The sequence below is a fragment of the Oculina patagonica genome, chromosome 11 (assembly GCF_052425735.1).
Source record: "Oculina patagonica isolate OP01 chromosome 11, crgOcupat, whole genome shotgun sequence".
In the NCBI taxonomy this organism is placed as follows: domain Eukaryota; kingdom Metazoa; phylum Cnidaria; class Anthozoa; order Scleractinia; family Oculinidae; genus Oculina; species Oculina patagonica.
The window spans coordinates 17,011,173-17,083,261 of NC_135768.1; the positions used below are offsets into that span (position 1 = coordinate 17,011,173).

The following is a 72,089-nucleotide window of genomic DNA, read 5'->3' on the forward strand; positions in this document are numbered from 1 at the left end:
GTGTTTTTTTAGTGCAGGAAATTTGGAATTATAATATTCTTCAACTCCATCCATTAAGATCTTAGTTGCTTATGACTCTCATCATTTAAGCCTCCATGAATTGTTAGAAGTTTGTTCAAACGATCGTTCAGTTTACTTATAATTCAACGGTTCTCATTTACATACGAATTCTAATAAAGTTAAACTTGCCGCAAAGGCAAATTGTCTTTTTTTGTGATAGTAGACCGTAAAAATTTTTCATGAAAAACATCTAGAAAAAGTGTTTGATTATTTAATATACTGAAGCGAGTATTTTATGCTGTTTGTTGCTGTATTTTTGTTGGTGGATCATCCGTTGTCTGGTCGATTGTTATTTCCTTTTGGTTAGAAAGAGCATTGGAGTTCTTTCTCTTATTAGCAGAAAAAGATAGTTCAATGACAAAGTTTTGCTCCATGTGCTCAAAATTGCTTCGCCTCTTTGTTCGAATCTGTTGTTGTGCAAATATGGTATATATTTGCAAAATTTAGCTCCCCAGGGTTTTTAGGGTACAAGGAAACATGGCTATAAAATTATTGGGAATAAGGGAACAAAAAGAAAATAAAACTGGGAACACGGGCTCAAAAGCTGCGTTCTGATCATAAAAAGTCGAAAAAATACTTTTATGGGAACAAGGGAACAAATGGGAAACGTTTTGGGAACAAGAGAGCATGGACCCCCTGTGAGGCCCTCAGAAATGGGTGATAAACATCTTAGAATGAGGCGTCGGGGATTAACTTACACGCCCGCCTAATGATTTAGAACTTTTAGGAGGAACTTATAGGAGATCAAACACCTGCTGTCTTTTTATTTACGCGGTCTATCATTTCCTCAACCGCAATATGCTGTTGACAGTTGTTTTCTGTTTTACTCAGCTTCCATTAAGCTCAAATTGAATCGTTGTTGGTTTTTATTCATCACAAGGCTGCGTGTAATTGTTGATTACTAGGGAAAAGTAAAAGGTCTATTATCAGCGAATATTATGTTACAGAATTTCCCTCTCAAAAGTTCAACCGCGCCGAACTTATAACCATATCTTATTATGTCTGGCTTGCCACAATTTGTCTGGTGTTCTTCAGAAAACGCAAAGAAATGACGGTAAAATTTCATGACAAACCTTAGGAGGTGTTTGATCAATAATACTACACATTTAAATAAATTGTTTTGTGTTAGCGGGTCTTCTGTTATATGAGAGCTTATTATTTATTTTTGGTTTAAAGAGCAGTATATTGTTTAAGCCTTGTTAGCTAAACAAAACTGTTTGAGAACACTATGACAATAAAAAAACAAACTCTGTATACCTCTAAACACTGTCGAAAATTAGCTATTCTAATATTATCGATCCGATGCGTTTGAATAAAGAAAGAAAAAGGAAATCCATTTTTATTTTTACCTTCTTGACTTAGCTTAAATGATAGTTCAAGGAATTAAAAAGAGTTCAAAAGTTCGTTTGTTTGTTAACTACTCATTTGCGTAACTCCGACATTTCAATACCCAAATTTCCCTACAAGTTGTGGGTTGTATTACCAGTTGGAAAAATTTCGTTTTCGTAGATAACACACACTTACTTCTCCTTACCCTTAAAATCATTTGGTGAATTTTTATGCTTACTTCATCGAGAACCCTGTGGAGAAGGTTTGAAAAAAATCCGATTCAAAATTAGATCGGTGAAGGTAAAAACGCGAAAAACCGCCATTTAACATATTAACGATGATATAACCACTGGTACAAAGCATGCTTGAGCCATTGAATCGACTAACGCCACACAAGCCACACATAACGTGAAGTGAATAATTTTATTTAACGTCTTCTGGTTGATTCTGGAGGTTAAGTTTGCTTTATGCCAGCAATAGACAACTTCAATTCATTAACTTCACAGCTGTTGCTTTTGGACTTCCTGAGCTAATTATGACTCGTATATGCTTTTCAATCCATCTCCATGCAGGGTGTTTGAAAATAAAACAAAACAAATAATTCAGTGCTATATTGTCATTAAACTGTAAGGCAATGTCTTTCTAAAATGGCATATATAGTAAATTAACAGGTATTTAATGAAAACGCGCTAGGTCTTATGTAAATAAACTTATAGAAATATGTCGACTTTTTGAAAAATTGTCATTTTATAGTAAAAATAGATAAGTGATGACTGACAAGTTCTTAAAATACTGGAGGAGGAACTCATTAAGAATGAACGGCTGTTTTACTAGCAACACTCAACTGTTTATTTTTGTCTTCTTAGTATGTCCACGGTTCGATTAGGCTTGTTGCTTAGTTTTTGCTCGAACAAAAAGAAGAGTAATTTGGTATATTCAGGTCTGGTGTAAGGTAGAACTGATTGATAACGGTAAGGGGACATTGATGATGAATAACACCAGAAACGACAACAATGGATCGGCAGACCATCATTCAGACAGCGAAGACCACGCAACCTCAAAAGCTATTTTCATAACAATCTGCGTTCTCAATGGCCCTCTAAGGCTCATATCCATTCTGGGCAACGCTTTGGTATTGGCCGCCATAAAGAGAACGCCTTCTATTCGCTCAACTTCAATGATGATGCTCTGCAGTCTTGCTGTATCAGATCTTCTTGTTGGTCTCATTGGTCAACCGATTTACATTGCGGATCTATTAACGAAGAATCATTTTATAAGTAACCTATCCGTAATCGCAGGGTTCTCTTTATGTGGAGTTTCTCTATTGACAATAACAGCCATAAGTGTGGATAGATTTCTAGCTATTCACTATCACTTAAAATATGCTTCTTTAGTGACTGGATCACGCGTTCGATATACCTTGGTAATAATATGGTCGGTCAACCTCGTTGTATCGGGTTTTAACTTTTGGAATAAGCGTGTATACCACCTTTTGGTCGGCTTTATCATTGTGATTTGTCTTTTTATTTCCACATGTTGCTACATCAGGATTTACCGAATTGTTCTCCACCATCAGTTACAGATTCAGGCTCAACAACAGGCATTGCAAGGCAACAACGCGCACAATAGCACTGTTACTGCCGTTACGTTACATTGCGACTCGAGAAAGACACGCGTGATGTCACGCACGCAATGGCACTATCCCACGGTGCATTGCGACCGAGGAGTAAACCATGTGCTCGAGGAAAAGTTGAACATCTTACGGTGAAATTGTTTTGGAGCATAGTTTTCTACGGTTTATCGTGTTTTACAGCCGTTTACAGAGGACACAAACGTAAGTTCTAGTCTACCCTTATCTTCGCTAGACATTTCTTTTATTTATTGTAATTTATTTTTCGTTTTAGTTTTCGAAACCGTACAAACGTACAAAACGTACAAACCGTACAAGTCAAATCGTACAAGTCTATCGCACAAGTTGTATCGTTCAAACCGTACAAGCTGTTATTTACTATACATCTCTTCGTACAAGTATAAAGGTCAAGTAGAGTACAAGTAGCGTCGAGATACAAGTATTAACTGTTGTACAAGCACAAGCTTATTTGCCATCGCTTAATTATCGTTCTCATCGTAAGCTTTGGTTATGGTCATCGAATTGTCAATTATGTACGCGTCTTCGAACTGTGTCCATGTGAGTAAAGCATAAAATTTGTACTGTGTCGTTTGTTGACTCCGAATCGCTTTATGCGCTCACAAGCACTCACGTATTAGAATTAAAGAAGAGTGCAATAAACACTTTCGTGTTTTTCATCGCTTTAATTATATATTATTTTCGATCGTATATTTTAGTGACACTCAATGGACTTTTCAACATGGAATGGCACCCAGAATGGAACTAATGGAACTACCACTGCAGTATTTATCAACTCGTCCATCAATCCTTTTTTGTATTTTTGGCGTCTTCGCGAGCTACGAACGGCAATTGTAGAGACAGTTAGGCATATGTTATGTAAACAAACGGAGGTGAACTAAACATTTCACTGAGTAATGTCAATAAGGAGACTTTTTATTAGAGAACATTTCAGGGGTGGGGGAGAAGCAACTTCCCATACATTTTCTTATATGAAATCTGAGCGATGCTCTCACAACTTGCAATGCAATCATCATCGGGGCGGTAGTCAGCGGATGTCTCTAAGGCGCATGATCAGCTCCTTTCTTTGTGAACTTGCCAAAACAATAACAACATGGGACCAGTGGGAGAGTTCGATTATTTTTCGTGGAAAAAGAAGTTTTCTAAGTTTTGCCTTTAAAGAAGTGAAAATTTCTCCGAAAAGTTCTTGGTGTCAATATCTGGTGTTTGTTATAAAATAACACCATCACGGAAATGGTATTCTAATGAATACGTGGCGATCGAATATTTCCACGCCGGTCGGAGCTATTGTTCTTGCTCTATTGTTTCGAGGTTGTTTGTTGACTTGGTCGTTCTTTGTTTTACCTCATTTACAATCCCCATGTGGGTCAGTTGAAAAAATCGTGGTACATTCATTGGCATTTCAGCAATAAAAAGAAGCACGGAATCACAAAATTCTGCGTTCTTATAACTACACGACGATGACGAAATTTTTGGATAAACACGCTGCTTTTAGATTTTTAGTTAAGAGTATTGAATCCCTTTATTATAGGTGATTCAACGTCGTGATTGCCATAGCTTCCATTTCTCGGGAAAAGATTGCCTGTTGCACAATCGTCCAAAAACCGCTGACTACATCGTAAATTGAATTGGAGAATTGGAGCGACATGCTCCACTGAAACGCACGAAGGTCACACGGCCGCCAGCTCCATGGTTACATGATGAGGAAATTAAAAGTCTTCAAAATCAGAGAAATGTACTACGTCGCAAGGCACACTCGTTAAAAACGCCGGATGCCTGGCAAGCTTTTCGCGACGTCCGTAATCGTCTGAAAACAACAATCAAAGAGGCGAAACGATCGTTCATCAATACGGCATTATCATCAACGAAACCGAAAGCGGTCTGGCGTATTACACACCGTATTTTGAACCCATGTCCACAGCCTTTACGTCTGGATGTCAATGAGCTTAACAGGCATTGAGCTTTGCAGGACCTTTGACCGACGTGATAAACTCTTGTATCGACGAATCAACTTTTCCAGACTCTTGGAAGGTTGCAAGGATAACTCCAATCCCTAAGACTAGTGGCTCCACCTTTAGTGTATCAGACATGAGACCGATATCAATACTTCCGGTCCTTTCAAAAGTTTTTGAAAGACTCGTACATCAGCAAGTCATTGATTACATTGATTCTCGCTTCCTGTTAAAGGAGAATATCTCGGGTTTCAGGAAAGGACACTCAACGACTACTGTTCTATTAGGGATCAGAGATGACATTATTCGCGCCATGAAGCGAGGAGAAGTCACGCTCATGGTATTGGCCGATTTCTCAAAGGCGTTTGATACCATCAAGTACAAGACTGTCCTTGAAAAGCTTAGCCTGTTGGGCTTTTCCAAGGAATACCTCATGGACGATCCAATATCTTATAGGAAGGAAACATTTTGTGCAAATCGACGACAAAACGTCAGAGCTTTGTATGGTGAATTTCGGCGTGCCTCAAGGCTCTATCATGGGGCCACTTATTTTCAATCTCTACGTCGCCGACCTTCAGTCATATGTAACCGGAGTTACATGTCATCAATATGCCGATGATACCACACTGTACACACACTGTAAACCAGCAGATCTTCAATCAACTGTGGCTGAACTTTCTGTTAATGTAGGCAAATTGGAGGCGTGGTCACGTGAGGCAAACTTAGTCATTAATCCTTCCAAGACTAAGCTGATGTTATTATCTACTCCGCAGTTATCAAAGGTCCATAGTTTAGACACTGCAAAGTTCGACATTACAATCAGCAGCACTCCCCTGGATCGAGTGACTACAACTAAACTATTGGGGTCTCACATCCATGAGCATCTTAGCTGGGAAGGAAATGTCAAACAAGTAGCAACGTCCTGCTATGCTACTCTAACAACCCTAAGGAAGTTAAAGAACATCCTGCCTTTCCATATCAAGAAGAATTTGGCACAGGCACTGGTCCTAAGCAAGCTATATTACAATGACATAGTATACCACTCACTCCCAGATTATTTAATGAAACGCCTCCAGAGAGTACAAAAGGCTACAGCTAGCTTTGTACTTGGTAGATTCGCGTCATCCGATGACATCCTTACGAAACTCAAATGGCTTCCCGTAAAGGAGCAACGCGAATGGAACCCACAAAGGCAACCCACAAAGCCCTTCATAACCCATATTGGCCAAGTTACTTGAAGCTTAATGTATTCCAACACGAACGATGCCTAAGATCCAGTAGCAGTATTTAATTAGAGAGATCCCTAATTAATAATACTTTACAGGACCAAACTGCAAGCTTATTTAACACATTGCCCAGCAACGTGAGATGCTGCCAAGATTACAATAAATTTTGTAAAGACACCAAAAACATTATTTTTAAGAGAGTTTTAGAACATTTGAATTTTTAACTTTTTAGCATGTCTTAAGTATTTTTTTTATACTATAATTCACATAATTAGTTCTTATATCGTAGTTAGGTCAGTGAAGTTTAATTTGTATAAGTTTAATACAATTTTATCTCGTTTTCATGTACATATAAATTTTTTAGATATTTTTTATATTTTACATCTGTACATTTAGTTAGGATCGGGCAGGCGAAGAGCCACTCTGTGGATATACTGCCCGATGTGCCATTATTATTATTATTATTATTATTATTATTATTATTATTAAATTGATCGCGTTGCAAGTTGTGAGAGCATCGCTACTCGGTTCCAGACCTCGTTTCTATCCCCTCCCCCCCCCCCCTGGAACATTTCGATATACAATTTACTGTAAAAAATAGCGAAATAAGGCCACGACGTTTCGAAGTCATCTTGACGCCATTATCAAGTAGATAAAAATAACGGTCGAGTTTAGAGTTTAAATAGAAATTTTAATTTCTATTTATTTCCATTTTTAATTTCTTTCACCTAAAGGTGACAGAGAATGTTAGACCAACACTAAACACGCAGTCGGACTCAATACGTGCGAAAGTATTTATTTAATTAAATGCAGCACGCACTGACACAGCCTGACACAGTCTATAACTGTGCATACTAGAAATGGAAATGTAAATTTTTTTGTTAACTCTTAGATCTTTCTAGGTGCTTGTAATTATTGATTAAATATATTTGTGAGAACTGCATTTTCATTGAGTAAAGTAAGACAAAATATCTATAAAAAGGCTAAGTAAATCATTAAAAGTATAAAATTATCACAATTATGTCTACAGCTTTAGCAGGTGTCGAACAAATTATAGGGAGAAAATTCTGGACAAAAAAAAATGTCTAAAGGTGTTCTATCATTAATAAATCACCGCTTGTTTGGCAAACAGCATTCGTTCGAAGGTGTCTCCCTGGAAAGAAATAAACAAAAAGGAAAATTATTCCATCGTTCTAGGTCTTTTGGTTTCTATTATACGTTTACGATGAACCTTAGCGACAAAGGCGTCAACGGATCAGCCGACCATCATGAAGACAGCTCTACTTCGAAAACTACTGTCATCATAAACTGTGCTGTTAATGCTCCATTGATGCTTGTGACCATTCTGGGCAACGCTTTGGTACTAGCCGCCATAATAAGAACTCCTTCCATTCGCTCACCTTCAATGATTATGCTCTGCAGTCTTGCTGTTTCAGACCTCCTTGTTGGATTCATTGCACAACCCCTTCATCTTGCTGCCAGACTCGTGTACAAACCATTTATACAATACGGCGATGTCCACGTTGCGTTAGGCCATTCTGTTTGTGGAATATCTCTCTTAACAATGACAGCCATAAGCGTGGATCGATTTCTGGCTCTTCAATATCACATGAGATACGTAACTTTAGTGACTAAATCCCGGGTTAAATGTATTTTAGTAATCATATGGTTATTTAGCTTCGGTGTCTCAGGACTTTTCTTTTGGGATAGCGATCTATATAACGTTCTTTTGGGCGTTGGCACTGCCAAATGTCTTTTAGTGTCTACATTTTCTTACATAAGAATTTATCGAATCGTTCGTCGGCATCAGTTACAAATCCGCGCCCAACAACAGGCAGTGCAACGTTTCAATTCTGAAAACAATCATGTAATAGCATCGAAAAAAAGTGCAATGAACACTTTCGTGTTTTACATCGTTCTATTGATATTTTATTCTCCAGCCTATATTTTATTGACCCTTGATGGAATCTTATTCAAGAACTGGCAAAAAGAATGGGACTTTGCTGCCATCTTAGTGTTTAGCAATTCGTCCATAAATCCGTTTTTGTATTGCTGGCGCCTTCGTGAGCTACGAAGTGCAGTTGTTAAGACAGCAAGGCAGATGTTATGTAAACAAAATGAACACAACTAAAATATTTTTCTTCTCAATAGGAACAAACATATACCTTTTTAGGAAATAACGATACATTTTAACGCGAATTCAAAATTCGCGTAATATGTATGTTACTTACATAGCATGACCAATTTTCCAATTCGCGTTAATTTATTACGCGTAAATTTGTTCGCGTTGAAAATGCCTCGTTATATTCCTAAATAAGGTAAATAATACACGAAGAAAAGAATGGAACTTTGCTGCCCGTGACTTTAGTGTTTATCATCTCTTCGTTTAATCCATTTTTGTATTGCTTGCGCCTTGGCGAGCGTTTTCCGATTTTTCTTTCTTCTTTTCTTTTAACCATCAGGTACACTTCACTGGAAGATGTTTCTTTTTCTTAAGCAATCCATAGACTGGTTGCAATTTTCTTAAAGACAGCAAGGCAGATGTTATGCCAGTGTGTAAACAGAAACAAACTGGACATTCCTTCGGAATAGCAACAAATGTATATGTAAACCATAGAGAGTCGCAGCAATGTTCGATTTATAGTTGGTACTATAAAAAGCAGATTGCTTTAATTTCTTTCTCGAAAAAGTTAGATTAATGACTATGGCTCATGTTGTTAGTTCTATAACTGTGCATGAAAATGAAAATAAAGGTAATCTCTTAGATATATTTAGGCGGCTTGCTGCTTGCAATTATTGATTAAACAAGGCAGGGAAAAGTGCATTGTCACTGAGTAAAAGAAGACATTTTATCTCTAAAATGCTTAGTAAGTTATATAAAAGTACTTTTAAATTTATTACAATAAGGTCTACAGCTTGACACATATTGTCTGAGCTTTTGCAAAACGTGTGCAGGGGCTGAATAAATGTTAGTGATAAAACTCGGGACAAAAAAACACTCTCTAATAGTGTTCCATCATTGAGAAATCACTGCTTCTTTGGCAAACAACACTCCAAGGTGTCTCTCTGAAACGAAAAAAGGCGAAAAGGAGAACTTTTCTATCTTTTTAGGTATTTAAAACGTTTGAGAAAGCTAAAGGTTCCTATTTAACGTTGACGATGAACCTCAGCGACAAAGACAACAACGGATTAGCAGACCATCATGATTCCCCCCCCCCCCCACCCTCCCACCCACCACCCCCCTGAATCATGAAGACAACTCAAGTCACAAAGTTTAGTGACTAAATCCCGCGTAAAATGTATTTTAGTAACAATATGGCTATTTAGCTTCTTTATCTCAGGGATTGTCCTTTTCGGATTCCAATATAATATATATATTTACTCTAAGGCGTTGTCTTGTAGTGTCCATATTTCTTACATTATAATTTATCGAATTGTTCGTCGGCATCAGTTACAAATCCAATCCCAACAACGGGCAATGAAACAATTTCATTCTGAAAACACTAATCGTATCGGTTAAAAGAATCGAAGAAACGGATTGAATTGAGCACTTTCGTTTTTTTATATCGCTCTAGTGATATGTTTTACTCCAGCCTATATTTTATTGACCCTTGATGAAACCTTATTCAAGAACTGGCAAAAAAAATGGGACTTTGCTGCCACCTAAGTGTTTATGAACTCATCCATTCATCCGTTTTTTTTTTGGCGCCTTCGTAAGCTTCAAACGGCACTTGTAAAGATCGACAGCAAAGCAGATGTTATGTAAGCACAATGAAGGAAACTGAAACTTTTTTCTTATTAAGAACAAATATTTATATAAAGAATACGTGGACAGCAACACTTTCGACTAATTTTAACCGCTTAATAAATTTATTTTTTGGAAAAAAAAAAGACAAAAAAAAAAAAAAAAAAAAATTTTTTTTTTTTTATTTTTGTGTAAAAGGAAGGGGGCGTTTCCCCCCTTTATAATTTATATTTTTATTTTTAAATCTCATACAAGCACTGGAAAACAGAATGCGACTTTGCTGCCCGTGACTTTAGTGTTAGGCAACTCGTCCTTCAATCTATTCTTGTATTGCTAGCTTTTTTCTCTTTTCTTTTCACCCTCAATACCCTCAACAGGACGGTAGAGGTTTGTTTTTCTAGAACCATCCAAAGGCTGCTTGCAATTGTCTTAGCAAGCTTCGAGCAGCAGTTGTAAAGACAGCAAGGCAGATGTTTTTATCAATAAACAGCAACAAAACTAGACATTCCTTCTGAATAACAACAAATGATATAAAGAATACTGAGACGTAGCGATTTTCGATCTAAATTTGGTACTTTGTAAAACAGATTGCTTTAGATTAGATTTATTAATGACTGTAGCTCATGTTGTTAGTTCTATAGCTGTGCACGGTGGAAATGAAAATAAAGGTATCTCTTAGATATATCTAGGCTGCTTGCTGCTTGCAATTTTTGATAAAACAATGCGGGGAAAACTGCATTATCATTGCGTAAAGTATGACATTTTATCCTAAAATGCAAAGAAAATATAAGAAGTTTAAATTTATTACAATAATGTCTACAGCTTGGCACATTTTGTCTGAGTTTTTCTAAAACGTGAGCAGGTGCTGAACAAAAAAATTGGAGTGAGAAAATTCTGGAAAAAGAAAACACTGTCTAAAGGTGTTCCATGACCATAGATAAATCACCACTTCTTTGGCAAACTACATTCAAAGGTGTTCCACCGCAACAGAAAGCGGAGTCATTTGATGTTGTTAGGTATAGAAAACGTTTGAGAAAGCTTCAGGTTTCTATTAAATGTTGACGATGAACCTCAGCGAGAAAGACAACAACGGATCAGCAGACCATCACGAAGACAACTCTACTCCTGAAACCATTATCATCATAAACTGCGCTGTAAATCCGCCACTGATGCTTCTAACGATTATGGGAAACGCTATGATATTGGCCGCCATAATACGAACGCCTTCCATTCGCTCACCTTCAATGATTATGCTCTGTAGTCTCGCTGTTTCAGACCTTCTTGTTGGATTCATTACGCAGCCACTTCATCTTGCTAATCAACTCACGAAAGAAAACGTACCGATTTGTGTCCCATCTTCTTGTGACGATGGGCCATTCTGTTTGTGGAGTCTCTCTCTTAACAATGACAGCTATAAGTGTGGATCGATTTCTAGCTCTTTACTGTCACATGAGATATGTAACTTTAGTGACTAAATCCCGGGTTAAATATATTTTAGTAGTGATATGGTTAGTTAGCTTCGGTGTCGCCGGTTTTTTCTTTTGGAAAAATTTTGTACATAGCTTACTCTTAAGCGTTGGCACTGCCAAATGCGTTGTAATTTCCACGTTTTCTTACATCAAAATTTATCAAATCGTTCACCGGCATCAGTTACAAATCCGCGCCCAACAACAGGCAGTGCAACGATTCAATTCTGAAAACAACAATCAGGAAATGGAATTGAAAAAAAGTGCAATGAACACTTTCATGTTTTATATTTTTTTATTGATATGTTATTTTCCAGCTTATATTGTAGTGACCCTTCAAGGAGTCACACGCAAGGGCTTACCACCAGAGTGGATTTGTTTCGCTACCATTTTTGTATTTATGAGCTCGTCTATTAATCCATTTTTGTACTGCTGGCGTCTTCGCGAGCTGCGAACAGCAGTTGTAAAGACAGCAAGGAAGATCTTACGTAAGAACTAAATTTTACTTCTCTATAAGAACAAACATATTAGAATTCATGAACAACAAAAAAGACGTATGTATGAAATGCGCAAACGCTTTATGGTGCTCATGAACTTATAGATAACTGTTTGGTATAGCAGACGGCGCCTTATGTTTATGTTTACGTGTAGTTCCTCCCTTGTTTATAATTTCCACTGGAGTAAGGCCAACATTGGCGGTAGGTCCTTCACTTCATCTGCACCAGGCCTTATGGAACAGCTTTCGACGGCAGACTTGTAGTATTATCATGAAACTTGGTGTTCCTAAAGCAGCAAAGTTGAAAAGACATACCCTCGTGTGGATCAGCATTTGAAGGTATCTTTTTAAAGGTTTCACTGTATTTTACGTAGACGTTTAGGCTTGGTAAGGTGAATACTTTGTATTGCTTATGACGTTAAATTCATGCATAAGGCGCTTTTGATCAGTACATGTAAAAAGCACTCGATAGATTATTAATGTATTATTTCTCCCTTTACAATGGCATCCATCACTGCTAATCGATTAATGGCTCTTCACTTTCACATGAGATATGACATGTTAATGAGTACTGACTCCAGCCTCGCGTTTCATATGCAGTGGGTAACTATATAGTTAATACCCTTTCTTGATCGGGTTTTACCATTTGGAATAAGCGTCCTTGTAGCTTTCTTGTAGATGACGCTTCAAAGCTTCCTTACATCAGAAGTTATAGCATTGTTCGTCATAGATTCACACACGACAGGAGGCAGTGCAAAGTTTACATGCTGGAAATAGCACACATCATCATGGTGGGGCTGAAAAGTGACAAGAACACTCTGACTCCTGCTCAAATTGTCAGCAACAATATGGTATTGGCCGCCATGAATAGAACTTCTTCCATTCGCTCAACTTCAATGACTATGCTCTGCAGTCTTGTTGTTTCAGTTCTTACGCAACCGCTTTTATGATGTGGTGCCGGACTCAAGGACGAACCATTTTTGTCCAATCTTTTTGTAACGATGGGCTATTCTGTTTCGTGAAGTCTCTCTCTTAACAATGACACTAGCTAATAAGTGTGGATCGGTATCTGGCTCTTAATTATCATATGAGATACGGTACCTTCGTGACTGGATCCCGTGTTAAATGTATTTTAGGGCGGTTGCCATTAGTCACAACTGACCGGCCAGACCGATACATTCGAGCACAGAATTCCGTTGTTAGTCAGATTGTTGCTGTCAAATCATGATCAGTCAATATATAAATATTATACACTGTTACAGTGGATTTACGCCTGTTTGATAATGTAAGGGTGATCACTCGATTGAAAACATTTATTCTGTAAAGAACGTAAATTAAGACAATAGATGCTTTTTAAAATTGTTGTGTTTTTTTTCCTTTCTTATTATGCTAAAATACTCATAGTTTTAGTCAGTTTATAATATATTTGTAATGAGTGTAAAATAAAAAGATTTGTAAAGTAAGCTAATTTATTCCATGTGATGGAATAAAGCATTTTGATAAAAAAAAAGAAAAAAACATTTTAAGATTCTTTTTTCAATTATAAAGCCAGGTTAAACCTGCTGGGACAAATGCTCACCACCCGTGCATTTAAATTCGCTTATACTGTGGCTATCAAATTGACACAGCAGAATTTATACGTACATAAATACTAATATCAAGGGAGACTTTGATGTTGTGTTTTTCGAACAGTAATTTTTTCCATATGTACAATAATTTTGCAACAATAAACCACAATTAAACCTGTTTACTAGAAATTATAACTTTAAATATACGGTAAAAGCTCCATTAAGACACCAAGGGTCTTTTTTTCAAATCATATATCAATTACGGCATATATGCAATAAATAAAGAGCCCTTCCCAGGGGTTTCAGGGAACGAAGGAACTATGGCCGTAAAAATAATTGAAAACAAGGGAACAAAAGGAAAAGAAAGCTGGGAACAAGAGAACAAAAGCTGTATTTTTCTGATATTTTAGAAAAGAAGGTTCACAAAAATCGACAAAATACTTTTAGGGAACAAGGGAACGCAGGGCAATTTTTTGGGAGAAACCAGGGAATATGGAACTCCCCTGGGTGGGGCTCAAAAAAGTAGACTTTTTATTTTTTTAGTGTCGTTTGGTAGCACATGTTTACAGTAGCAACAATAGTTAGCAAATGTGGTGGATGGTTTCCTTTAAAGCATAAATTTACCTTTTTTCTTTCTTCATAAATTGTTATGATATACCATCTAGGATAGAAGGGGGCACTTCATAGAGAGGGGGGGCTTATTAAAGAAGTTCCAGGAGGAGCCGTACTAGAGGCGGGGGACTAAAAAGAGAGGGGGCTGGGCTTAATGGGGTTTTTATGGTAAGTTTTGTTTAATTATTTGTCTTAAAGAGTTAAATTACTAGCGGAGCTTCAACGCGCGAAGCACGAAGCGCGCCAGCGGAGCACCATGGGTAAGAAATTTGGGTAAAGCCATCAAGCCGAAAAACATTAGTTGCGCGTGAGCGTACGCCCGAAAGTACAGACTTTGGGGGAGAGGGAAGGGGTCCAAAGGCAAAATTTCTTGCGCGATGTTCTCAGACTTAATGAAGATTGCGCATAAGGTAAAGAACAAGACCCAAATGTAAGAAAACAAACTTTTACTGATTTTTTATTCTATTTTTATGACGAAAATATGTTTTCACTTTCTAAACAAAATCGGTCCTAATTTCATATCTTACCGTGAACTATTTAAGCTTACTGCCTTTCGCCTTCATGAGTTCGCCTTAAAGTCGATTTTTCTTCGAGTCGTCAGTTGATTTTCATTCCCGTGAAAGAATTTACTTAGTTGCCGTAGGTTGATTTTATCTGGCCGTGGGTTGATAGGATTATTTGCTGTGCAAGCTTCAGCTTGAGTCTATAAATGCTGTGAGATATTCACGGAAACCTCAGGAAGTCCAAGCTTACTATGTGAATACTTAATGAAACAGTCAATTTATAGACTTTGTATGGGAATTTCACTTCAGTTTTCAAAATGCTGAATACAGCCATGAATGTTGGATTAAACTTTACTTATTCCTCAGTGTGGCATTGTTTTTGTGCCTTCTGTGTGGTCTAAGGTTAAGGTTAAAGGGACTATGTCACGGATTTAAACAGATTTTTGAACAGCCCAAATTTATATTTGTGTCGTAAGAAACCTAAAAATATGTTCCATTTTTATTAATAATTGCTATTTTAGAGCACTAAGACTGTTTTAAAGCGCGTTTGGCTGCGGATGGCTCGGATTGCGAAATGGATTGCAATTTGAAAACGTTAGCCAACGTTTTCCAGCTATTTCCACGCGCCTTAAAAAAAATCGACATATATAGCCGAAGTTTGATTTATATCCCCAAATAAAGATTAAATCTTCCGTTAAATGTTCAAACACAATGTTTTTCATAGGTAAAATTGCCTACCACTTATTTCAGAACAGTTTAGACCAAAAAGCCGCAAAATCGCCGTGACATAGTCCCTTTAATCTGGTGCCATTTTAGGCGAGTTTTTGATTCGGTCACTGCTCGGTGTAGTTTTCTTTAAGAGGAAAGCGCGAGCGCGACAAAAGTTGCACTGAGGCCCTGTTAGGGATTTTAGGGATAAGGGATAACTTTTTAACTAATTATAGCGATAAGGTATATAAGAACTCAATTTTTGGGATAATGAAAATCAAATTCATATGGATGAAAGCTTTGGTAATTTTAGGGATAAGAAATAACTGCCTTCAGAATTATTGGGATTAGGGATAACGTATAACCCCCTAGCAGGGCCTCTGCATTGTTGGAACACATTTCTTGATACGCAAAAATCACCTGTGTAAACGGGCCTTTAGAAAAGACACCTAAATTGCCCAACTTTTGTTCAATATTCTTACTTAATTATTCACATTTAAAGAAAGTTTGTGTAGGAAGTGTATCAGCTAGACTTTCACAAAGTAACAGCCTGTTTGAGTCATTAGGGACCTTAAGATTCGAGGACGGGAAGGCCAGGACGGCAACGGCAGTGGACGCTGGCCCCGACATGTCGCCAAAGACAAAATGTTTAAGATGTGTATTTTCGTATAGGACGGCGACGTCAAGAATTTGAGCTTTATAAAAGCACTTAACAAAACTAATCCTTTCGAGTTGTTAGAAATCATTTCCTATCAAACTTAATCGATTATGAACGGAAAACGCTGAATTTGTTCTCAGTCTTGATTTATATAAAGCAAACACCTAAATAATGAAGGATTCAACATTTCCGTATGAATAAACTAATACGAAAACACTGTACGAAACGATCTGGCCTGGTTCAGATGAGTGACCTAGAAAAAAGGGTACAATCCCATACTCAAAGAAGCAGTTGCCTTGCTTTTTTTTTCACCAGAGCGTCAAAAATCCTGTCGAGAATCCTAACGTCGTGCAAATGTTGCATTTCTATCTGTAAACAAACATAACATAACATAACATAACATAACGTCCCGTCCTGGTATCTTAAGGTCCCTAATTTTGCAGAGACAACATGAAGTTCAGTATACTGCATGTAAGACCTGTTCTGAAGTGTCTCCTCCTGCATTGTGATCTTCAGTTATGTACTAAAAAAATTGATGTGACGTATAATTTTGAATACCGTTTATTGATATCTAACTTCGCTTATTTACACAAGAAAGATACGATTTTCATTACCTTTTTACATTATAGTACTTTAAATACAACGATGAACATGATAAATAACAACCTTTTTACGACCTTAACTTTTTACATATTTACAAACACACCTGGTTTTGTTTCGCTCTTGTTGTCGTTCGCAAACGTCCGCTCGTGGTTAATTGTTAGGATATATTTGATTGCAATCTTGCTCCCCTCTCTCCTCCCACTGGTTTGCTTCAATGTCAATGACAACAACCACTTGGTTGACATTTTGCTCCTCTGTCTCTCCTCCCTGGTTGGTTACAACGTTGGGCGCAGCATTTGGCGATCCAAACATTTTCTTTTCAAGCTCTTCAGCTTGAGCGTGGTTTTTCTTCAAAAGTAACTCGATAAATGCAACACGGAACTGCCTTAGTCTGACAGTATAGATGAGCGGGTTTATAAAAGAGTAAACAATTACTAAAGACGCAGCAGGGAAATAAAATGCATAAATTGTATCTGTCGAGACTCTGCCTTCAAGAACGTTCCTGATTACTCTAAAACTAACTATCGGCAGATAATTCAGAAACACTGCTGCAACAATAGCAGTGGTCAGCTTTAGGGCTCGTTTTTCCTTTAAAAACCTTTCTCTGGCTTCCACTGAGACTTGTTGAGCTGCTATTTGCCTTTCATGTCGACGAGCCTCACAATAAACCACTGCACTGCAGATAGTGATTAACACTATAAATACGAGTGCAAAGTAATTTCGGATCGACATAAATAAGTCATGGTCGATGAAATGGAAAATGATTACCACTGTAGTTAAGATCCACGCAATGGCAGAAGCAATCAGCACACGAGCTTTGGTGACAATTTGATCGTAACTGTAGCTTTGTTTGATGGCCATGTACCGATCTGCACTCATTAGCACCAAGTGGGCAAGTGACGAAAAACCAAAAAAGTTAATGGAATATTTTGTTACATTTTGCAATCGACAAACATCGTTTGTGGCTTCGCCTTGTAATGCAATAATTACAACAGAGATCCAAATTGGCTGGACAAGGATTGCCATCATCGCATCAGTTGCTGCTAAGCATGCCAGTGCTATGTTAGACATGCTTTGCAGTCGCACCTTAATCTTCACGGCAATCATCGTCAGCACGTTCAGTACAATGGTTAAAGGACATGTCACAACGAGGATGATGATGTTGAAGACGATTACACTGTAAGCTGGTGTGGAAAAGGAAGCAGCTTTTTGGTCCCGACCTCCTGAAAAGGTGCTTGTGAATTGAATCCAACAGTAAATAACTGCGTCATATTGAAGAGGATATTTTCCTCCTCAAAGTCACAGGAAGATATTTTAATATCTTCGAGGGTTTCATTTAACTCGACGAGGGTTTCATTTAACTTTTAAAAAAGTTAAATGAAACCCTCGTCGAGTCATATCAAAACGGTATTAAGTCATCTTCATAGAATTACCAATTCTAATTATGTCAAGTTTGTTGAGTGAAATATAAATACGTGATGCGGAAAGTACAACTACACCAACTACACCAACGAAGACAAGAATAAACCAAACATTCAAGACTACAATATGCGTGAAACATTTGTCATCATAAACTGCCTTTTGAACACTCCATTGATGCTCATATCCATTCTGGGCAATGCTTTGGTATTGGCCGCAATAGCAACAACTCCTCACGTTCCATTCGCTCAACCACAACGATTACGCTGTGCAGTCTAGCTGTTTCGGATCTTCTTGTGGCGCTTTATCTTGCTAATCTGTTTACAACAGAAAGTTCTATAGCTGATCTATCGATAATGGTAGGGTTCTCTGTATGTGGAGTAACCCTCTGGACCACAACTGCCATTAGTGTGGATCGATTTATGGCTCTTCACTATCACATGAGATATGCAACTTTAGTGACTGGGTCCCGCGTCAGAAACACTGTAATAATCATATGGTTGATCAACGTGCCTTTTTCAGGGTTTTACCTTTGCAAAGAGCGCGAATATAAATTTACTATCGCAGTTATGACTGTGACATGTCTGACAATTTCCACGTTTTGCTACATTCTAATTTATCGAATTGTTCGTCGGCATCATTCGCAAATTTTTGCACTACAGCAGACAGTGCAAAGTGTGGCTGCTGGGAATGAGGGTTTACAAATCGCAAGATTGAAAAAAAGTGCATTGAACACTTTCGTGTTTTACATCTTTTTGATTATATGTTATATTCCAATGTACATTTTATTAACTCTTTATGGAATCTCTTATATCGAGTGGACGATAGAATGGAACTTTATTACCATTCTAGTGTTTATGAACTCAGCAATTGATCCATTTTTGTATTGCTGGCGCCTTCGTGAGGTCCGAACGGCAGTTGTACAGACAGCAAAGCAGATGTTATGTAAACAAACAGACGAAAACTAAAACCGCCCTTTATTCAAGGGAAGAAAATGATAAAAAAAATAATTCGATGACGCAGCGTATTTCGTTTTACAGTCAATAGGAGTGTATCTAAGTTTAAGGCAATTTCCGGTCTTCTAAAACAAAAGTTTAATCAAGTGCTTCTTGAGTATAAATTTTAATTACAAGTTCTAATTATTTCAAAAGCTTTTAGTTTTTAAGAAGCTGTTATATGTTGTACTACGTCGGCGGGCAAATTAAACACTAGCTGAGGAAAATTGACCGCCATAATTAATGTGGAAAACTACGGCGGTAAATTTATGTTTGTCAACTTCAAGTTTAACATTAACTAATTATTTTCCGCTTGCCAAAAATAGTCGTATTGGCTAGAAAATAAGAATACGTGATGGGGTTGCTTCATAGAGAATAAAACGTAGGAAATAGGTTGTCATCAATAAAGCACCGAACGTGCTGAGGTTGTTTTCAGTTGTTATGACAACATTCGATAATGGTTATATTACTTGCTTTCGACTAAAATGATCGAGCGGGAATTATTTTCTGTCCTTTAAGGTGAAAAAGAGAAAAAAACACTTCTCAGACGGCGAGGGGCTCACATTAAATGATAAAGTACGCCAACAATGTCAAAAGCAGATCATTAGTTCATTTTTGAAAAATAAAAGTCCATGTTATTCCTGTGACTGATGTCAGTGCTTAATTGATACCGGCAATCCATTTTTGGAAAGGCCTTGGTATTAGCCGCCATAAAATGTATTCCTTCCATTTCTTCAACTTAAACGATAATTACTCAGCACTTAAAAAAAATCAGTCTACATTTTAACCGCACAGCCAAATCAAATCGATTGCGGTGTCTGTACGAGAGTTTACTTTTGTAAATAACAGGCGTACACTGTAAATGTTGGTCAATTTATGTGTCTCTCACTATCACACAAGATATGCTACTTTGGCGACTTAATCCAACATCAAATACATTATATTAGCATTTTGTTTACCATCAAGTTCATTTCCTCAAGTTTTGACCCTCTTTTAATCTGAACGCATACAACCTTATAACGTCATTTGATATTGTTACTGGCCTTGTGATTTTTTTTTTTTATTTTCACACATCAAAACTAGAATATATCATGATTTTTTCGCATCGTTCGCCAGCATCAGTCACAAATGCAAGCTTTATATAGTGCGAACTTCCTATGCATGTTGAAGTTAAAAACAAGTATTATACATCCTTTTACATTTTATTTTATTTTATTTTTCATTTCGTATTCAGGCTCTACAAAATCTCATTGATACACTTGACTGCAGAATATACCTTGGCTACTAATGCAGTACTTATGAAAAAATTGTCCCTCGAGGTCAATCCATGTTTTTATTGCTCGCGTCTTCGAGAGCTTCGAGGACAGTAAGTAGATATTATGTAAACAAACAAAAAAAAACTTAATTCCCTATCCTTATAAAAAAAATGAAAAAAAAAAGTATACAAATAACATGTTTATCGTTATCTAAGGTGATTTTCGGGTTTTTGGTTAGCGAGTTAAGTTACGATGAAAATTCACGATTACAGGTGCATAAAATAGTTCTTAACCCTCCCAATATTTATGGAAATAATTTTCCTCAATTTGCATTATCTAAGGTGATTTTTCGTTTTTTGGTTAGTTTAGTTGCGATGAAAATTCACGATTTCAGCTACTTAAAATATTTAAAAGTTCCTGACGCCCTTAATATTTATGGAACTACTCAGTTTTAATTATACAATTTGGTTTTGTTTGTTGCATGCCGAGTTCAATGAAGGTGTTGGGGTTGGGAATGAGGAGGGAGGAGGAGACGGGGAACTGAATTCTTATTCAAGATTGCTCTTGACAGAACGGAGAACAAGACTTCAGGAGAGCTTGTCAAATTTTGGAAAACGGACTTAAGATGATCAACTTTACTTTTTATACGGACAACGAATCAGAAACTGGAATTTTTTTTTATATTCTCGGCCTGAAACTGTTGTCATTATTAATTGTGCCTTTAATGGCCGTTTTCACACTAGAGGACAGAGAAATCGTCTAGACGGACAAGTCGCCTGACGATTTGTTCGTCTAGTGTGAATTTAAGACGGCTTTTAGACGACTTGTCCGCCTAGTTGACCAAGTCGTCCTCGAAAAATCGTCCTCCTATACGGCCAAATCAACGGACAAATTCAGACGACTTGTACGTCCAAAATCGTGTTCGTCCCGTTTTCACACTAAGAACGATTTGTCCGGCCGTCTCAGACGATTTGTCCGTCCCTAGTCGTTAAACGGCCAATGGGCAATTGATGCTTATATACATCATGAAAAACGCTTTGGTGTTGGCCGCCATAATACGAAATCCTTTCATTCGCTCAAATTCGTTGGAGTCATTTCTCAACCACTTTATATCGCCAAGAAATTAAACAATCTCGTGGTACCGTAACGATGGGCTAATCTTTTTGTGGAGTTTCGAAAATGACATTTATAAGTGTGAATCGATTTTTGGCTCTTGGCTATCACATGCTATCAAACTCCAAACGCTGGGATTAACAAGAAGTGGACTGAACACTTGCGTATTTTACATCTTTTTGATTATAATTATGCAATTTGCCAATGTATATGTCATCTTATTTTACTCTTGTATTATTACACAAGGACGTGTGTACAGAGGAATGGGGATTTTCCATTACCGTAGTGTTTATGAATTCGCCCATAACTCCGTTTTGAATTTGTTGGCGTCTTCGTGAACTTTGCGTGATAGTTATAAATCCGTTTTTAATTTGTTGGCGTCTTCGTGAACTTTGCGTGATAGTTATAAAGGCAATAAGAAAGATTATTGGGAACCAAAAAAAAGAAAATTAACAATTATTATTCCAAAAGCCCGCGTTGGAAACGAGGTGTAAATAGCCACTCGTATCCAACAAGGGCGAATGGAATAACTGTTTTATTAAATTGTTTTTTTAAGTATAAATCGACTGGACATTTCATTTTGATGTAAACGAAGTGATAGTCTGAGGAGGCGGGGAAATTTGTGGCGCGGTATTCACTTCTTGAGTTGAATGAAACACGCAAGAAAGCGAGCGAGAGAGTTTTAGCTAGTTTTCTTTCGAATACTTTCCTCGGACAATCTCCTCTTAAATCGTCTATTCATGCTGGAAATTGTAACAACAATTAATGTTCACGGGAAGATCCGAAGCAAAAGCTTTTCTGGAAATTATACGCCTTGTGCAAGTCGATCGCAGCATGGCACTACATACTGTACTTGTTTACGGCTCCATGGCTGTCATCGAGACTACTATATTATACTGAGACGAAATTGCACTCAGAGTTGCACTCAGAGTGGTGGTTTATTGAAGTTCAAAAGAACAAGATCAAGATTGAAAGGTTACACTTTAACTCAAGTGATGTGCCTTATTTTACGTCGAATACTGAATGAAAATGTGTCAGTTTTCTGGTCTTGCCCGTAAATTATTTGCTGCTATTCATCTACGTTCTGTCGCCCTCGTTGTAATTTACAAGTATTTTTAATAACACTTTTTGGGCCAATCCTTTTGTTTTTCGTAGTCAAGTCACCTGTGGCATTTTTGTAGTATTTGTGTGTTTTAGGGAAGGAACTGCCGATTATTTCTTGTATATAAAGCTCGCCAAATTTGCTATTGTCAGCCACTTTTCTGATGAAACTTATTAGCATTTTGACAAATTCGCTTGAAATTATTTTCTAATTTCACTCGTCACCATTTGATTACCAATACAAATACAAAATAATAATTTTTATAAGTAATCGGCAGAAGTACGCTTTAGCGCTTCAGGGGAGTTTGGTCGAGTCATGGTTCGTATTTTGGTGAAACGAAGTCGAGTCAATGTACTCATCGTGGCGAGACCGGACGAGCCTGATATGCCACCGAAGGTGTCGTTTATTTTACCCAAATTCGGCCAAAAATCCGGCGATATCAGGTTTCTGATTGGCTTATTGCGAATTTGGCTACCGTTGTACGAATAAACGTATTTTGCTCAGTTGTGCTTTGTGTACAATACATCTAAAAGTTCAAGGACATGAGATATTTGCCTAGGTTACGGAACATTTTGCAACCTGTGTAATAGACTACAGGGAAGAGCAATGGAATAAAAATAAATGGTTCATTATGAAAATAAAAGGTGACTGATGGTTGACGAATTTTAGGTTTTGGTATTGCGCTATTGTTTGCTGTAGAACTTCCAATCGACAGAGATCTTCTTATAAATTTTAAGCTAATAAATATTTTACCGCTTATCTTTTCAAACAATTTAACCTCGTGCTGGGTTATTCCGTAGTTCGTTATGGAACTCATGTACATGCATGTTATTTGAGGGCAGCATATTGACATCGTGCTTGATTATTCTGTGTTACTTTTGATGATGAGTTCTTTATGGATCTCAAGTTATCTGAGGGCAGCAAATTGACCTCGTGCTGGATTATTCTGTCTCACTTGGTCGGTGAGTTCCCTATGGAACTCATATTATCTGAAGGCAGCATATTGACCTCGTGCTAGAATATTCTGTCTCACTTGGCTGATGAGTTCCTTATGGAATTTATGTTATCTGAGGGCAGCATATTGACCTCTTGCTGGATTATTCTGTCTTACATGGGTGGCGAGTTTCTTCTGGAAACCATGTAATATGAGGGCAGCATATTGACCTCGTGCTGGATTATTCTCCCCTCCTTGGCTGGTGAGTTCTTTATGGAACTCATGTTATCTGAGGGCGGGCATATTGACCTCGTGCTGGATTACTCTCTTCTCCTTGGATGGTGAGTTCCTTATGGAACTCATGTTATCTGAGGGCAGCATATTGACCTCGTGCTGGATTATTCTCTTCTCCTTGGATGGTGAGTTCCTTATGGAACTCATGTTATCTGAGGGCAGCATATTGACCTCGTGCTGGATTATTCTCTTCTCCTTGGATGGTGAGTTCCTTATGGAACTCATGTTATCTGAGGGCATCATATTGACCTCGTGCTGGATTATTCTGGCCTACTTGGCTGGTGAGTTCCTTAAGGAACTCATGTTTACTGAGGGCGGCATATTGACCTCGTATTGGATTATTCTCTTCTCCTTGGAGAGTGAGCTTCTTATGAAACTCATGTTATCTAAGGGCAGCATATTGACCTTGTGCTGGATTATTCTGGCCTACTTGGCTGGTGAGTTTCTTATGGAGCTCATATGTTATCTGAGAGCAGCAAATTAACCTCCTGCAGGATTATTCTGTCTCACTTGCCTTTTTAGTTCCCTATGGAAATCATGTTAACTGATGGCAGCATATTGACCTCGTGCTGTATTATTCTCCTCTTCTTGGCTGGTGAGTTCCTTATGGCACTCATGTTATCTGACGGTAGCAAATTGACCTCATGCTGGCGGATTATTCTGTCTTACTTGGCTGGCTAGTTTTTTAAGGAACTCATGTTATCTGAGGGCAGAATATTGACCTCATGCTGGATTATTCTGTCTTACTTGGCTGGTGAGTTCCTCATGGAAATCATGTTATCTGAGGGCAGCAAATTGACCTCGTGCTAGATTTTTCAGTCTTACTTGGCTGGTGAGTTCCTTATGGAACTTATGTTATATGAGGGCAGTATATTGACCCCCTGCTGGATTGTTCTGTCTAACTTGGGTGATGAGTTCCTTATGGAACTCATGTTGTCTGTGGGCAGCATATTTACCTCGTGCTGGATAATTCTGTCTTTCTTCCTGGTGAGTTCCTTATGGAACTCTATTATCTGAGGGCAGCATATTGACCTCGTGCTGTATTATTCTCCCCTCCTTGGCTGGTGAGTTCCTTTTGAACTCATGTTATCTGTAGGCATCATATTGACCTCGTTCTTGATTATTCTGTCTCACTTGGGTGATGAGTTCCTCAAATGGATATATATTGCTTTGAAGGAATTGATTTGGCGATAAAATGGAAATTTTGAGGGAAAAGAAACAATAACTAACGATGTTTTGTTTGAGCATATTTTAGTATAATAACAAACAATTCGACTGATTGTATGACCAAGAGTCTTTACGCCAAGTTTCCTGTGGTCATCACTGCTTAGCTCATACCTTAATCCAGGAGTATTCATGATCAATTTTCAAACGTTTGAGCAAATAACTGAACTTGACCTTGCAAAAACTGTGAGTGCAAAATTTCTAAACACTAAGCGAATTCAAAAGAGTTACGTCACGGACAGCGCAATTTAAAAAAAAAATGACCATTTTTTTTTTTAAATTGTCTTTATCTTCTCAGTCCAGTCGTAACCATCTACGTTCCCTTTCCGGTTTTTTATAATTCTGTGGTGTTTTTCTATCGGAGAAACATTAGCATTTAGTTTGCAAATCAGAGAAATGACTTCAAATATCATGGCAGAGCTCCTTTTTTAAGAGTAAAATATTGCTTCAAATTTTAAGAAAATTCTAAAGGTAAGAGTCGAGTTTCTAGACAATTCAGGAAACCGAAGAAGGTCGACAGTGATTGATTATGGAGGCGAAATGACAAAAATTGCCGATTGTGAGGTTTGCTTAAATTAAAGCAAATATTTAGTAAACTAGAACTTTGTTTTGTTTATACCCGTGATGACCCCCGCCGGGTTTAAAATGCGCACAGTGCTCTTCAATAAACGTGTTCATCTGCAGCTGAGTGCTATCAATGGAAAAGTCATCTTTATACTCAATCCCTCGGTTCGCATGCTCGCCTCGAACTCGTCTTTTCTTGTTCTTCTGCTTGCTCTTCTGGGCTTAAAAAATACAACCATTTTACGGTTCCTTTCTTTTTTCGTTTGCGTTTTATTTTCGTTTGATTGTTTTGAGAATAACAAGCACTTCTAAGCATTTCTTTATGAACTTTCCACCCTTATGACAACAACTGAATACTCAAGGTAATTCTTGAAAAAATGTCACCAAAATTATCTCTTTTTAGACAGCAGGTTGAGGTCGCTATTTCAAGGTTAAGATCGCTGTTTCACTGTTTTTGGTACGCATTAGCCATGTGGCCCTTTATTGACATGCGACTTTCCATGATTTTAATTTCAAAAGCATTTTAGTGGGTTTCAAAAAACGCCCTTTATTTACAATAAGATTTTTCCAGTTAAAATCTCCACCAATCCGGATGATGAATTTAAAAGGTGGAATTACGCAGTAAAATGGGATTATGGACTGTGAAAGCTATTCTGACACGATATTGCACATACACAAATTAAAACACATTTTCAACGGACCCCCGGGAGAGTTTTATATTTAAAAACATTAATTGCACGGTAAATATATCTCAACTTCACTCGCTTACAACACAGCTGCTTTTGCTTAAAAGAAAAACAAAACAGAACGAAATATCTCGATGCGAAGTGCATGACCACTATAAACATTAATTTAGACACTAGATTCTTCATTATTCCGTTCCAGTTTTAAAAAAAGTTGTTATTAAGTTAAACGAGGATACACACACACAACCAGGTAACATCAGAACTACTGAATAAGATTCATTCGGAAATTCAAAACCATTTAGCAAATTTGCATGATGTTTGTATGCGAATAGGAGATCATCAACATGGCATGTTTTAACAACAATTCTCACGAGAATGACAGACAGCGAATTATTAAATTAAATATTTACCAAAGAGTGCATACACAGAAGAGTGACATAGCGGGACTTCATCAATGCATATTCACTATAAAGTATTCCTGTTTTACTGTGCGGAAGCCTAACAGCTGACGACTTATGAATCTCATCATCAACTCTTGACAGAGCTGAATAGCTGAGATAGAGAGGGTTTAAGATGAAGAACTACACTGGCTTTATGAACAATGAACCAAAATGGGATGACTTGGCAACAAAGAACGATCATTTTCGTCCTGGAACTTTCGTCATCATAAATTGTATTCTTAATGTTCCATTGATGCTCATATCCATTTTTGGCAACGCTTTGGTGCTCGCCGCCATAATAAGAACTCCTTCTATTCGCTCGACTTCAGTGATGATGCTCTGCAGTCTCGCTGCTTCGGACCTTCTTGTTGGTTTTATTGCTCAACCGCTCTTTATTGCAGATGAACTTATTAAGGTAAATCATGTGTTGTATCGTGCATCGGCGATGATCGGGTTTGCTATTTGCGGAGCTTCACTCGCAACAATGACAATGATAAGCATAGATAGGTTTTTGGCTCTTCGACATCACATGAGGTATGCCACTTTAGTGACTAAATCCCGAGTGATTTACGCTATAGTAATAATCTGGTTTCTGAACTTCATATGTCCAGAATTTCACATCTGGGATAAACTTGCATATCACTTTATGTCGGCAATAGTTACTGGTATCTGTCTTATAATCTCCGCGTTTTGTTACATCAGAATTTATCATATAGTTCGTCAGCACCAGTTCCAGATTCATGCTCTACAGCAAGCAGTGCAATGTGGCTTCGCTGGAAATAACGGCACACGAATGTTGCGATTGAAACGAAGCGCTGTGAACACTTTCGTATTTTACATCTTTATGGTTGCGTGTTATTTTCCATCGTATGTTTTACTCACGCTTTTTGGATTGGGATACAAGGAGTGGGCAACAGAATGGACTATCTCGACCACTGTATTATTTATGAACTCGTCCATCAATCCAATTTTGTATTGTTGGTGTCTTCGAGAACTTCGAATGGCAGTTCTAAAGACGGTAAGAAAGATGATATGTACTGAAACCGATCAAGACTGAAAACGAAGGCAATAAAGTACCTGCTAAACTAAATAGTACTTAAATTTTTTTTATTGGTATTAATAAAAGGTCGATCATTCGTGCCCAGTGACAAGTAGTCTATAAAGTATATCCTGAGACTCAATGGAAAGACACCGAAGCTAGGCTTAAAATTACTGAAAAGAATAACTCACGAGTATTAGCATACCGTAAAATTCCGGTTATAAGCCCCCCCCCCCCGCTTATAAGCCCCCCCGATTATAGGTCCATCTACCTGGAAACAAAAAAATACATCCGCTTATAAGCCTCCCCCCCCCCCGGATATAAGCCCCCCTCTGCCGGATGAGAGTACTGAAAAGGGCTAAATGTTGCTTTATTATGTGTTTTTTAACTAAAAAAACGCATTTCGATCAACAATGCCGTGACCAGTTTTGGAACGTTTTTTTTATTCCGCTTATAAACCCACCCGAATATAGGCCCCTCCACTAATAAGCCCACCCAAAAACCCTTATGAAGTTGTATAAGCCCAGGGCTTATAACCGGAATTTTACGGTATTATAAAGAAAAATGTTTTGTACTCGAGCCACAGACATAAGACATAATACAAAATTTTATTTAAAGTAGTCGAGCACTTAGCTAGAGTTTATGGTGTACTGCTAATGAGATGCACTAGTTAATTTGCATAAAAGTGGAAAAGGTTTTTGGCTTCCTGTTTGTTTTTATTTTTTATTTGTCATTTTAATATCTTGCAAACCTATAAAAAAAATTACTTCAAATAGAAGTAGAAGTATTACTTTTGCCTTTCCCACAAACGTAAACAAAAAAAAAACTTTTGCGCTCTGCCGTTTGCAGTTTTCCGCGCGCGATGAAAGTGAATATTTGTTGTTAACGTGAGACTTTCTGTCCATTTGAATGATGGATTTATTTAACTGATAATTTAAGGAAGCGATATAATTAAACAGAATCAACAGCTTCAAGGCAAGACAACGTTTTCTATTTGCCTGAGGACGTGTTTCTTATGATCTTTCTCACGTACGCCAAACACGTTTGATTTTGAGTCGAGAGGACGAAAAGCAGTTAGGGAAATTGACAAAATGACACATAACCTGACACCAGCTATAAGCAGTTCAAATAATGAAGATAATTTATGAAATTTTTTTCTTTACATATATGAATGGACATTAAATATTCAGAAAATATGATAAGTCGAAGACCTTCTATTTGCTGTTTCTCTTTCCTTCAGAAAAGTCAACTGCTCAAATAGACGAATGTTGCTTTTTAGGCAATTAATTTGCATACGTCTGAAAACCACATCATCGCGGCATTATATAACTCTTGCATCTCGCAAGGACGCCTGCCCTTTAATTTTAAATTTAAAAGCACAACTAAGACTAGCTAAAACATAATTGGTTTTCCAGCAGAAACTTTGAAAAAGAAACAGCGAAAATCAAATGTCGCACTGAAAAAATTCGACGCAATTTCAGTAAAAAAAAAAAAGAAGAAATAACCGTAGGAAAAGTTGCAGATGATTTAGTAAGCTTAGATTGGAACTGCGTGATAACATATATAATTTGACAAAAAGAACTTTGTTTTGAATAAAGAGAATTGTAAAATCTCAGCAGGAAGTGAGATTAATGAGATGAATTTAAGTCAAAGAAAAATAATACATGGTGAAGAGTGCTGAATTGATTCAACATGCGTATACACCCTTTTAATAAGTCGAGGGGCCATTTTGAATTTTTATTTTTCCGCGAATGACGTCATCAATAAAATATTCAAAATGACACCTCGGCTCATTACAATGGTAGATACTTCATTTTAATACGTCGAGGCGCAGATGAATATTTCATTAACAACGTCATTCGCGGAAAGTTAAGACGGATTCCGCTGAAAGTTCAAGCAATGAGTGCGAAAATTAATTACCAAAAATCTACTCATAGCACGGCATCATTTTGTATACTATTTAAAAGATGTTATCGAAATTCATTTGTCTTAGTGACCCCGTAATTAAATTCTAAAGCATTCTCGAGAAAATTAAAGTCAAACCTCGTAAAAATGTTTAAAACGCGCGCCATTTTGTTTTGAACTGGCATGAAACGTCCTTTTTAACTGAAATATTGACAATTTCAAATCCATTTTTCTCTCGCGGGGTCAGCTTAAGTGCTAAATTTTTGGCAGGTTTTTGTTAGCTGTACTTAAACTGTTACCATGCTTAAAGGCCTTTTTTGGTAACTTTATTTTTGCCTGTATTGCTCGAATGTTGGGCGGAAACCATCTTAAATATTCAAAATGGTGTCTCGACTTTTTAAAATGGTGTATATTGCTTTCGGATAAAAGGAAAACCTCAGAAATTGCCTTCGCTATCGCTAAAAAGTAAAACCGTGATAAAAGAGTAAAAACATCCATGAACATTAAATCTCAAAAAGCTGCAAGTACTTGCTCTGTAGACTAGACTGTTTTTTTTTTTTTTTAAATAAGTTGACAATGTATAAATCCTGTCTCCTACGATAAGGTCTTCAAAATCACAGAACAGGGAAGATTGCACGAATCCACCTACAATTTTGAATGCTTGTAGTATTGTTTGTTCTGATTACAACTACGTTATTTAACGAAAAACGCAATAAGTCTTAAATTATTAAACGAAGTACTTGTCTATAGTGTTGTTCCCAGTTGTACTTTTGGTGAAATTTTTGCGTTAGAATTGACACCTTTTTATTTCCTTTTTTCGTACGTCAATACTGAAAACTGCCCTAAGTCACGTTTTCGATACCTAATGTTGGAGTCTTGTTTGCCCTGATTACAACTTAAATGTAAATACGTTTTCCAAAGTTGAATAAAAAGTCATTTAATCAATCATCAGTTTAATCTTTTGCTGCACCATCGAGCTTTGATTCATATTAATACACAATCAAGTATTGCACTTCGTTTTTAACACGGAAGTTTAGCTGATAGTTGCCGTTTTGCACACTTTCTAATTCCTAAAAGCATAATTCTTCAGAATTTTCATTTACAATCTTTTCAAAAAGAGTAATATGTGGTGAACGCACTGACGTGTCTCTTCTAAATTTAAAGTCGCAGGAATTAAAAAATAATTGTTCATCTCATAATTATAATTTACTCTCCATGCGTGATTGAGACGTGACTTAAAACAAGATTTCTCTTGTCTATATAGTTGTCTTTGTCAGTTACTTTTGATGAAACGTTTGTGTTAAAATCGACACCTTTTTACTATTTGCTTTTTCCAGTACTTCAATACTGAAAACTTCCCCAAGTCACGTTCTCGATCCCTAATGTTGAAGTCGATCTTGTTTGCTCTGATTACAGCTTAAATGTAAATATGTCTTTCAAAGTTTGAAAGAAAGTCGTTCCTCTCTTAACCAATCAGTTATTTTGTAGCCTTACGAGCAAGATTTAATTCATATATATACAAAAATCAAATTTCGCATTTAGATTTTAAAGCGAACAATACGTCTTGCACACTTTTTAATTCGGCTTAAAGCATAAATCTTCAGAAATTTCATTTTCAATCTTTTCAAAAAGAATGATATAAACCGAATGCACCGCCGTGCCATATCTAAACTTAGATCGCAGGAATAAAATAATTGTTTATCTCATAATTCACTCTCCATGCATGATTGAGACGTGATTTAAAACAGGATTTCTCTTGCCTTTTTATTTGCTACTGTAAGTGTGTCAATACTGAAAACGTCCCTTGGTCGCGTTTTCGATGCCAAATGGTTAATCTGGATGCAAATCCTTGACTTGTTTGACTAAATTTGTTTCATAACTACCAGCTGTATTTACACGGATTGAAAAATCTGAATTCGTTTAATGCTCATTGTTTCAAGGACTCGGTGATTTCAATCAGGAGAAAGCAAGCTTGTTTGCTTTTTTCTTTCAAAATCATTTATTCACGGGAAAAGGCTTTCACGAGTTTTGATTACATGCAGTTACATGCAGTACTTAGCAATTTAATAAGGGCTGCTAAAAATGAAAATCTTGATCGCATTATGAATAAACGGACACACGGAAAGCCATTCAAAATAAATGGTGACACTTTAAAGCAACTAGCTGCTATGGACGATTTTTCAGCTGCCTTTCTATTTTGAGCCGATAGACAAACCCAAGTGCTTCTTCAAAACTGAGTAATGTTACTTATGCCTACAAAAGGCAATAATAAATGAGCAGGTAAGCATTCAGACTCTGATGCCAATTTCATGAATGAACTTATTAGAATCACAAAATGTGTTCTCGGTGCTACGTTTTCGGTTCTACGTTCATACTTTTGATTGTTAAAGGGACTGTGTCACGGCTAGGGTAAGTTTTTTTATTAAGTTTTGAAAAATACTTGCTATGAAACTTAATGTTTGCAAAGAAATGACTTCTATGGATCTAAATGTCAAGACCATAGCTTTATTGCAACCAAATGTGTCTCCCAGCGGTTATAATTTAAAGTTATTATTATTATTATTATTATTATTATTATTATTATTATTATTATTATTATTATTATTAGTTACAAGCAAACAAGACAAACTTTGAAAACTGTTCAGCCCAACAATATTTAAAAAAACCCATATTGCAATCCGTTTCAATCTTCGTCACTTTTGGCCATCCGTACCTTCTTTTATATTTGCTACGACTCTTTAATTTGCTAAGACTCTTAGAAATAAAATAAGTAAAAAACTAATCAGAAGATATTTCACCGAATTTGATGGTCATTATATTTTCCATGCCTAAATTTGGCTAAAATCAGCGACACGGTCCCAATAACACTCTGGGGCTAACTGCCATGATAAGAACCCCGACTGATAGGCGGCTTTTAAAGTCGTAACTCTTGGAGAAAATATTATAATTAAATTTTAACCGATTTTGCCACGAATATGGAATAACTAAAAAATCAAAATACGACTCTGAAAACTAAATTATGTGTAATGTTTAGTCAGTATTTTGCAACTCGAGACATGTGTAGAGTCACAGGTAGCCAACATAACCAATTAAATTCTCCAGTAATTGCTGTTGCGAATATTTCAATTAAAACCGAAATTCATAGCTGTAGATATGTAATAAAATAAAATAAAATAGTTCGCATTGCTGCAGTTTGCTTTTTGTTTGTTTTTTTGTTTTTTTTTTTGTTTTTTGCGATATACAGAGTGCGCGAGCAATTTCATGAGTTTGAGTTTTCAAATAGCTTAAAGCATAGGACTTTTCCACAAAGAATGCGCTTCAAAAACCGAAACATGCTGGTAACATTTCAGCATAACAAACTGAAGCATAAAACTTGCATATTACTGACATATCAAAAATGTTAATCTGCGAATACAGACGCCTCTCGTCGCTCCCGCTACTACGTGCGCACGTAGTAGCGGGAGCGACGAGAGGCGCCTGTATCTGACGTAGTTTTCTATCATTACATTTTCAGTAATTTGAGCGATATTTGTTAATGTATCCTACCATGTGTTATGTCAAAGCAATGAAGGCGGCAAACCGAGTTCCAGCGTTCGACTCGCTTTCAACATTTTTCGAATTTTCGCACAAAAACAGCTCCGACTTCCACTATACCTTGTCGTGCTCACATAAGGATAGCATAACTGTGTTAATATTAAATGGAATTGCACATACCTTGTTTCTATACGGAATTACCAGCTTGACAGAAACACATATCACTTTGAAATTACCGCCAGTATTATGGGAAATACTTCTCAGACCCCACGAGCGCGATGAGCACTGGGCACTAGGGTAAAAACATCTTTCAATATAGGGACATGTTATTTTTGTCCGGGCCATTTGGATGTACCTACCGCCCCGTGAGGACAAAATTATCCATCATTCTGGTGCGCACGGTGTAGCCAAATGGCCCGTACAAAAAATAGCGTCCACGACTATACGGCACTTTAACCTTTTTAAATTTTTGCCTTTTTATTATCGGTGTCTTGAAGGATTGCACTGTAGTTAAGCTTTAAATTGTATCAGCTAATCAATAGCAGAATTTATTTTTAATATACAGATTATTCTAACTCGTCTTCGTAGATTTCATATGGACCAAGTTGGGATAACTCATTGTCTATTCAAAAAAATATATATCCCCCTGTCATAGCCTGCTCTCTTCCTTAAAATAACCCGCACAATTCATTCTTTACAGACTTTTTGTGGTAAAATAACATGCTGGCTACTGCTAAGACTTAATGGATAAAAAACAATCTACCTCTGGTCTAGCATTTTACTGTTGAAGGAAAGCTACGTTTTGAATTGTTTACCGGAAAAAATGAAATAAAATAATGACATATTACTGATACACACACGATAAACATTTTTTTCCTGCAAAATGTAAGTTGTGTACTTTCAAGGTTGTCTAGCACGTGATCAATTTAGCCCTGGATCGAGTTTCATGTCTTTCAAGCAAGTACGAAATTTATTTTTAAAACGCTCTTTGAAATTTTAAAATATTCAATAACAGGCTTCAAGTTTGTACTTGTACAATAAATTAATACAATCGGAAACGTTGCAAGCTACCTCAAACGCTGCGAACTTCGAAGAGTTTACTAGAATATAAAAAATATCATTGCATACAGTATACTTTCCGGAAGGATTAGAAATTTACAGTCGCGCATAGTTTCACAAACATAGTTGCAATTGTTAACTCGAGCAATAAACAAACTGAACAGTTTTCTTTTTTCAATTTCCACGATTGTTTGTGTTTACCTGCTCTTTCTAACAGCAATTGTGCCTCGGTTTTTAAGGTTGAATCTCTAACATCCAGTGACTTCAGATGTACCTTAACGCCCCTTTCACATCTTCCAACCAGAACTCAGGCCCTAGGGAGGGGGGTGCGATGGGTGCGTCCGCAACCCCCCTCCCCCCCTCCTTCCCCAACCCACGAGCCTTGGAAGTCCGCTCATTGTAAAAAAAATTAAAATAAATAAATAAAGGGAAATGGAATTTCTGTACTTCGACTATTTACATTCAGTATGGTCCTTTGGGTGGAAGGTCCACAATTTGTAGATTCGTGTGGTATATCTTGGACCAAACTGTGTGATTCTAGGTTACTTTCAACGATACATTTAACCTGCGATCAGGCGTTTTTTTCCCTTGAAGGGAGGGAGGGCATGATTTTAAGGTACAATACTTTCTACTTAATGTCCTTCATAGTCGAACCCTTCCAAGTGCCATTAGTATTCCCAGGCGCTACCAAAAAGTAAGGAGACGGGGTACTTGTTGGGCTCGGAAACACCCAAGAAGGTTGGAGCTTGCCACAGTGCTAAAAGATCAACAAACCGACTCACAGGCTGATTTATGTAATTACCATTTGATACTGAAGTAAAGAAAGCTATCTTTTTCCTGTCTTCCTTCTATGTACTGCCGTCATTTTTTAGCTAAATAAATTGTAAATTACGTTTTCAAGGCTCTCTTTCCAAAAATATGATTTGAATTTAAAAATGAACCAGAATTATAGTCGCTGTTACTTGCACTTTTACGTGCCTTTTTTCCTAACCAACGCACGAAATGCTGTCTCAGATAATCTATTTTTTTCAAAATTTCCTGGGGGAGGATACTCACATACCCCCCTACGTTATCGCGCTGGAGGCGCTCAACATGCCAACATTTCGCGCCGGCGGCGCTCATACGCACCTCCCCATGCAAAATCCTGGTTATTGGTCTGAGAACACACTTCTACCCCCCTGGGCTCCACATTTTCATGATATACAGGACTTCGCCCACAAGGGCCACCAACAAACGACCAGTATCCACAGGTTGCCATAACCTAGACTCTTTGATAACCGTCTTACGATAGGCGTAGTTATACCACTCAGAGGTGTCGCGAAGAAATGCGGAACTAATTATTCTCAATTACGTTCCGTGCAAGTATTGATTTACATTGTTTCTCATTGGCTTACATTGACTTTGTTTAAATGGGTGTAAAGGGGGTAAGTAAGGGGAAGGCGTTCTCTTTCACCATTGCTGTAAAAGTCGTTTCTGGTCCCCCGTAAAACGTCGTAGGATTATCAACCGCAACATTATAAATCAATAAATAAAAATTCGAATTAATAAGTTGACACTGGCTAAAAATATTGTTTTTGGACGTTTCGGCCACTACTGCCTTCTTCAGCAAGATAAAAATGCAAATGTTCAACGGCGTCCTGTTAAAATATGTAACGAATGTGTGATAAAAACTAAATGAACTTTCCGAGTGTAACAAAAGTCTCTAGAGCATTCTTAATGAGTCTATGAATTCTTAATGCTATTGTAAACGTTTGGTAGCGCTATGTGTTCGTTTATAGCGTTCCTATCTCGCACAGAATGCCAAGCTTTAAGAATTAGTCGTTGTTTCCACACCGTTGACCTGTCAACAATTTCGACGCTCTCCAAATCTATTTGATGGTCGTTAAGCATATGGTGTTTTGCCAACAAAGAGTTTTTAGCCAGTGTCAACTTATTAATTCGAATTTTTAACATGCCTGGCTACAACCCGAACATTTTTAAAATCAATAAATCTCTAAACCTTCAAAAGATAATATAATAAAGGATCATCCCAACTACTGTTGAGTACCCAAAAGAACAGTAGCCTCCCTCGATTGTTACTCCTAGTATGGACTCTTTGAGGGGCCTGAGGGGATAAACTTGGTACTGTAATTTGGGCAGATATTTTGTTTGGGAAAAATTAATGTGACTTTGGTCACTGGGAGCTGGCTAAGCTGGGACAAGAAATCAAAAGCAAAAAACTGAGCTGGCACTGGGAATTGGAAAAATTTAGGAAGGGTTGAGAAATTAATTTAAGTAACATTTGGGCTGGGAAATGTGATTTAAATCCCCCTTCAGGATCCTTATTACACCGGCCATAGGTTTTAAATTTTGCGTCATTATGTAACGCAATGACACGATCATAACGGGTGATAATAACTTTGATTGGTCTATAGTATTTACAAGGTAATTTGGTAACAGTATAAGGACAAAGCAAAGGCAATAAAAAATAAGATTTAATTTGACGAGACATTAGCTTTTGATACAGAAACTGTCAAAAACAAAAAAATAAGAACAGACGTCAATAACGCTTTGGTGAGGGGTACATGCTGTAAACTATACCGTCGAAGAGTTTCAAAAAAGTCTAGTAGTTGTTTTTGAGGCACAGTCCTAAATTACAATTTGTATAAAAATATTTATGTACATCAGTCTGGATCGAATAATATATATTAAATTAAACAGGCAAACCCTGCCCCCCCCCCCCCCCCTTAAAAAATTCGCTCTTATAAACCGGCATGCCTTTCGTGTTTGAGTAACGCAATCTAGTTAATGGCGGTAACTCTTTCGAACTCTTCAACGAATTCTACAGATTGTTGTCGTTAACCCTCCTTTGAAGGTAAGTGTTTGGTAAATATTGATTGCATTCTTGACCTTTCAGTTAACAATTAGATTTTTAATTTCTAACAAACGGCGATTTACTTGTATTCGACAGCCGACAATTCAATTTTCGTTTTGATATTTCCAAAGGCTTCGTGTCTGACTCGGAGCTGAAAGTGAAAATTCCGTACTAATTCCTCGAAAATCTGCTTCTGTACTGCCGAGAATGGAACTTGAAGTGTTTAGCTACCTACACTCATTGATAATCTGGCAGGTAAGTGGACTGTATTAACTTTTCTCTCTGCGTTAATTTTTTTCCGTTGGTTGAGTTATTTCGCGAAGGCGGCGTTTGTTTACAAAAATACTGTTTGAATTTTTACTTCTCACAATTCGTACTTTTAACTGCCCCAAAATTGTATTGCATATATTTGAAGCGGAGACATTGCTCTTTCGCTGGAGTGTAAGTTTGTGAAGTCAAATCATGTATCATTGGCGGTATTTTCGTTCAAACTTGGCCATTTTTTCGAACCTTCGAACTTAGCTTCAAATGGGGAAAAGATAAAAAACTGTAAAAAATTCAATTTTTTTCAAAATCTAAAACCAAACCAGTAATAAATAGCGAACATTCCCTTCTTCCGAATAATGACTGAATATTCGGTCTCATTAGGTTTTCTTTTCGCGACGGGTTGATTAAAAAGTGTCGAAAAATTGCCAGTGAAACCCTTCTGAGATCCCCCAAACTGAAATTCATCCACGGTTGCTAAAATATAAATCGGTGGAGCTCAAAATTATATTTATGTGAATCACTCATCAGGACCTTTATTCTGAGAAAGTTTGAGGCAATTCATTTTGGGGGTCCAAAATACTTAAGGTGAAAAATGCAGATGACCGCTCTTAAGGAACAGGGGTCATAAAAGTCGAAAAAGTATTTTTAGGGAACAAAGAAACACAAGGAAAATGATTTGGGAACAAGAGACTTGGACCCCGCTGTGAGGCCCTCTGAAATGGGTGATATAAATCTTCAAATAAGGTGTCGAGGATTAACTTACACGCCCGCCTCAATGAGTTAGAACTTATAAAAGGAACGTATGAGGGGTCAAACACCTGCTGTCCTTTAATTTACGCGGTCTAGAGTTTCCTCATTCGCAATATGCTATTGACAGCTGTTTTCTGTTCTACTTAGCTTCCATTAAGCTCAAATTGAATCCTTGATGGGTTTTTATCCATCACAAGGCTGCGTGTAATAATTGTTAAAAGGTAAAAAGGTTTATTATCATCGAATATTATATCATAGAATTTTCCTCTCAAAAGGTCAAACGCGCCGAAATCATAACGATATCCTATTATGTCTAGCTTGCCACAAATTGTCTGGTGTTTTAGAAAACACGAATAAGTGACGGTAAAAAATCATAACAAACCTTAGGAGGTGTTTGATCAATAATACTAAACATTTAAATAAATTGTTTTCTGTTAGCGGGTCTTCTGTTATATGAAAGCTTATTATTTATTTTGGTTTAAAGAGCAGTAGATTGTTTAAGTCTTGTCAGCTGAACAAAACTGTTTGACAACACCATGACGATAATAAATTAAAATTAACCTCTGTATACCATAAAACACTGTCGCGGATTACCAAATCCAATATTATCGATCCGAGGAGTTAAAATAAAAAAAGAAGAAGAAGAGTTGTGCCCTTTTAGATAGTTCAACACAAGGAATTTAAAAGAATTCGAAAGTTCGTTTGTCTGTCAATTACTCATTTGCATAACTCCGTCATGTCACAGTCAATATCCAAACTTTCCTACAAGTTGTCGGCTTACATTTCTTATAGTTGGGAAAATTTCGTTTTATTACATCAGACACAGATACCTCTCCTTTAAAATCATTTTGTGATTTTTTATGCTTACTTATCGAGAACCCTGTGGAGAAGGTTTTGAAAAAACCCATTACGATTCAAGATTAGCTCAGTGAGATAAAAACGAGAAAAACCGTCATTAACATATAAACAGTGACAATAAAGCTGATATAGCCACTGGCACAAAACAAAGCTTGAGCATTTGAATTGACTCACAAAATAATGAGCCACACAAGACGTATTGTGTATATTTTTATTTGACGTCTTCCGGTTGATTCAGGAGGTTAAGTTTGCTTTGTGCAAGCAATGGGCAACTTCAATTTATTAACTTTACAGCTGTTGTTTTTGGACTCGCTGAGTTAATTATGACTCGTAGATGCTTTCCAATCCATCTGCATGCAGGGTGTTTGAAAATAAAAAAAAGCAAATAATCGCTATATTGTCACTAAACTGTTGGGTAATGTCTTTCTAAAATGGCATATATAGTCCATTATTATTCAACAAATGCGCGCGCTGCCCATATATGGTCAAAATGTTATTGATATCTGTCATCCGTACATGACAGATATCCTGCGATATACGTAGGTCGCGAAAATTCGTCCAAAGTCTTGTAAAGCGCTGCATAATTACAGTTTATCCATCTGCAAAACGTGTTTCGTTGACAGTTTGTTGAATAATAAAACAATTATCCTGCTCAATCTTGCGGAATATCGTCTGATTTTAGCCAACTTGGCCTACGGCCTCGTCGGCTAAGTATCAGGCGATATTCCGCGCGATTTCGCAGGATAATTGTTAATTATCATATTGCTGGTTTTCACTGTCACGCAATCAAAAAATAAATTCGAAACCATTCAACTACAGAAGCTATGAATTTCAAATATTCTAGATGATAAATAGATAAACAATTTCTCCAAGTTTCAGGTCTGTGCGGTGTACCGTTCGCGAGTTATTTTCCGAACCTTTCCACGTAAATTTATAAAGCTTAGTATGGAGCGGCCATAACTGTGTCCTGCTGAGGGACACAGTAATGGCCGCCGAGATGTCAGAGAAACCATCTGGAACTCAATTCTGTTTACAACAGCGGCGATCCTTGGCTTAAGAGCTAGTACACGTTCACATAACCACTACTTATTATATCTGAAATGTTCAATCTGCTAAAAATGGAAAGTAAAGGCCTTTTTTCAAACAAAACAGCTTTGTCACGGCACTCAGCTTGATGTCACATACGGCGGAGAAATCAAATATTCAAAATGCTCTGTTTTAAAAACGAATGACACTATTGATCTGGAAATTTGCAAAAATATATATTTTTAGTTTATCTTACGCCTAATGACAACGAAAATTTAGCATGGCTAGTAAATTTTGATTTCAGAATTTTATGACGTAACATGAAAACCAAGAATATTTAATCAAACGCTCTAGGTCTTATGCAAATATATCAATACAAATACGTCGGCTTTTCAACAAATTGTCATTTTGTGGTAAAAAAAAATAGCCTAAAGTGATGGAAAAGCTCCTTGAAAAACGACTGGAGGAGGAATGAACGGCTATTTTAGTCGCGACACTCGACTGTTTTGTTTAGTCTTTGTATGTTTACGGTTCGATTATCCTTGTTGCCTACTCTTCACTGGAACAAAAAGAAGACTTATTTGGTATTTTTTTCTGGTGTAAGAAAGAAACAATTGACAACGCTAAGGGTCCGCCTATTAACGTTGACGATGAATAACACCGAAAACGACAAAAATAGTTCAGAAGGCCATCATCAGACAGCGGAGACCACGCAACCTCAAAAGCTATTTTCATAACAATCTGCGTTCTTAATGGCCCTCTGATGCTGATATCCATTCTGGGCAACGCTTTGGTATTGGCCGCCATAAAGAGAACTCCTTCCATTCGCTCAACTTCAATGATGATGCTCTGCAGTCTTGCTGTATCAGATCTTCTTGTCGGTCTCATTGGTCAACCGATTTATATTGCGGATCTACTAACGAAGAATCGTTTTATAAGTAACCTATCGGTAATCGCAGGATTTTCTTTATGTGGAGTTTCTCTCTTGACAATAACAGCCATAAGTGTGGATCGATTCCTGGCTGTTCACTACCACATGAAATATGCTACTTTAGTGACCGGATCACGCGTTCGATATACCTTGCTAATAATATGGCCGGTCAACCTCGTTATATCGGGTATTAACTTTTGGAATAAGCGTGTATACCACCTTTTAGTGGGCCCTTTCATTGTGATCTGTCTTTTAATTTCCACATGTTGTTACATCAGAATTTATCGAATTGTTCGCCACCATCAGTTAGAGATTCAGGCTCAACAACAGGCAATACAAGGCAACACCGCGAGAAATAGCACTCGCGTATTAGAATTAAGGAAAAGTGCACTAAACACTTTCGTGTTTTATATCGCTTTGATTATATGTTATTTTCCATCGTATGTTTTAGTGACACTCAATGGACTCTTCAACATGGAATGGCAACCAGAATGGAACTTTGCTACCACTGCAGTATTTATCAACTCGTCCATCAATCCATTTTTGTATTTTTGGCGACTTCGCGAGCTACGAACGGCAATTGTAGAGACAGTTAGGCATATGTTATGTTAACAAACGGATGCGGACTAAAAATGTCACTTTTCACTGAATAAGGTCAATACAGAGATCGACAAACGTAAAAAAAGCATAGTAGTTTTTACTTTTTTGTTAAAAAAATTTATTGTCTTGGTAATCCGTGAGAGTCAGGTTGGTGGATAATCCGTTGTATGCACGCTTGTTTTTCCCCTTTGGTTAGAATGGCTGGGAACGGGGGCTCAAAAGCTGCGTTTCAGATATTTTAGGGAACAGGGGTCACAAAAGTCGAACAAAAACTTTTAGGAAACCAGGGAACACAAGGGGAATTGATTGGGAACAAGAGAACATGGACCCCCCTGTGAAATAGGTGATATGCATTTTAGAATTTGGTGTCAAGAATTAACTTACACTCCCGCCTCAATGAATTTGAACTGTTAAATGGAACTCATAGGAGGTCAAGCACCTGCTGTCCTTTTTAAGCCATGACTTGTAAGTGAAATGTCATCGCTTTATGCCATCGACCGACCAGTTCTTTTTGTCTGTTTCGCACCGACGAACAAAAATCCCGGGGGGTTACTCCCCAAAATTTTGTACGGGGAACGGAGTTTCGTAGCTATGCTTGATCATGCTTAATCAGGATTCTGGGGAAAAATCGACCCTGTTCCAGATAGAAAGGCTGAATTCTATACCCCGTTCCAGAGTCAGGGAGGCAAAAAGGCACACACTGTTGAGCGGCACATACCTCTATAGCCCATAGATGGGAGTACCCCCTCCCCCGGACAGAAATCAAGTTAACTTAACAAGAAATCGCCGCGTAGAACACAAAAGAAAAATATTCCCGTGCAGTTAGAAACGAACACTACAGTGTATAACCGAAAAAGACTAATTATATTTGATTAGTTCAAGTAGATTTAAAAGACAGAAATTTCTAAATTCTTTTGATAAACAGGACCACAAAGGGCCGCTGAGAGCGAGATAACGTGACCGTTTGACCTTAAGAGCAAAGATCCACTGAGACCGAGCCAAAACAAAAATAAGTGGCGCAAAATATCAAAATCAGAATTCTTGATATGCCGCCCACAGAAAGCCTATAGTAGGCCTAGAAACGTGGTGGGATTTTTTTCTTTTTAAATATTTCTTCAACCGGTCAAAAACTTACAAAACCGTTATGACCCCCAGTGTCTTCTAAAACACACAAAATAAACATGACTCATACCGTGTCGTAAACTTCGCACTGGCTTATTCGCATTAAATGAAAACCCGTTTTTGAGCCTAGAAATGTACTATTGAAGTGTTTATAAGTCATTTGAGTCCAATCTTTCCTCTCTAAGTTAATTTTGAAAATCACGGCGAGCCGCTGAAAATCACTAAAATTCGGTTACTCGAAATTCTTAATTTGGCGCTCTTTTTCGAGAGAGAATTTCTCTACCCGGTAAAACTCTAAATTACTTGAATTTCAGATATTTTGAAAGGGGAAATGCTGTTCTAAAACCTGGTGTAAAAATTTATTTCGGGCTCTCTATACGTGCTGAGTGCGAACGCTCTCAAAATACTTATAATTACAAGATTACCTGTCACTGAAACGTAAACAATACTCACATTCTTCCGATCAGACAGTCCAAAACGTCTTCTTCTGAGTCTTTCCTCCGTTGTCTACTGGTATTTAGATGTACTCTTCAGCAGAAGCTCCCTGTTAAGATCATCCTGAACGCCATATCTGCCAAATATCGAGTGTAAAGCGAATTTCGAATCCTATCGCCATCTTTGATTATTAGTCTTCAAGGCCTTCAAGCGTGCCTTCGAGTTAACAACTTCAGTACATCTCCGTGTTGACATTCAACATTCGACCACTCTCAGGTCTGCCAGTGATATTCCCATCTCTTGTTAAACAGCCGTCGAATAAATGTACCCTTCTTGTATAAACCCTTTGATTTCTGGACCGAAATGTTGGTCAGTTCAATTCTTCATGGTCAAGAACAAAGCAGGCAAACTGTTTTTCTCCGATTACATGTTGACTAAACTTGCGTGTCACGCAATCCATTCCGTAATAGTCGCTCGGTCCCAGGGGGGTGGGGGGAGGTACTCCGGGTTGTAAATGACGGGGATGATCGAAGGATTTTTTGGGGGTTTGAAATTTTCGATTCCGGGATTTCGATTCCTGGAATTCGATTCCAGAATTCTCAAGCTAACTTAGGTTTGGGCAGAGACACTTTGCCATCTTCACTGGCTCTGTTATCGTTTTCTTTAGGGTTAATTTAAGGTTACCCTGGTAATTTCAGCTTGTCAGCTTGCTTGTGTACATTCTTTGATACGTGACGACAATGTATTGGTGAGTTCTTTCTCATTTGTTTCCTCATGCCTGGCTGCAAGCCAAGACATGTATATTGCATCCTTTCATATTAAAACTAGGTTTTAAACATTCCAGGTTTTAATACATATATTAGTATTGTAATAGTATTGGGACTCAACCGTGTCTCAATATTGCAATTAGTGATGCATCTATTTTTTGATATGGTTTAATGGTCTAACGGCTTGCAGGCTTGGTTCCTCATTCGGATTTTTCCGTACATGTAATCTCTTGGTTCACATTGTTTACAACTTTTTGTAAATGTCATCATTGTTAACGGATATGATGTAGTCAAATAACCTACTGGTACGTTTGATTTGATTACTAGAGAGAAAAGAATAACTCAAATTTCTTTTTTGAGTAGCGGATGTAGACCACATCCAAAAGAATGAACAAATGAAAGACAGGTCAATCAGAAATCATGCAACATTCACACGCCAAACTGAGAGACCCACCAGACAAATGTACGCAGGGATAGTGGTTACATTCTGTTGGCTGCATGACTACTGGCTTTTTTTCGTAGGCTCGGTCTCTGTTCCGTAGGCTCGGTCTCATTCGGATTTCGGATATGATGCTTGAAAATAACCTTGTTTTATTTTTGTAGAGAGGGAATAGCTCCCTTTTTGTTTTATGTGAGCAACAGGTGCAAACCACACCCCAATGAACAACTGAAAGGCAGGTTGATCAGAAGTCATATATCAATTACATGACCACCCGAGACACCAAACCAGACAAGTGAACGCAGGGAGCAGTGGCTACATCCTGTTGGCTATTCTTTGTACATGTGGTCCCTTAGTTCGCATGGTTTCCACACTTATTTTGGTCGCCCTAGTTTTTGATATGTTATTATCAAACGAAGGAATAGCCGAATTTATACGTGGTAATGCGAGCGTCAGATGTAAACCACGTCCAATTGAAAATTGATTGGCCTGCCAATAGATGTGTCCAATCTAATGACCCTTAAATTTAGTTTCATTTTTTAACCAATTGTTCAAACCGCTGAGATATCTTGCTTGAAGAATTTTGCGTTAAAAGGTTCTGGTTTATTGGTTAATTGAAGCGGAGAAATTGCTTTATTATTTACGGGCAACATTTTCTATATAAAACTAAGCATTGTTAGAGTTGTAGAAACTAAGTTATTGTTACAGCTGTAGAGGTTAAATTATTTCTGGAGCTGCTTAGGTTTGAATATTTTCGGTTTTGTGTTAATGTAAGTGGTAGATGCAGACCCCATTCCACTCACAGCAAACAAATGACCGGCAGGCTGATCAGAGAAATAAAAGGGAAGTATTTTGATTTCTCTGAGACATTGCGAAAAAAAATAGATCATTTCGGTCAATACGATTTGAAAGGCACTGCCTATTTTCTTCCGGCTCTGATAAAAACACACACACGTAACAGGAATTTTTAGCAAATTTTTATTACGAGTCAAACTGCAATCTCTTACACATTACGACCTCCCTTAGTACCTCCCCGGGGGTATCACATGAATGTGGCACAACCATGGGCTCCTGGCACAACTGTCTCACGGCATATAGTCCTACATATCTTCCAGTTAAAATAACTGCCGCATTTAGTCGAATAAGCGCCGTCCCCAAATAAGCGAAGCCTATGAATAACGCCGCATTTGGGACAAAATGTTAATAAGCGCCTGATCCGAATAGAACAGTCCCGATGCGGTGCTTATTCGAAGAATTCCTTTTGACCACAATGGAACTCTAAAACAGCATTGCAAGTTTCCTTCTATCACATTAACAGACAATATTTCTCACTTAAAGCGAATATATTACACCATTATTCGATCGTCAAGTTCCCTGTCCAGAATTATTGCAGTACGTAGTTTTGTTGTGAAGGCTGTCCATGAACTTTACCGTCACACCAAGCCCAAATTTCTCTCTTTCTTTTTCCAGGTACCTGTGCAAGCAGTCTGTTTTTAGCTTTTGCTTTGTTTAATTAGTGGTGTCCTTAAATAAGCTGCCACCCCCTCCCCCAACTCCCCTCGACGAATAAGCGCCGCATTTGAAACCTGAATAGGGTATACATTCGCTGAAACTAGACTTTACACTCATCACATGGAAACGTCATCCACAGTTCAGTTGACAACCAGCCAACATCTCCAAGTACACAAATCGTTAGTGCGCTCGACCGGTCCGTATTCGACCCGCCTGGCCGGGATCATTGCATTATGTTTTTGGGCAAGACAATTTTTTTCCCACACTGCTGTCTCCACCAAGGTGTGTGTGTATGTTGAGAGGAGGAAGGAGAGGATAATCCTGCGATGGACTAGCATCTTATTTTGTGGGAGTAAAATTCTCCAACTATAAATTGAAACTGGAAGAAGCTCCGGCCTGACGGGCCACTAGGCTCCAACGTTTTTTGTAAGACCATGAAGAAAAAAGGAAGTGCCTTTCAAATCTCTTACGACCAGCGCGTACGGGTACACAAAAAGTAAATACACCGGAGGCCTCGAGCCCGAGGCGCCGTCCATATCCCTACTCTTATATAACATTTTAGACAGAAAAAGTTACAAAGGGCAAAAACGAAGGGTCTGTTTTACTCTACGAATTGCTCTTATATTGAGTTGTCTAGAACGCAGGCGCGGGCGGGCGAGGAGGAAATTCCTAAGCAGACTGAAGGCATCACATTTCTAGGCCGCGGGTAAAATAATAAGGGGTAAAGAATTATCCCTCATATTAGTTTTCTTTTAATCTACCGAACACAGGGCAGTCGATCTATCTAAATATTCTAAATTGTTTTTTTTTTTTATTTGAAGCCGAACGGACCCCTGTCGAAAGTAAAATTCAAGGGTGGAGATGCGTGTCCCTTCTGGAGCTATGTAAAAGGGCAACATCTGCGATTTTATTGAAGGTTTATGCACGTTTTTATTTTGTCAGGTAGCGAAAAGGAAGTTTTCTTTTGTCTTCAAAAGGGTATATAAAAGAGCAAGGATAGTAAGGATCTGGACCTTGGGTGGACTGCCCTCAGTGAGGTGTAGCGGAGAGGGGGAGGGGTGATGATGTGGGTTCTGCACTTGCGATAAAAATATTATTTTGGACAAGACGTTGCCGCTCAGAAATTGTTTGCTATTAATTTAACCTTTGGTTGTTTGCATATCGTAAAACAACTGCTGTAGATGGTTCTACGGATAGTAAATAACGGTATTAAACCAAGCGCTGTATAGCCTAGAGAAACAGCCGCTTAAGCGATTTGGATGCGAGACGGCTGTATTCGCAGCCTAAGCGCTGTAGCCTTAAAATAAGTTTACGATCGTAAGTCTCCTTTTAGACTTAACGATTTTTGCGTGAATTTATGTTGGCACAGAAATAAAAGGGAAGTATTTTGATTGTTTTTCGTCGAAACCGTGCTATAATCCCCCTACTTGTTGAAGTAGATGGAAAGGGTCGAAAAGAATTTCAACTTGAAATACTCCGCCGGAATTTTTCAAGTTCTTACCTAAGTTCTCACATTTTTGTTTCCGAAAAGGATCATGATTGTTCTTTTTTCAACAGCTCAGTTGGGTTATTTTTTAAAAGAACAATCATGATCGTTTTCGGAAACAAAAATGGGAGAACTTTAGTGAAAACGAAAAATTCATTCATTTCGACCCTTTCCATCCACTTCCCCTTAAACACAGAACAATTAATTTAGACGTCCTGATCTTTCAAGTTATCGTGTTTTTCTTTTTTTTTTCATTTATGGAAATCGTGAACAAAAATCTACCGAGTGACTAGTACGGAATGGATTGCGTGACACGCAAGTTTCTAATAAGTCAACATGTCATTGGAGAACAACAGCTTGTCTCGTTTGTTTCCGACCATGAAGAATTGAACTGACCAACATTTCGGTCGAGAAATCAAAGGGTTTATACAAGAAGGGTACATTTATTCGACGGCTGTTTAACAAGAGATGAAAATATCACTGGCAGACCTGAGAGTGGTCGAATGTTGAATGTCAACACGGAGATGTACTGAAGTTGTTAACTCGAAGGCACGCTTGAAGGCCTTGAAGACTAATAATCAAAGATGGCGATAGGATTCGAAATTCGCTTTACACTCGATATTTGGCAGATATGGCGTTCAGGATGATCTTAACAGGGAGCTTCTGCTTAAGATTACATCTAAATACCAGTAGAAAACGGAGGAAAGACTCAGAAGAAGACGTTTTGGACTGTCTGATCGGAAGAATGTGAGTATTGTTTACGTTTCAGTGACAGGTAATCTTGTAATTATAAGTATTTTGAGAGCGTTCGCACTCAGCACGTATAGAGAGCCCGAAATAAATTTTTACACCAGGTTTTAGAACAGCATTTCCCCTTTCAAAATATCTGAAATTCAAGTAATTTAGAGTTTTACCGGGTAGAGAAATTCTCTCTCGAAAAAGAGCGCCAAATTAAGAATTTCGAGTAACCGAATTTTAGTGATTTTCAGCGGCTCGCCGTGATCTTCAAAATTAACTTAGAGAGGAAAGATTGGACTCAAATGACTTATAAACACTTCAATAGTACATTTCTAGGCTCAAAAACGGGTTTTCATTTAATGCGAATAAGCCAGTGCGAAGTTTACGACACGGTATGAGTCATGTTTATTTTGTGTGTTTTAGAAGACACTGGGGGTCATAACGGTTTTGTAAGTTTTTGACCGGTTGAAGAAATATTTGAAGAAAAAAATCCCACCACGTTTCTAGGCCTACTATAGGCTTTCTGTGGGCGGCATATCAAGAATTCTGATTTTGATAATTTGTGCCAGCTCTCGCTCGGTCTGAGTCGAAATTTCCTCTTAAGTTTGCTCGCGTGTATCGTATGTTGTTTATCGGATGTAACGCGACAATATAACGTAACCTTTGTCGAGGCAACAAAGGGAAATGTAAAAATAAAAGTAAAATAAAATATTACTGTTGTTCAATTGAGCAAATCTACGTCCGTTCTCTGTTGTGTGTTCCAAAACATTTATCGTGTGTAAATATTTAAAGCGCGATCGACAGGAATTAATGTCACGTGGGTTACGTTTATTAGTGAAAATATTAAAAATGACAGGCCAAACACGACTCCCACCGGTCGCTAAAAGTTAGCCTTCGGTCTGTTAACGGAGGATTTCACTCGCTCTCTGGAGCCGTTACAGCATTGATATTTACGCCATTGTGTCTGCCAGCTCTCTGGCATATTTTGTTAGATTTATCGGCTCTTGTTTGTTGAAAGATTCTTAATTGCCTTCAAAAGAATGTTTTAGTCTATAATGTTTATCAGATCAGTGGGTCTCTAACCGTCATCTTGTTTGAAGTGGCGGTTAGCTTGCAGGATAACGTTTCGTTATTCCACGGTTGCGAGGGTCTATGATCCAAGTATTTTTATGGCTACTACAGTCTCTAGGCATTGAGAGCGATGGTTTCTTTGAGTTAATGTTTAGCTCCCCTTAGTTTGAGTGGTTGTGATTTGAGTTCTTGTATGGGGTTAAACTTTACCTCCATTATGTTTTAACTGTCTTGTTGCGTTACTTGCATCCAACAAATAAATTCTATGGCAGTTTGATTACTGCATTTGAAGTTTCTAGGATGCTGCAACGATGTCTCCTGGCAAATGTTCGGTCCTTCAGTGGACCTCATCAGTTGCTCCTATGTCAATGTTTCATCGAATGATTTGGAATCATTCTATTTGCCGTTTTTGTACTTGACTACAGGATCGAAAATTCTGCTTTCTAATTGGCTCGTTTAACTGGACCAATTGTGTTAATGTTGTTTCGATCCGTGCTTAAGTTGTGTTTGTTGAGAAGGCTATCTTTCGCATTTTTGACCGTTAAAGGTCAGTTCTGATGCTAAATGGTGGTTCTTTCTTAGCCGTGCGTAAGTGGTGTCCCACATAATGAAGAAGGGCTTCATTTCGAATTTATTGCACAGCATGCGTTAGACTTTAGCATAGATTTTTTCTTGCGATCAAAGATAATCTCGTGCAACGCAGCGGAACGGGGCTCTGTCAAAAAAGGTCACAAGTGAAAATATAAAAAGTGACAGGCCAAACGAAAAGGAAAGGAGCAAGGAAAAAAATTCGGAACGGTTCAGCAAACAAATAAAAAAAAAACGTTGGCTTATGCGCATGCGCCAAAGTAAACTATTGTACATTTTTACATGGAAAGTTCATCAAAAACCTACTGCAGTGTCAGAAAGTGCATTTCTAGAAAGGTTTAGAGAAATATAGCGCCGTAGCGCCAAAAAAATCAATTTAGCGGTTAAAAAGACGTGTTTTTTGGAGTAATTTCAGCATATTAAGGGTTACGATGCTGTGCATTTTTTAAACACATTGATACTCACTCCTCGCTTTTCTACATTACAACATTCACATACTTTCCACATTGTTATGCCGAAATGGGCAATATTAGAAGCTTCAAGCAGAAACTATGAGAACTATACCCGTCCTTTAACATCTTTTCTTTTAAAAATCCCATTTTGAAATGTCATCGCTTCTGCACACATTGCGTGCCGTTTATTTTTGACGCTGTTTACAGTCTTACTCAACCATAATATACTTAGATCTTTTTTTCTGTTTTACTCACCTTTCATTTAGCTCATATTGAATCGTTAATGGGTTTTTATCCATCACAAGGCTGCGTGTAGTAATTGTTGATTAGGCAGAAAAGGTAAAAGGTCTATTATCAGCGAATATTATGTTACAGAATTTTCCTCTCAAAGGGTCAAACATGCCGAACTTTTAACCATATCTAATTATGTCTCGCTTTCCATAAATTGTCTGGTGTTTTAGAGAACACGAATAAGTGACGGTAAAATTTCATAAATTTCCAGTGGAGAAGGTTTGAAAAAACCACAACGATTTAAGATTGGCTCATGCTCAGTGAAGGTAAAAACGAGAAAACCGCTACTAACAGTGACATTAAAGCTGATATAACCACTAGAACAAAGCAAGCTTGAACCTTTGAATCGACTCACGCCACACAAAGCACACAAAACGTATTGTAAATATTTTTATTTGAGACGTCTTCCGGTTAAGGTCAAAGTTTGCTTTGTGCCAGCAATAAGCAACCTCAACTCATTAACTTTACAGCTGTTGTTTTTGAACTCCCTGAGCTAATTATGACTCGAACATCTTTTCTTTTAAAAATCCCATTTTGAAATGTCATCGCTTCTGCACACATTGCGTGCCGTTTATTTTTGACGCTGTTTACAGTCTTACTCAACCATAATATACTTAGATCTTTTTTTCTGTTTTTACTCCCCTTTCATTAAGTTCATATTGAATCGTTGATGGTTTTTATTCCATCACACGGCTGCGTGTAATTTGTGATTTGCAAAAAGTTGAAAGGTCTATTACCATCGAATATTATGTTTCATGCATAACTTCACCTATCAAAGGGTCAAACGCGCCGAACTATTAACCACATCTTATTATGTCTAGCTTGCCACAAATTGTCTGGTGTCTTAGAAAACGCAAATAAGTGACGGTAAATTTCTTGAAAAACCTTAGGAGGTGTTTGATCATTAATACTACACATTTAAATAAATTGTTTTGTGTCAGCGGGTCTTCTGTTATACGAAAGCTTATTATTTATTTTGGTTTAAAGAGCAGTAGATTGTTTAAGTCTTGTTAGCTAAACAAAACTGTTTCACAACACTAGGACAATAAGAAATTAAAATCAACCTCTGTATACCCTAAAACACTATCGGGAATTATCCATTCCAATATTATCGATCCGATACGTTTACATTAGAAAAAGAAAAAGGCTAGTTGTGCCCTTTTCAATATTATCCATTTTCATATTTTTTTCCTTGATTTGGCTTTAATGATAGTTCAGGGAATTAAAAAGAGTTAACAAGTTCCTTAAGAGCGTTTGTCTGTTAACTACTCATTTTCAAAACTCTGTCATGTCAATATCCAAATTTCCCTGCAAGTTGTCGGCTTGCATTTTTTAAAGCACTAGCTAGGAAAATTTCGTTTTATTTTGTTTTATTTTATTTAATAGACCTTTAACCTTTTCTGCTTAATCAACAATTACACGCAGGCTCGTGATGGATAAAAACTATCCAGCCATTCAGTATGAACTAAATGAAAGCTGAGTAAAAACAGAAAACAGCTGTAAACAGCATATTGCAGTTGAGGAAGACTCTAGACCGCGTCAATAAAAAGACAGCAGGTGTTTGACCTCCTAATGTTCCACACATTTATTTTGTGAATTTTTATGCCAACCTCATCATGAAACCTGTGGAGAAGGTTTGATAATGAAAATAAAACTCTGCGATTCAAGAATAGCTCAGTTAAGGTAGAAACGAGGAAAACCGCCATTTTACATATAAAAGTGACGTTAACGCTGATATAACCACTACCACAAAGCAAGCTTGAGCCATTGAACCGACTAACGCCACACAAGTCACACATAACGTGTAGTGAATATTTTAATTTGACGTTTTCCGGTTAATTCAGGAGGTTGAGTCTGCTTTGTGCCGGCAATAGGCAACTTCAATTCATTAACTTTACAGCCCTTGTTTTTGGTCTGCCTGAGCTAATTATGACTAGCAGATGCTTTCCAATACATCTCCATGCATGGTGTTTGAAAATAAAACAAAACAAATAATTGCTATATTGTCACTTAACTGTTGGGCAATTTCACTCTGAAATAGCATATATATTCAATTATTTGGTATTTAATCACACGCTCTAGGTCTTATGTAAATATACTACTACAAATATGTCGACTTTTTGACAAATTGTCATTTTGTGGTAAAAATAGCCTAAAGTGATGAACAAGTTCCTTGAAAAACGACTGGAGGAGAAATTCATTAAGAATGACCGGCTGTTTTAGTCGCGACACTCGACTGTTTTGTTTAGTCTTTGTATGTCTACGGTTCGATTAGCCTTGTTTCTACTTTTCACTGGAACAAAAGGAAGAGTTATTTGGTATTTTTTTCTGGTGTGAGAAAGAAACGATTGATAACGCTAAGGGTCCGCCTACTTCAATGTTGACGATGAATAACACCGAAAACGACAAAAAATAGTTCGGAAGGCCATTATTCAGACAGCGAAGACCACGCAACCTCGAAAGCTATTTTCATGACAATCTGCGTTCTCAATGGCCCTCTGATGCTCATTTCCATTCTAGGCAACGCTTTGGTATTGGCCGCCATAAAGAGAACTCCTTCTATTCGCTCAACTTCAATGATGATGCTCTGCAGTCTTGCTGTAACAGATCTTCTTGTCGGTCTCATTGGTCAACCTGTTTACATCGCTGATCTACTAACGAAGAATAGTTTTATAAGTAACCTATCCGTAATCGCAGGGTTCTCTTTATGTGGAGTTTCTCTCTTGACAATAACAGCTATAAGTGTGGATCGATTTCTAGCTCTTCACTATCACATGAGATATGCTTCTTTAGTGACTGGATCACGCGTTCGATATACCTTGGTAATAATATGGTCGGTCAACCTCGTTATATCGGGTATTAACTTTTGGAATAAGCGTGTATACCACCTTTTGGTAGGCCCTCTCATTGTGATTTGTCTTATAATCTCTACCTGTTGTTACATCAGAATTTATCGAATTGTTCGCCACCATCAGTTAGAGATTCAGGCTCAACAACACGCATTGCAAGGGAACACCGCGAGAAATAGCACTCGCGTATTAGAATTAAGGAAAAGTGCACTAAACACTTTCGTGTTTTATATCGCTTTAATTATATGTTATTTTCCATCGTATATTTTAGTGACACTCAATGGACTCTTCAACATGGAATGGCAACCAGAATGGAACTTTGCTACCACTGCAGTATTTATCAACTCGTCCATCAATCCATTTTTGTATTTTTGGCGACTTCGCGAGCTACGAACGGCAATTGTAGAGACAGTTAGGCATATGTTATGTAAACAAACGGAGGTGAACTAAACATTTCACTTTTCACTGAATAAGGTCAATACGGAGATCGACAAACGTTGTAAAAAAAAGCATAGTAGTTTTTACTTTGTTACTGTAAAAAAAAATATTGTCTTGGTAATCCGTTAGAGTCAGGTTGATGTATCTATAATTCTTGAGATTGTAAACTTTAGAATTGGACTTTGAAGAAAAAACTTTACGTCTTATGCCGACTCGCGCACGGATTGTGGGTTTTTTTGCGATATTGAGCGGATTCGTGGATTTAGACTCTTCATGTCAGGAAGTTTCGATTATGGATACTAAACGAAAGTTCGAATCACTCGTTGGTAAAATTGTTTTTAAAACAAGCAATAAAACGAGTCTTGAAAAAATGGCACAAAAAAAATATCTAGTGTCCATTGCAGCGAAACTACACCACACAAAGTTTTCAATTAATGCGGATTCGGATTCGACCAAAAAAGTGGCCAATTACGAATGTTTCTAAAGTTCTTCAATGTACTCGCAAGACGTGTTTTATAACTTTTAAACCTGATAAAACACATCTGCTCCATAATTTATTAAACATATAAACACCACCACAAGTTTAAATTAATATTGGTATTGGCCGCCATAATGAAAACTCCTCCCATTCGATCATGTTTGATAATTATGCTCTGCAGTCTAACTGGTTCAGATCTTCTCGTTGGTGTCATTTCTCAACCGTTTCACATCGCTAACGATTTTACGAAAGACAGTTTCCTTCAGCATGCACTGCACACATGATAGAGTTTTCTTTATGTGGTGTTTCTCTACTAACAATAACAGCTATCGCTGTTGAGCGATGTATGGCTCTTCAATATCACATCAGGTATGCTACTTAGATATTCTGTAGTGATAATTTGGTTGACGGGCTTTATTTGTTCAGTTTCAGCTTTGGAATGAGAATGCTCTCCATCTGACAGCAGCAGTCGTTACTGTTCTTTAATCGGGCGTGGCCGATTTATAGTTTACCCTTTGGGCGTCCTAGACGATAGTCTCCTGTCTGCTAAAAATGACGGGGATAGCCTGGGCCAATCGGTTTCATTTCAGTTTTGACAGTAAATCGTTGTAGGAACACTGGGTCGACTTTTGGGCTAATCTGCAATCTGGTTCTCTTCTTTGCTTCGGCGGGAGGACAGAGAAAAAAAAGCTTAAGGGGTAAAGTACTAATAATCACCATTGTGAAACTGTAGTTGCTTTGACAAGTTGAAGCTATTTTTGTAAATAAAAGGGGTAACGTCATTCATGTCACGCAATGTTTTTGTGGGAAACTTTGAAACTAGACGCTTTGCTGGTTTCTCCAAATAGCAGTGTGATCTGGCGGTACATTTTTTTGAGGCGAACTCCACTTTAAAACTATTTTTAATATATTTAGCAAGAAGTATGTCGATTTTCATTTCCGCACAGTTGGGCGTCAAAGTCGCCTGTCACAAAGAGTAGAATGTATGCACAACATGGTTTGGATATATTTTAGATTTGACTAGTGACGTTAGTAAGGCACTTCTCAAGACGTCAGCAAAACATTGGCAATGTACAGTATTGGTGTGAACTTGAATGGAATTTTTTACGAGATCAGTAAAGCTATCGAATGAAAAGATGACTTGAAAATGAAAACTTCGAATAATTATAATTAAATACCAATTGAATTTTAGATGAGAAATTCCGGAAGTGACATCTGTGTTCAAAATAGGAATTTTTGTACAACTTAAAGTTCCGAAAAAAAAGACCACATGTTTTGTAAAAATCACAGACAAACATGATCAGGAAAACAAAACAGGCCAATGGGTTTTATTCACGAAAATACAACTTTCTTAAGAAAGAGTTTGTAAACAAGACAATGGAATCGAATTACATTTCACACGAAATTTGCATACATTTGAACTTGCAAAAAGAAGTATCTCTGCCGAGACATAATAGCGAGACTTTACATTAATAATTGTTGTATTCTGATCTGATTGTTAATTTTGATGCATTAACTATTTGAAAGTGGTTCTCATCGATGAAAACAAAACGGTTTTTCATTCACTGCTTGAAGTATTTATAGACGTGAAAACATTCGCTTAATCAAATTACATTCTGGACGAAATATTTTGTATCCATTTGTCCCGAAACTTTGAGGAAATTGAAATCTTTGTGGACAGTACTGCATAAAAGCAGTTCATAGAATTGAATAAAAAGATAAGAACCATATTGATAAAGGAAATTTTAAAACTTTATTTTGGCTCATTTTGACGAAATTCAGGATTTTCAAAGACTGCCAGTAAACGGCTGTATCTTGTCTGTCTCTAACGATTTTGCTACGGTTTCGAACGAGCTAATTTTTCAACATGATATCATGGTAGCGGGCAGAAGTCGGTTCGTTCTGAATTTTTCAATACGGTATACAAGTTACAGGTCAATATACAGACCCTCTGTACAGTAAAAAACGTTTTGGGAACAAACCATTGTGAACTTATTTTCTATGTTGATCAGTTAAAATCCTTAGTACGACATGGAGTTTGTTATCAAGTTTGTTAGTACGTTAATACTGCAAGGTGTATAACCTCAGAGAATTATTATCAAGTGTGTTTTGTTTTATTAGCGGTTTATACTCTAAGGTCTTGGTATGGGAGATCAAAATTAAGGCAAATTTCTGTTATTATCTGATTGCTTGGCACAGATTAGTACGATACTGAATTGGTTAGGAAATGTAAACAAACATTAAATTGAATGAGAGTAGAAAGGGAGGGACAGGTGGGGGTGAAAGGCTAAGGAGATGGAAAGGGAGGGAGAATTAAAATCCATGCTTGGTTATATCACGCAACCTTTGACCTTTGTTGTTTTCTCACAAGAACAAAACTTAAGGTGGGGTTCTACCTGAATTTGAATGGAACTTTAAGAGATTTAAAGAAGGGATTGAAGAAAAGAATGGAAACACCTCCAAACAGTTGACCCCCTCGCAAGAGCACTCCGGGTTGTCAGGAGACTGTTTGGTGTCCGTCCACCAATTTTTAACTTCAAATTCAAATTTTAAAATCACATTGAATCTCCAATATTTCTTATTTGTCTAAATTTTACTAATCCTTTGAGAAAAACTATCGCCTCCCAGACATCCCCCAAAATCGTCCAAAAATTAACAAAATACCGCAAAACAAATATATATGGGATAAGTAAAGCTTTTTTGGATTCCTTGAAACGCGGCTGAAATGGTTTTCAGTGTTTTCCAGCCCTTATACTTTGGGTAAGTACTACTATTCTTCACCAGTTGCTATTACAGTAATGGTATGAAACAAATACCTAATCACTGGTCAATAAGTTGTGATCATTTTCTTGACAATAGTAGTTACCTGATTAGGAGTTGTATACTGTTCCATTAAAGTTTAAGGGCTGGAAAATACTGAAATGCGTCAGCCACCTAAAGCGTTGGAAAAATTGATCTTCAGGTAAAAACCCCGCCTTTATTAAGTATTGCGAAAAGGCTGCACTTTGGTAAGTGTTACAAATTTATATTTTCTAGACGTCTAGTTCAATCGTTTATTTGTATTGTGCGAAATATAGTTTTATAAATTGAGACCATTATGTCATTAAGTAATAATGCAATCTTGAAAACATTCCAGATTTTCATTATTAAATAGAAACACGAAAAATTCAAATTTGGGAAAACAAGCCTGTCAAAATGACGTTGCCATGGTGATTTCAAGTTACTGGCACAATAACTAATCCTACCAAATTATTGCGAGATAAATTTTAGATAAACGCGCAAAGTTTGGCAACGTTTGGTTGAATCTTGAAAAAGTTTTAAGCGTCCAAAGTCAGCGCGGGCCTCAAAAGCCCCCCCCCCCCCCCCCGGCCTGAATAGGTTTAAGTGACTGTTTTTCCAGTGATTTTTACTGTACTGTACCCTGCCTTTCAAGTCAAAACAGATAGCTAATTATTAAGCGCCCGATTTTAAGCTTCTCAAGCTTCTCAAGCTTCTTGTTGCCTTATAATTTCCACGTTTTCTTTCATCAGAATTTATCGAATTGTTCGCCAGCATCAATCACAGATTCACGTTCAACAACAGGCAGTGCAGACTTCCGATGCTGAAAATGACATAAGTATTGAACTTATTTTCAATCGTATAACATATACGATTGCCAAGGAGCTCAAATATTGTAATTCTTTGAGTGTTTTTAATAAAAAAAAAAATTATTCGACTTCCGCTTGTTGATTATGAGATAGTTATAGCCAACTCGGCGCTACGCGCTTCGATGCCATCTACCATCTCATATCCAACGCGCGCTCATGGAATAATTGTTTAAGAAACACTGTTCCTTGCCATTTTTCTTTTTGTGTGTGGCAAGCAAGGAAAATGTATAGCTGCCTGGGTGGCTAAACGAGAGAATAATTGTTTTGGGCGGGAACAAAGTGTCAAACCAATCAACATTGCTTCCATGGTGGCTAAACCGGGAAACATATCTTTTGGAAGCAAAATTTGTGTCCTGGAAGCAAAACTGTTTTTGACTTGAGGCATAAACATTTTCTCGTTTCCAAGAAGCAAAATTTGTTTCCGCAACATACGTTTTCCACGCGGCTAAACTAGGAGACATTTGCCTCCGCAACAATTTTTCATAGTTTAGCCAGGCCTTTTGGCAGAAGGGCATATTTATTGAAAATCATTTAAGGCTAGAGGAACACTTGGCCCACCATATTTATTACGCCTCGTTCATTGTCATCGGGAATAAAACTCTATCTTTAGGTCGATACTCATGTTTCAATTATATGCCGGCCAAACTACTCGTTGAAAATTATTTTGTAGTGACAATTCAAATATTGAATATTTCTTTAGGATTACATGAACCCTGAGTGTTTTAACTGGATGTTCAAGATCAGTCATCCTATACTCTTTTTCTTTTTTCTCAGGATACATTTTTTTCTAGAAATAGTCGGGAGAGTGTTATAAAAAAAATGCCTTCGCGAAAATTGAATTTATTCACATAACCCACATAGGCATTCATGACGAACTGAAAATGCCGTACACACTTTAAGTCTATCGCTCCTGGTGGATATCTATCCATATATACGGTGCTTTGCATCGTTTCTTCATTTCTTTTCTCTTCACCATCAACTCCCTTACTGGTGGATTTTCTTCTTCTTTATCCATTCAGAGGCTGCTTACATTTGTAATGTCCAATCGTATGCCCACCCCCTTTGAAAAATCCCGGATCCGCCCCTGGACGTTGTTTTGACAGAAAGGCAATTTTTTGTGAAACACCTTTACGGCTGGAGGAACACTTGGCCCACACAAATTTATTATACCCAGGCTCAGCTATATTGTGTTTATATATTGTTTTTTGTTTTCTTTCTTCTTTTCTTTTCGCCATCAATACCGTTTACTGGTGGATGTTTCTTTTTCCTAAATGCACCCAGAGGCTGTTTTTAATTGTCTTAGCATGCTTCGAGCGGCAGTTGTCAAGACAGCATGGCAGATTTTATATGCATGAGTTAACTGATAGAAAAAAAATAACAAATGTATAAAGAAGAAGACAAAAGAAGACAGCGACTTTCGATTTATATTTGACAATATTTGCTACTATGCAAAACAGACTCTTCTTGGCATAAGTTTAATTGACGATAATCACGGTGGGCACAAAGTGACCCAAAAACGCTCACCTTCATTCATCTTTTTCGCTTTTGATACTGGTTTGTTGAAATTTTGCATAAATGTAGAACTCGTCATTCTGAAAAATCGTATGTTTTTTGTTTTTCGAATTTCGATTTTTTTGGCGGGAAAATGACGTCACAAAGTTGGCGCCAAATTTTTTTTTTTAATTACTATGGACTATTTTTGACAGTTTCTGAAAGAACTTGTCGCAAAGATCTTGAAACTGAAAAAATTTCTGAGATATTTCTATATTGCAATATCAAAAACGAAAAAGATGAATGAAGGTGAGCGTTTTTGGGTCACTTTGTGCCCACCGTGAATAGCTGAGGTTGTTAGTCAGTCTATAACTATGCATACTGGAAATGGAAATGTGAATTTTTTGTTAACTCTTAGATCTATCTAGGTGCTTGCAATTATTGATTAAACATAGCAGTCAAAACTGCATTGTCATTGAGTAAAGTAAGACAAAATATCTATAAAAGGCTTGAGTAAATCATTAAAAGTATAAAATTATCACAATTATGTCTACAGCTTTAGCAGGTGTTGACCAAATTATACGGAGAAAATTCTGGACAAAAAAAACTGTCTAACGGTGTTCTATCATTAATAAATCACCGCTTCTTTGGCAAACAGCATTCGTTCGAAGGTGTCTCCCTGGAAAGGAATAAACGAAAAGGAAAATTATTCCATCTTTCTAGGTCTTAAACGGTTTCTATTATACGTTTACGATGAACCTTAGCGACAAAGGCGTCAACGAATCAGCCGACAATCCTGACGACAACTCTACTTCGAAAACTATTAGCATCGTAAACTGTGCTGTTAATGCTCCACTGATGCTTGTGACCATTTTGGGCAACGCTTTGGTACTGGCCTCCATAATTAGAACCCCTTCCATTCGCTCACCTTCAATGATTATGCTCTGCAGTCTTGCTGTTTCAGATCTTCTTGTTGGATTCATTGCACAGCCCTTTCATCTTGCTGCCAGACTCGTGAACAAACCATTTATACAATACGGCGATGTCCACGTTGCGTTGAGCCATTCTGTTTGTGGAGCCTCTCTCTTAACAATGACAGCTATAAGTGTGGATCGATTTCTGGCTCTTCACTATCACATGAGATACGTAACTTTAGTGACTAAATCCCGGGTTAAATGTATTTTAGTAATCATATGGTTATTTAGCTTCGGTGTCTCAGGACTTTTCTTTTGGAATAGTAATCTATATAACGTTGTCTTGGGCGTTGGCACTGCCAAATGTCTTGTGGTGTCCACATTTTCTTACATTAGAATTTATCTAATCGTTCGTCGGCATCAGTTACAAATCCGCGCCCAACAACAGGCAGTGCAACGTTTTAATTCTGAAAACAACAATCGTGTAATGGAATTGCAAAAAAGTGCGATGAACACTTTCGTGTTTTATATCGTTCGATTGATATTTTATTCTCCAGCCTATATTTTATTGACCCTTGATGGAATCTTATTCAAGAACTGGCAAAAAGAATGGGACTTTGCTGCCATTTTAGTGTTTAGCAATTCGTCCATTAATCCGTTTTTGTATTGCTGGCGCCTTCGCGAGCTACGAAGTGCAGTTGTAAAGACAGCAAGGCAGAAGTTATGTAAACAAAATGAACACAACTAAAACATTTTTCTTCTCAATAAGAACAACAAATAAATACTACACGAAATGGAATGGAACTTTGCTGCCTGTGACTTTAGTGTTTAGCATCTCGTCCTTCAATCCATTTTTGTATTGCTTGCGCCTTGGCGTTTGTTTTGCTATCTTTCTTTCTTCTTTTCTTTTCACTATCAGGTACACTTAACTGCAAGACGCTTCTTCTCTTAAGCCATCCATAGACTGGTTGCAATTATCTTAAAGACAGTAAGGCAGATGTTATGCCAGTGCGCAAACAGAAACAAAACTGGGCATTCCTTCTGAATAGCATAAATGTATATGCAAAGCATAGAAAGTCGCAGCAATTTTCGATTTTTAGTTGGTACTATAAAAAAACAGATTGCTTTAATTTTCTTCTCGGCTTAAATTAGATTAATGACTATAACTCATGTTGTTAGTTCTATAACTGTGCATGAAAATGAAAATAAAGGTAATCTCTTAGATATATCTAGGCTGCTTGCTGCTTGCAATTATTGATTAAACAAGGCGGAGAAAACTACATGATCATTGAGTAAGACATTTTATCTCTAAAATGCTTAGTAAGTTATAAAAAAGTTTAAATTTATTACAATATGGTCTACAGCTTTACACATATTGTCTGAGTTTTTGCAAAACGTATACAGGTGCTGAATAAATGTAAGTGATAAGACTCTGGACAAAAGTAACACTCTCTAAAGGTGTTCCATTATTAATAAATCACCGCTTCTTTGGCAAACAACACTCCAAGGTGTCTTACCGAAACGAAAAGTCGAAAAGGAGATGTATTCTTTTTTTTAGGTATATAAAACGTTTTAGAAAGCTAAAGGTTCCTATTTAACGTTGACGATAAACCTCAGCGACAAAGACAACAACGGATCAGCAGACCATCATGATCCCTCTCCTCCCCCCCCCAGGAATCATGAAGACAACTCAAGTCACTAACTTTAGTGACTTTATCACGTGTAAAATGTATTTTAGTAACAAAAATGGTTATTTAGCTTCGTTATCTCAGGGATTGTCCTTTTCGGATTCCAATATATATAATTTACTCTAAGGCATTGGCACTGCCAAATGTCTTGCAGTGTCCATATTTCTTACATTATAATTTATCGAATCGTTCGTCGTTATCAGTAACAAATCCGCGCCCAACATCGGGCAATGCAACAATTTAATTCTGAAAACAATTATCGGGTAAAAGAATTGAAGAAAAGTGCAAAGAGCACCTTCGCATTTAGATCGCTTTAGTGATATGTTATTCTCCGGCCTATATTTTATTGAACCTTGATGAAATCTTATTCAAGAACTGGCGAAAAAAATGGGACTTTGCTGCCACCTTAGTGTTTATGAACTCATCTATTCATCCGTTTTTTGTTTTTGTTTTTGTTTGTTTTGCGCCTTCGTGAGCTTCGAACGGCACTTGTAAAGACAGCGAAGCAGATGTTATGTACACACAATGAAGGAAACTGAAACGTTTTTTCTCAGTAAGAACAAATATTTTATAAAGAATACGTGGACAGCAACATTTTCCATTGAATCTCATACAAGCACTGGCAAACAGAATGCAACTTTGCTGCCCGTGACTTTAGTGTTCAGCAACTCGTCCTCCAATCTATTCTTGTATTGCTAGCTTTTTTCTCTTTTCTTTTCACCCTCAATACCCTCAACAGGACGGTAGAGGTTTGTTTTTCTAAAGCCATCTAAAGGCTGCTTGCAATTGTCTTAGAGAGCTTCGAGCGGCAGTTGTAAAGACAGCAAGGCAGATGTTTTGTCATCAAACAGTAACAAAACTAGACATTCCTTTTGAATAACAACAAATGTATAAAGAATACTGTGACGTAGCGATTTTCGATTTAAATTTGGTACTTCGAAAAACAGATTGCTTAAGATCAGATTAATGACTGTAGCTCATGTTGTTAGTTTTATAGCTGTGCATGGTGGAAATTAAAATAAAGGTAATCTCTTAGATATATCTAGACTGCTTGCTGCTTGCATTTATTGATTAAACAAGGCAGGAAAAAGTGCATTATCATTGAGTAAAGCAAGACATTTTATCCCTAAAATGCTTAGTAAATTATAAGAAGTTTAAATTGATTACAATTATGTCTGCAGCTTGCCACATTTTGTCTGAGTTTTTCCAAAACAAGAGCAGGTGCTGAACAAATGTTGTGAGAAAATTCTGGACAAAAAAAAACACTGTCTAAAGATGTTCCATGATCATAGATAAATCACCACTCCTTTGGCAAACTGCATTCAAAGGTGTTTCACCGCAACAGAAAGCGGAATTATTTGATGTTGTAAGGTATATAAAACGTTTGAGAAAGCTTCAGGTTTCTATTAAACGTTGACTATGAACCTCAGCGAGAAAGACAACAACGGATCAGCAGACCATCACGAAGACAACTCTACTCCTGAAACCATTATCATCATAAACTGCGTTATTAATCCTCCACTGATGCTTCTAACGATTATGGGAAACGCTTTGATATTGGCCGTCATAATAAGAACACCTTCCATTCACTCACCTTCAATGATTATGCTCTGCAGTCTGGCTGTTTCAGACCTTCTTGTTGGATTCATTACGCAGCCACTTCATCTTGCTAACCAACTCACGAAAGAAAACGTACCGATTTTGTCCCATCTTAAGCTTCTTGTGACGATTGGCCATTCTGTTTGTGGAGTCTCTCTCTTAACAATGACAGCTATAAGTGTGGATCGATTTGTGGCTCTTCACTGTCACATGAGATATGTAACTTTAGTGACTAAATCCCGGGTTAAATGTATTTTAGTAGTGATATGGTTAATTAGCTTCGGTGTCGCCGGATTCTTCTTTTGGAAAAATCATGTACATAGCTTAGTCTTAGGCGTTGGCACTGCCAAACGCCTTGTAATTTCCACGTTTTCTTACATCAGAATTTATCAAATCGTTCGCCGGCATCAGTTACAAATCCGCGCCCAACAACAGGCAGTGCAACGTTTCAATTCTGGTAACAACAAACAGGTAATGGAATTGAAAAAAAGTGCAATGAACACTTTCGTGTTTTATATCGTTTTATTGATATGTTATTTCCCAGCTTATATTGTAGTAACCCTTCAAGGAGTCATACGCAAGGCCTTACCACCAGAATGGGTTTGTTTTGCTACCATTTTTGTATATATGAACTCGTCTATTAATCCATTTTTGTATTGCTGGCGTCTTCGCGATCTGCGAACAGCAGTTGTAAAGACAGCAAAGAAGATCTTACGTAAGAACTAAATATTACTTCTCAATTATTCTCATATTAGAATTCATGAACAGCAAAGAGACTCATGTATAAAATGCGCAAACGTTTTATGGTGCTCAAGAATTTATAGATGACTGTTTAGTATTGCAGGCGGCGCAATCGATAGGTTTTTTATGTGTAGTTTCTCCCTTGGCAATGACATCCATCACTGCTAATCGATTCATGGCTCTTCACTTTCACATGAGACATGACACGTTAAGGAGGCTCGATGTAGTTTTTTTAGCCGAAGGGTGGTTGTTTTGAAAATTAAAATTATCTAGGAAGCCAATGTTCGATTTTTGCCAAAATACACCATAATGATCAACTATGACCAAATTTTATTTTTTTACCCGTCACTTTGTCACAAAGGTTACCATAGCAACCATTGACGTTTTCTTTTGTTCTCAAACAAGCTTGATTTTCTCGAAATCTAGATTGACTCTTGGTATTTATTTTTTGATATGTTCAAGTATAGTAGATTGACTACCTGTACACAAAATTTTAGGAAAATCTGTAAGAGCATTTTAGAGTAAATCAAGAATTAAGTTTTTGGTAATTTCTTATAATTTCCTACAATCGGCAGTCGATATATTTAAACAAATTAAAGCAAAAAGTCTTTCGCTTTTAGTTAATGGTCTTTGATGGCGTAAGTATTTATATTTCAGTGAGAGTAACTGTGCTCAAATAATATAAAACAATTTTAAAACGCCTATTTTATATTAAAACGGTGTTTTTCTGAAAATTTCATTCTTGATTTACTTGAAAACGCTCTTACAGATTTTTCTAAAATTTCGTCAACAGTTAGTCAATCTACTAAACTTTAATATATCAAAAAATAAACACCAAGAGTCAATCTAGATTTCGAAAAAATCAAGCTTGTTTGAGAACAAAAGAAAACGTCAATCGTTGCTATGGTAACCTTTGTGACTAAGTGACGGGTAAAAAAAAATAACATTTGGTCATAGTTGATCATTGTGGTGTATTTTGGCAAAAATCGAACATTGGCTTCCTAGATAATTTAAATTTTAAAAACCACCACCCTTCGGCTAAAAAAACTACATCGAGCCTCCTTAACAAGTAAACTCCAGCCTCGCGTTCCATAACATGGTAATTGTATAGTTAATACCCTTTCTTGATCAGGTTTTACCATTTGTAATAAGCGTCCTTGTAACTTTCTTGTAGATGACGCTTCAAAGCTTTATTACATCAAAAGTTATAGCATTGTTTGTTATAGATTCACACAAGACAGGAGACAGTGCAAAGCTTACATGCTGGAAATAGCACACATCATCATGGTGGGGCTGAAAAAAGTGACAAGAACACTACTCCGACTCGGGTTCTTCATCGCCTTAGTTACTGGATTAAGGATATCACAAGTTGGAGTATAAAAATGGTAGGCATAACTCTTATTTAGTTTATTTAAAAGTGCTAACTTTTGAAATATCTCGAACAGACCCACCGCACGTTTGATTTACTAATAAGTATTTTGTTTAAAATACTTAAAAGGGGTTATTCAAGTGAAACGGTTAGAAAAGAGATGCGGCATCCCTATTGTACGCATGTGAAAGGGGTTCCATTTTCTATGGAAGATATGTGAAAGGGTTCCTTTTTCTGTCAGAAAAAAGGTATATAAAAAAAATGGTAAGCGATTGCTGTGTCACAAAAATGCAGATTTGCGACACCGACTACAAAAGTACGGAAGACAACAAGACATTTTCTCCACAAGAGCTGCCGCCGACAATATAACAACTTGTAGAAAATTGCAAACTAATAGAAATTTAATTCTTATTGGCCGACCGCTGATATATATTATTTTCCATTGAAAAAAAAAAAATAACCATTGTTATCGCCTTATTCACCTGTTCTCTCTCAGGCAGGAATTATTAAAGAACGGAATCCACGAGGTAATATGTCATCTTTACATATAAAGCAGTAAACAAAACACAGCCCAGCAAGGAGCCTTTAAATTTAATGTCACGAATACCGTTTCTTGATATCTTACATCACTTATTTACACAAGATAGCTGCGATTTTTATTAACTTTTTATATTATAGCAATTTTAAAACCACGATGAACATGATGAATAACAACGTTTTTACGACCTTAACTTTTTAAATATTTACAAACACACCTGGTATTGTTTCGCTCTTGTCGTCGTTCGTAAACGTCCGCTCGGGATAAATTTCGTGCTCCGCTTTCTCCTCTCCCTGGTTTGTTTCAATGTCAATGACAGCAACCATTTGGTTGACATTTTGTTCCTCTGTCTCTCCTCCCTGGTTTGTTTCGATTTAAATGTTTGCATTCACTTGGTTGACATTTTGCTCCTCTCTCCCCCCTTCCTGGTTTGCTTCAATGTCAATGTTTGCATTCACTTGGTTGACATTTTGCTCCTCTGTCTCTCCTCTCTGGTTGGTAACGTTGGGCGCAGCATTTGGTGATCCAAACATTTTCTTTTCAAACTCTTCAGCTTCAGCGTGGTTTTTCTTCACAAGTAACTCGATAAATGCGACACGAAACTGTCTTAATCTGACAGTATAAATGAGCGGGTTTATAAAAGAGTTAACCAGTCCAAAAGAACAAGCAGAGAAATAAACTGCATAAATTGTGTCTATCGAGACTCTGTCTTCAAGAATGTTTTTGATTATTCTAAAACTAATTATAGGCACATAATTCAGAAACACTACTACAACAATAGTAGTGGTCAGTTTTAAGGCTCGTTTTTCCTTTAAAAACTCTTCTCTGGCTGCCACTGAAACTTGGTAAGATGCTATTTGCCTTTCATGTCGACGAGCCTCAAAATAAACCACTGCAGTGCAAATAGTAATTAACACTATAAATATAACTGCAAAGGAGTTTTGGATCCGCAGAAATAAGTTATGGTCGATGAAATAGAAAATGGATACCACTGTAGTCAAAATCCACGCAATGGCAGAAGCAATCAGCGCACGAGCTTTGGTGACAAATTGATCGTACCTGTAGCTTTGTTTGATGGCCATGTACCGATCTGCACTCATTAGCACCAAGTGAGAAAGTGACGAAAAAACAAAAAAGTTAATCGAAAATTGTGACGCATTTTGCAATCGACATACATCGTTTGTGGCTTCGCCTTGTAGTGCTACAATTACAACAGAGATCCAAAGTGGCTGGGCAAGTATTCCGACCATCGCATCAGTTGCTGCTAAGCATGCCAGTGCTATGTTAGACATGCTTTGCAGTCGTGCCTTGATCTTCACGGCGATCATCGTCAGCACGTTCAGTACAATCGTAAAAGGACAGGTCACTACGAGGATTATGATGTTGAAGACCATTACACTGTAGGCTTGTGTGGAAAAGTGCTTTGGAACCTCTCCGATGAAATCGTAAACGCCACACTCTTGGGGAATCGTGCTAGTCTGTAGCGACAGAGTTGAATTCATCTCGGTTTTTCCGCTTTGAATCTCCGATCGTTTGTGAACTGTTAACTACGCGAGAGACTTCTTCGATCTGTTTGTTATTAAGGTTCCGATGTGTCTTCAACAGTACCATGCGAACTAAGTTTAACTGTCATGTGTTTTCAAGTGGCTATGTGTGTTGTTAGTATCTGCAGTAAATTAACTTTTCGCCGACGAAAAACACTTTTAATTTGAACCTTTATATTCTTCCCAAACATGATTGGAAGCCTGATTTAAATGTTAACTATACGAATTGTTAAATTCACCAAAGAGTGGAGGTTTCTTTGTATAAAATAGTATTTGATCGATCGAAGGACTCTCTTTTTTTCTGGCTTAACACAGAGCGGCTGTGGTATAAAGCATGTTACAACACAGGTAGCGCAAGCTTGATAAACAAGTATGAGTATCTGTTGTATGCTAATACACAACACTTGAACTATAAGAATTTGTATGAAGAGAACTGTTGTATTAAAAAAGCCCTTGAAATATCAGAAGCCTCAACGGAAACATTAAGACAAACTACCGAAGCGAGATAAAATAGGTTTATTTCAAAATCGTTACTATTTTCAGGTGTTTGAATACAAACAGCCAATACTCATATATCGAGCTTGGGCTACCTGTGGTTTCGAACAACTGTTTCTGTATAGTTATGTTTCTTTTATGAAATCTCCATTTACTTATTAAAATAATTTCTTAAATGATTTATGGTAGAAAACGTGTCGTGAATTTTGTTAATCTGACAGAAATAACAATGTAAAATGAGTCAAAATGTATATGATTAATACGGTGTTTCTTCGAACGTTGATCTCGTATTCATATTCATTTATCCATAGTTTTATAATAACTGTATGCGTGTGGGAAGTTTTTGAACATGTCCATTGTTCAGCTATATGTTCTGTCGGTTTTTTTTTAATCCGGCAGCCCTAAAAACTAATTGGCCTGTAATCAGAGTCACTTCTCACTAAATTATTCTTTCTCGGAAACTTAAAATATTTTTTTTTCATCGGTAAAAATGGACTGATGCACCATAAAATCTATCAAACGAAGGTCCGAAGCTTGCATCTATGCATTTGCAACTATACAAGTATTAAAAAGCAACAGTTTTGAGTTGAATAACGTTTTAGTTTTTTTTTTTTTCGTTCAGTGGTCCTACACGTATATGATCTTCAGTAAGTTGCCACAAACTGAAAAGTACTGCATTTTTTAAGTTGGATACAATCATTTGTCGTCAACTTACTGACTGATTCAACTCTTGAATGGGAAATGAATCAATGTGAATGTGATTCATGATCGATGAAAGTGCCGTTTCTTCCTAACACTCGTATTTCTACTTTATTTTTACATGGTGTGAGCATTCTCTAAACATACCGATTGTTTAACCTCATGTCGGTTCTATTAACAGTAAGCCTGAAGTGTTGAAAATAATAAGGCTTTAATTAGTGTTTTTTCACTGGCAGACTTATTTCTGCTTCACATCAACAAAATAATTTACAAACAACTTGCGTTTAAGGAATTGTATCATATCAGGTTGCCAGTTCTTTAATTCCATGTCTTTCATAGCAGTGTTAGATAAAATCGATAAATTCCGATTAATAACAGCGTTTTTTGGTTACAAAATGAAGACAAGCTTATAGCGTAGGTCGGGTGGACATAAATAAGAACGTTATTGAAGCATTTAAGGCCTGGGCCGGACCAAAAACAAGAGGTTTTGCTCATTTGTATTGGGTTTGACTCATGTGAAGTTCGACGTCTGGCCCGGGCCTAAGAAATTCTAAATACAATCCATTGAACCAATCAAAACCCGAAGCAAGTACATGTAAAGCCGGTATGAAGCGTGGAAAACTGACGTATGTTAGCGAGCCGCTATTCGTTAATTCAGAAAGTGGCAAAGAGTTTTTAACCAATCAATAAGCGTTGTATTAAATGGCTATGCAAAACCAAAGCAAGCGCGAATTACTTTCGGCGTTCGCATTAAATGTAACACAAATCACGTTGACAAATTAATGGAAATTTCCACCGTTTACTTAATGGCAACTTTAATCCTTCTTTAAAAGCTGATTTGTATTTGATTTGTATAGGGTAATTGGAAATTATGACAAATTTGGGATCAATTCGACGAAATCTGCGAACACTGAAATATTCGATATTATGTAATAAATTTTCAGAAATTATATGCAAACATTTCAGTGTGGAATGGCATGAGACAAGCTTTTGTGTTTATAACGAACGAATTTTATAAAGTTCAATTTGCTAATGGGGCTGTTATATTTCCCGTTTTGAAATTGGAAGAATAAAAGATTACAAGATGCATGCATTGCTGATAATTTTACAATTAAACCTAAATGTGAAATTTACATGTTAACTTTTGTGGCGCTTTAGACGTGTTAACATTAAGAAAGTAAGATAAAATAAAAATAAAAATGCCAATGATCATTACGTAATATCATCAGCTTCCCTTATCACCTTGTAATATAAGCTGCTATTTTGTAAAATTTATTAGCAGAGCTCCAGCGCGCGCAGCGCGCCAGCGGAGCACCATGGATAAGAAATTTACGGAAAGCCATCAAGCCGAAAAAAATTAGTTGTCCCGCGAGCGAACGCCCGAAAGTACAGACTCTGACGGAGGGATAGGGGACCAAAGGCAAAATTACTTGCGCGATGTTTACTGCGTAAGTTAAATGGCGAGCGAGACAGAAGTCAATTCTTCCAAAGTATTCTACAAATATTAGTAGCTTACCTCAGATTTTACTTGTCATCATCAAGAATCCAAAATAGTTGTGTTGAAAACAAGTTTAACTCAGAATCGATGAATATCGTGAATAAAGCGAGGTTTCGTTAAGTGCAAAGCGACGACAAAGCAGAAAAGCTTTACCAAAAGTATCATAATTTCAGCTTATCTTATTTTTTTTTTCTAACAAAAACAAATTTCAAGATCAGCACGCGATGTATCGCGAGCTAGGCCACACTGTAACTCGTAAAGATGAATTAGTGGAGAGTGAAAGTTGCTTGTAAATCTCTGCACACGGCGAAAGAAGAAAGATGAGGGCCGCTGAAAAATTTTTAATTGTGATGCGTACGTGCGTACGTGAGCAGCCCAATTCAGTGCAGCGGTACCAATTTCAACTTAAGAACCAATCACAATCCAGAAAAGGAAAAATCCAGTAAATTAAAGAAATGGGGAGCTCCGATTTTAGGCTTGCCTAAATCTATATATTATCACTCAAGTCTCAATTCGATACAGTTTGCATAGTTTATCAAAGAATCAAAATCAGACTTCAATCAGGCTTTTTTGATAAAGTTTTGCAAGCGTGGTCTGCACTTCTGGAGGTTAGTGAATCGAATTTAATGTCATTGTGACGTCACTTATTTGATTTAATTAGTTGCAAATGCGGTGCCTTACATCAATATTTCAATCAAGTTTGGATGTATAACCACAAAATTTTGAAAGCTTCGTGTTTGATACAATCTTATCTCCTTGCGAATTGGAAACTATTAAATTGCGCTGACATCTATTATTCCGAATAAATTTGCCATTGAGGAACCACAATCTTGAATTCCTCGGAATTTATTTATTTAATTTTTTAACATAAAAACGAAGCAAGTGAACTGTAAAAGTTAGTGTTCCTTGTTAAAAGAGGCTTTACAATCAAAGCATATGAGCAATAATGACCAACAAAAGGAAAGGGAAGAAGTAAAATTGTCATCAAAGTGAGCCGTCTAGGAGATTTTAAGCTCCTGCGCCTTTTTGTTAAAGTTTTAAAAAAGCAAAGCTGCATGCTGAGGACGTAATATTTATCTCCACATGCATACAAATTATTTTAATTTTGGTAGCATGAGCCTAACGACAATACTTTAATGTAATCGTATTTTAAACTTTTCAATTAAAGATTTATTTTGTTTTGTATTATTAGGGATTAATTTTTAACCGCTTTCACTTAAAGACCAAAGGATCGACTAAGTTGCAAAGGTGATGGCTATTTCTTAAATGAATAGAAATCTCACAAGGTTACTATGTTAAGTTTACAACTCCGCTGCCTTAGTTGACATGTTATAATTTCCTACTTTTTGAAACATATATAGGCATGCCAAGTAAAACTCGGCGTGCTTATTTACATTAGCTTTAGAAATAGCATAGCAAAATAATCGTACTTTGTGTAAATATGCATTTCAACGTGTGGTCTTCTATTAATTATTGGCATGAGCGATTCGTCAAATTTCCTCAAAGGATATGAAAAGGATATGAAAATTGCGCCATTGTTATGAAGGAATTTGTGATACTTCTTAATGTTGGGGGTATTTAATACAAATCCGTGACAACAAAGATATTATGCATTGTTTTAAGAGTATATGTATTTGATGAGGCAAGCCACTTGTGGATAAAGGTTTACGTGTCAGCCGAGGAAGACCTCCAAACTTGCCTACAAGGTGTGGTTTTGTGTTGGCTTCTCCACATTTCGATTAGCTTTGTTATATGCCCTTTACTGGAAAGAAAAGG

At 37.2% G+C, this 72,089-nt stretch overlaps 4 protein-coding genes and 2 pseudogenes across 4 annotated transcripts in view; all 6 read left to right on the forward strand.

The window, feature by feature from the left end:
• The window catches only part of LOC144630496 (histamine H2 receptor-like), a 1,596-nt gene extending 1,113 nt beyond the window's left edge, over window positions 1-483 (forward strand). Inside the window, exon 1 of the mRNA XM_078488849.1 lies at window positions 1-483. This exon is cut by the window's left edge and continues 1,113 nt beyond it. The gene's annotated coding sequence lies outside the window, so the exon portion shown is untranslated.
• Window positions 484-1,851: 1,368 nt separating this feature from the next.
• On the forward strand, window positions 1,852-3,918 carry LOC144630487 (histamine H2 receptor-like; annotated as a pseudogene).
• Window positions 3,919-17,951: 14,033 nt separating this feature from the next.
• LOC144630881 (melanocortin receptor 4-like) lies at window positions 17,952-19,098 on the forward strand (annotated as a pseudogene).
• Window positions 19,099-26,734: 7,636 nt separating this feature from the next.
• LOC144631144 (histamine H2 receptor-like) lies at window positions 26,735-27,789 on the forward strand. The gene has a single exon (XM_078489530.1). The coding sequence runs from the start codon at window positions 26,735-26,737 to the stop codon at window positions 27,656-27,658; it is 924 nt and encodes a 307-aa protein (XP_078345656.1). The 3' UTR covers window positions 27,659-27,789.
• A 12,821-nt stretch (window positions 27,790-40,610) lies between these two features.
• Window positions 40,611-41,436, forward strand: LOC144629820 (histamine H2 receptor-like). The gene has a single exon (XM_078488034.1). The coding sequence runs from the start codon at window positions 40,657-40,659 to the stop codon at window positions 41,434-41,436; it is 780 nt and encodes a 259-aa protein (XP_078344160.1). The 5' UTR covers window positions 40,611-40,656.
• Window positions 41,437-47,816: 6,380 nt separating this feature from the next.
• On the forward strand, window positions 47,817-53,624 carry LOC144630882 (histamine H2 receptor-like). The gene is made up of 2 exons (XM_078489250.1): window positions 47,817-47,932; window positions 52,742-53,624. Exons 1-2 carry the CDS (start codon window positions 47,817-47,819, stop codon window positions 53,622-53,624), a joined length of 999 nt encoding a protein of 332 aa, XP_078345376.1.
• The last annotated feature ends 18,465 nt before the right edge of the window (window positions 53,625-72,089 follow it).

Coding starts and splice junctions, on each gene's coding strand:
- LOC144631144 (XM_078489530.1), top strand. CDS start 26,735: ATGAAGAACTACACTGGCTTTATGAACAATGAACCAAAATGGGATGAC.
- LOC144629820 (XM_078488034.1), top strand. CDS start 40,657: ATGCTGATATCCATTCTGGGCAACGCTTTGGTATTGGCCGCCATAAAG.
- LOC144630882 (XM_078489250.1), top strand. CDS start 47,817: ATGGCGTTCAGGATGATCTTAACAGGGAGCTTCTGCTTAAGATTACAT. Junction 47,933..52,741: donor GACTGTCTGATCGGAAGAAT/GTGAGTATTGTT, acceptor GACAAAAAATAG/TTCGGAAGGCCATTATTCAG.